Below are 72,089 nucleotides of genomic sequence, written 5' to 3' on the forward strand. Positions count from 1 at the left end.
TCTAGCATGTCCTTAAGACGTTGTGCCGTGAGCTTCAATATGGCAGCAGCAAAATTATAACGGGCCTCTACCATAAACTCGTCCTCTATCAGCTCATTAATCTCATTCATTGCTCTGTTATATCTTGTGTACCTACCATAACTTCTACCATTCTGGATTGGGAATGGTAGTAGAAACTACAATGGTGAGATTTTGAGAAATCTTAGTAAGTAAACACACAACGTAGAAAAGATAAAATAGGTATATAAAGGCAAACCATGAAATGAATGCATGAACATGTACTTGACGTAAAACTTTCCACATGCAACTTTGACCTTCAAAATAAAACATCTCTTCCATCTTTTCATTTTGATCAATAAACATGTAACATATCTTTAAGCGCATTGCCTTTTTCACTTCTTATAACATATAGTTAGACACCTCATAGCTCCCATATGCACCATTGGTTCCCCTACCGCATCATCCAACAACCCACTTGACCGTGGTGACTACGTCATAATCCTTAAATTATGTGGCAGTTTGCATAATTAGCCTTCACTGCATATAACCCATGTGAGGAACCCACTAGCTTTAGGTGTTATCCCACTCTGGTATCATTTCCACAAGGATCCATTCGAGGTCTGCTGACGATACTTTCTCGACCTGAGGGCTACCACTCCATTTTAGTGACTTCAGAGTGGAAAGAAAAGTTCCGCCAGGATATTCTCCCGTCCTAGCATTTGGGGTTGTAATAAACAGGTATAGACTATTTTCTTTGAATAATTTGCAACCCAAATGCATGTGACATGGGACTTGTAACACATTTCTTTTCATGGACCATATGAACATGTGAATGTCGTGAGTCATGTAATCATGTAGTCAAATATTGAACATCTCAGGTTACAGTTTGAAAATATTAGAACATGTGAATATTTGGTTTACACATATGAACAATGGCATTTAACACTTGTCAAATGGTAAAACAGATTCACATCATTCACTATCATTGGCTGAAACACATAAGCACTTGCAAGCATGATTTTACAAAAGTATGGCATCATAAGAGATTTTATTCAATCAACAACCAACATGGCAAACATATATTTATGTAGAATCAAACATAGAGCATGGCGAAATAAGAGATTTCATCCATTCAACTAGATCTGAAATAACACACGAATGCAAATTCACACAGCATATACAAATATTATCCAGAGTAGGTTGAGAGTCCACTTACAAAAATCCAAGGCAAAGCAATATAATCAAGCAAATTGTAAAAAGTTTTCGCTTAGAAACAAGGAAACTTAACCTAAATCCATGTGTGTGGTCGTGCTAGGACTTCTTTTGTTAATGGTGATTACTCCAAGCATTCGGCCTAGAGGCCCTTGGTTAAAGATGGTCATGTTTTTCCCTTGACCGCAAGGTTTTAAGCATGTGCATGTGTGCATGGTGCTTGTCATACATGGTGGCTGAGATTCCTTAGAAACAAGGTGGGAATCTCCTCATTTAGTTTCGGCCTCCCCTTATTGGAAAAACCCTAGTTTTCCCTATTAAGGAACTCTCTTAAAAGAAAGGTTGAACATTCGGGTAGGATGGTGGTGGTCTTTCTTGGATCCGAAATCCTAGTGACCCCCTTCACCCTTGTGTGTGTGTGAGTCACTTGTGAGTAGTACGAGTTAGAATGATACCGTGTGACGTTTCCCTTGAGAATGTGGTTGTCACCTTCTTCCTTGCTTGTGACTAAAAAGAGTGAGTGAGATGAAGTGCTTATTTGGAGATAAAGTGGAGAGAATATGCTAGAAAGCGCGTGGAGATAAAGATCGATATGGCACCCAAAGGAAAGGACCCTTGGACGTTGGCTTCTTCCCCTTTTTATAGCTCTTCAAGTTCCATCTCCCTATGTCATAAAGAAGCTCAAAGGGTGGTCTGTTGCAATTTTCATGTGTCACCCCTTCTAGCTTTGGCCGAAAAGTCTCTCCCTCTTCCCCATCATTTACTACACATTGGGAACTTCAAAGGTTTCTTTCAAATAGGACAAGTGTCATGGCTCTCACAAAAATTCCCTAGAAGCCCTTGGGCATGTCTCACGTATGGACTAGGTTCAATGAACCTCTTGGGTGTGTATGTCCTTTCCTCAACCCTATATCTTCCTGGGACAGTGGTGTGTGAAGGGTTCTAACCCTAGTCGTCCATTCATTTCCCTTTTCCCCATTAAGATCCTTCTAGAGCCTTGGTGATTGTGTGCGCACACAATCACCAAGAGGCATCTCTTCCTTTTCCCAATGTGTCTCTTCTTGAAAATCTAAGTGTGTGACAAGTGGCGAGAGAGAGGGAGTGTAGTGGCTGAGATGCTTTGGAACTAAGGTTTTTGCTTCAATCTAGGCACCCTTTCCTCTTCCAATCATTGCTTCCTTCTAGAAGAACCCTATCCCAAGTGCATGCATGACACTTGGCAAAAAGGTTGAGTGGCCTTTCTTGGATGGGCATGAAGCACCCTTTGGCTGAACTCTAGGATACTCTTAGAAACATGTGCGTAAGCCATTTGGCATCCCCCATACGCCACTTCCCTATGACATATTCTTGAAATCCTTTCATCCCTCTACATGTGTAACAAGTGTCAAATGGTGGGTGAGCTTGTCATAGGTGGAGTGTAACCCTCATGGCCGAAACCCTAATGGTCTTCTTGGGGCTCTATGCCTCTAGTTGGTAGTGTCTCTATGTGTCTCCTCTCATTCTAAACAATTGCTCAAAGTCTTGGGAATTGCCAAATTTCATGGGAGGTGTGTGGGGCTTTTGGGTTACCAAAACCCTAGAGTCTCTCACCCCCTTTCCTCCAAACTACATCTAGGGTCATGGAGCTTCTTGGCTGAAATGTGCATGCATGGCAAATGGCTAGAGGTTGGTGGATTAGGCATGCACCCCAAGTTCTGCTAGAGCTCCAACCCTAAATCGAAGTGATGGCCAAATTCTGAGGGAAGGCCAGGGCTTGGGCCTCTCTTATGGGCTTAGATGCCAAATACATTAAGGCAAATTATTAACAAATAAAAGCCCAAGGTTCTTTAAGGACCCTTATACATTTCCCAACATAGGGACATAAGACAGGCAAAGACTTGGCTAAGTAAGGGTTATCACACTCACCAACTATATCTGGACAGGCCACCCCTTTCTGCATGTAGATCGGACCACATCCTATATCGTGGATGATGGATGACAGACTCCTTCTTTCCCAAACAAAATCACGAAAGTCATCTGATATGATCTCTCGCTCAACTAATATGGGGTCTTCTTGTATTACTAGCCTCATTGCTAGGTTGCCCCTCCCATGCAAGCTTTCTTCCAACATATTCCATGAATTCACTGTTTAAAAAAAAAAAACTCAATTATAAATAGGTCCAATAATTGAACAATGTAATTATGTTATACTGAGCTGCGTACGAACAGAAACAAACATTTTCCAAACATAAATTTAACAGATTCAAATGTAAAGGGATAATGTTCAAACAGATAGATATATAGTTCGAAGAGCATCATCCTATGGGCAGTTTCCATGGGAAGGAGATACGTTCGAACTATAATTTTATGTGTTCGAACTGAGTAAAACCATTCGAACGATGCTTAATATGTGTTTCGACATTAACTTAACATTAGAATATGTTACATTTATGTTTGAATAGTCCTCTAATGATGGGTTATTTCTTGCAGTATGAACAAGTGTTTTACGTTCGAACTGAAAGATTTGTTGTTTGGCAAAAACCATTTAATTATATTGAAATCCGTTCTAACAAAAAATACTTGGACAGTTTGGCCCGGTGTTCATACATTCAAACTAATACAAAAAAATTTTAACAATTCGAATAGCTTTAAATTTGTTTGAACTAACAAATGTCAAATCATTCAAACAAGTCGTGTCATGTTCAAACTAAAAGAAGTGTCATTTGGCATAAACCATTCGAACATATTCATATCCATTCCAATGCATAGACCTCAGAGCATTCGAACGAGTGGTAACATGTTCGAACGCAAAGAATAACATTTTGGACATTTGAACTAATTTGAATCCGTTAGACCATATAAACAAACCTCAAACAGTTCGAATATGAGATGTCTCGTTCAAACTAACTGATATGTGCTGTTTGGAAAAAAGCATTTGAATAGCTTGAAGGTTGTTCAAAGTAAAATACCGCATCCATGTACATCCATGCATGGCTGAGCGGACTCAAAAGCGATAATAACCAACGACTCATTAGTTTTGATCATAAAAACTTCAATAGAGTGAAGCCCACACCTCACATCATCGTTTACACAACCAAACACCATGTGTAGCAGCCGAAAAACAAGAGAAAGTGAACAGATGGAATTGAGAAATTTTGAACCTAATTTTCAACACACAACTAACATTTTTCAAGCCTATTTACTACGTAGAGTGAAGGGATAAGGATTATAACCTGTTAAATGGCAGCCTTAGGTACTTAGTTTGCGGCGGAGAGTGGTGGCAAACAATGAATGGTGGTTTCGAACGGGAAGAAATGGTGATTGAACGATTTGATGCATCTTGGTTATATATTTGTACCAAATTGATCTGTTCAAATAGTATTTGTACGTTCAAACAATTTAAAGAGGATTTATATATTTTTGTTTGAACAACAAATAACTGTTCGAACGGTTGATTCATGAAGCTTTTCGAAAAAGTCATGAAGATTTATATATTTCTGATCGAACAAAAAATGCCTGTTCAGACAGTTGATTCATGATGCTTTCAGAAAAATTCATGAGGATTAAATATTTTTTTCAAGGACTTGGTATGTTTGAACATGCGTACAGTAAGTTCGAACTAGTTTTTTGATATATATATATATATATATATATATATCTCTCAAGGATAAACACATTTTTGACATAATAAATTATAATATATATATTCCTTTTGTAAAGATATTGTTACACATTTGATCATATATATTCATATAAAAAGTCTAGAACTTATATAAACTATAGTTAAATTCAAATATACCATACTAGTATGTGTTAATTATTATAAAATAATATACTTATACTATAGTATAAATAAACTAATAGTTTAGTATATGTAAACATCATATTATTACTAACATAAATAATCCGTAAAATCAGAAAAATTGGACCGGACCAAACCAAAACTGAAAAAACCTGAAGTTTTGATTTAGGTAGTGAATCGGTCTGGTATCGATTCGTAAAGTTTGAAAATCAGTATATAACGGTTGGGTTCTAAAACATTTACAAAATTGGGCCAAACCAGACCTGTTATACCCCCAATTATATTATATTTATATTACAGTTATACTAATACAGTTATACTAGTATAATTACAATTGTATTGTTAATTACACTTGTATCATTATAATTATATTAATAATAGTATAGTTATATTATATTTATATTACAGTTATACTAGTATAGTTATAATTGTATTAGTAATCTGACTAAATATTCTATACTAGTTATATTATAGTTAATCTCATATCTATATTAGATTATAAATAGTATAGTTATATTGTATTTATATTACAGGTATATTATAAATATTATAGTTATATTATAGTACTCTAGTATAAGTATAGTATAGTTATACTAGTACTATAGTATATCTAGTATATTTTTATTATAGTTATATCGTTATAGTATAAATATAGTTATATTATACTCTAGTATAAGTATATTTATAATACAAATATAATTATAATATAACTGTACTAGTTATACTGTACTACTATAACTAGTATAATTATACTCTAATCTATTGTGCATATAAAATAAAATGATAAAAAAGAAACAATAATATCGAAAGTTTATGGAGCTATTCGAACTATGTATGGATCTATTTGAACGGATATTTGACTGCAATATACGAGCATTCAAACTAAAGGGTTAGCCGTAAGGATTGGCATGACAAATTGCTGCCATTAATTGCACTGTTTAATGGAAAAGTTGGTCATTCGAATGGGATATTGAACCATTTGAACGGAATCGCCAAGGTGCATCAGGCGAGGTCATATACGTGAGAACATTTTCCTCCTTTTAACACAGATTTGAGGGAATACGTTTAGAAATATTCAATTATTGTAGTTCGAACAAAATAATATTCATTCGAACGGTTTCTAGGCTAAAATAGTGCGTGGAAACTAGAGCAACATTCTAAAAATTTGCGTTCAAACGCGAAAAATAACTTAAAGCGCCCTAGACTTCCCATTTAGGGCAAAACCAATTGAGAAGTTTTTTTCTTATTATTTGGAGGGCGAGACCGAGAATGAGGGGTAGAGTGAGAGAGTATTTCAAACTTGATATTTTGTGTTGATAGTGTGCAAATCTACTGAGGTTTGTATTTTTTTTTTCTTCCAATGATGTATTTTGAATTATAGTGTTTTATGGATATGTTTTTTTGTGACATCTTTGATCTAACTCTATTGCCTTTTCATATATAGGTTTTGGGAATTTGATATATTTTTTAGATTGCAGGCCCTTGAATAATGATTTGGTTACCTTTTGTTAATTTGATTGTATATTTTGAGTTTGTGATTAAATTTATAGAATTTCTAATTTATAGAAATTTGTTGGAATGTAGTGTGATCTATTGTTATGGAGTTATATTATTGGAGTTTGTGAATTTTTTTGGATTTATAGATATTTATAAGAATTTGTTGGATTGAAGTTATGAATGAAGTTGTGAGGAATTTTGTGTTTGTGAAATTTAATTTAGGTATGTTGTATAGTATTTGTTAGAAAACAATTTGAGATTGAATTATGCTAGCGGGTTTAGCATAATATTTGTGGGAGAAGTTGATGAATTTAATAGGTTTTGTGAATGGTATATTGGTCATGTTTGTGAAATGCATATATTTATTGTGTGAATTTTATGTGTGAAAATTATCATATTTGTGAAGTTGGATATTTGTGAAGTTGGGTTATTTGTGAATTTGGTTTTTTGTGAAATTGGATATTTGTGAAATTGGGTTATATTAGAAATGGCTTATATCCAAGTGCAAGAAATTGCCCGATACTCTAATTAAGGATACTATACTTATAAACACAAAAAAATAGAAATTAATTAGAACACTTTGCAAAAATCACTAGAGTAGATACTCTTAAACTATTTAGCATAGTATATTATAATTTATTTAGTGTGTTTGCATGATTGAGTTCCTATCCAATTTAACCTTAGACCTGTTCAAAAGTTGTGCCCTATTGTTCATAAAGAATGTTCGGGTGCAACACTTGAATTGTCTAAAGGGGACAGTTTTGGGATTCTATTATCTATATAATAGATATATTCATTCTGAACTCTCGTGTTAGTTTAGGGATTTTGGTTATGTGTTTCCTTTCATTCTTTGGGTGTGTGGCCCATAAGTTTCTCACCCGTTGATAGATGCAAGCACTTTTCGTGACTAGCATACTTGGAAAATTATAGAGAAACATTGTCAAGATTCCGACTAACATGAGAGATTTTGACTAAGTATATATGCGATATAGATAATAGTCTCTTGAATGGAATAGGATCAACTACCTTATACTATCTATATAAGCAGTGAATATGGACAGACTCGTGATGATGTCTAGCCCTGAAATTGACTTTTACGGTTTGTTTCGGTAGTGTACTAAGGCAAATACAATAGATAAGAGTTGAATGCTTCTGGGAGATAGACTTAGCAAAGACTCCAAGGAATAAGTGCAAGGAGTGAAGTTATTTATAGAATTTGCACAGTGGAATGCTGACACTCGGGTTTTTATATGAGTTCGCCGCTTGGTTTGAATAGATGGTATTACTATACAGTGTCTTACTCTCTAACTCTCTAGGAATTTAAGTGTATAATGATAATTCAAAAGAAATCTCAAGTGAACTGTATGCTTTGGCACGTGGTCCACCCAAGCGGGCTATTCAACAATTTGCATGTTTGGTGTGTGGATATAGATTTCACACAGCTAATAGAAAATGATATAGAAAAATTTAAAATTGTGAGGTATTTGTTAAAGGAAGCAACAGGGAGGAGAATATTGACTTTAACAAAGTCATCCAAGATATCATTGGGTTAAAGTACTTAGGGGAACATATAGTTTGGTTGTTTAAGTATAATTTGTGGGATATCTCAAATCTTAGGTTGGGAATGCGTAATGATAACTATTTTGTGAGTGTCAATACATCTCGCACATAGTATGAGGACGATCCTTTCGTTCTCACTTGCCAAGCAAATCAAGTTTTTTATTTAGATAATCTGGAGTACAGAAACCCATAGCAAATGATACAGAAGTTGCACCAAGAATGTATATGCTTACTGTGGCGCCCCCGACCCCCATGTAAGATAACATAGGAATCGAGACGCCGGGATGATGACAACACGGTCACGCACCCCAATGATAGTGCCATGTGTGTGTATATGCAACAATGTACAATAAAAACAACGCAGCGGATAAGTCAACTAAGTACCAGAATTTAAATACAATCTAAACATCAGTAAAAGGGTTTAAAAAGTTATACAGTCATCCCAAAATAAAGTTTAACACATGTCCCAAAATTCAAATGAGTGATCTCAAATCACTCCTCGGGTGGAGCCGACTCCTAAGGCTCACCCTCATCTTCATCTGCATCAAAATCTGCGTTACCATAAAATGGTACCGAAGGTAAGTATAAACCAAACAATCCTCAGGAATAAAATGCATTTAATGCAACCAACATGCATGCCTATGATAAAATATGCATTTTCCTCAAAACATCATTTTCCCCGAAAATGATTATTTTCCAACACACGCCAAAATCCCAGTTGGCCCAAAATATCCGTAAACACATTTTCCAGAAAATGTTATACACAAAATCCAACACACGCTATTTTTCCAGAAAATAGTCCATTTTTAATGTATGCACAATGATCTCCCCTATGAGTCATCCGCACACTCTGGCTTCGTAGCGATGCCCACTTCCGCGCCCAACACCTTCGTGGTAAAACATCAACTACACAACGAGCGATGCCCACTTCCGCGCCCAGCGCGTACGTAGACAAGCATCCTCTAGTCCCCGCCAGCAGAAGGACTACGGAGTCGGCACGAGACCCTCTCGTCCGATCCCATTGTCGCCCGGCGACAATTCAGGAGACGTCACTCAGTATATTATACTCCCGAGTGACCAGAGGAGCTCCACCGAGATAATACCCCATCTCGGCTTGGGGTTCGTGATACACACGCACCCAACAAATCATTTCACATGAAAACCCAATTTTTAATAAATACATGAACATGAATGCAATACACGAAAACCCAGTTTCTTTTACAAACATGATAATGCATGAAATCATGAAATGTACATGTACCGACACTAATCAACAACCATCAATAACCAACCCAATCAAATCCAACCAAACAACTTCATTCATCAATCCATCCGACCCCCGTACTCCTCGAACTTAGTCCGGCAAAACCAATCAACAATTTAAATACAGTGAATGTGTTAGTGTAAAAATACATTAAATTCACAAGAATTTTTTGGAAAATACTTACAGTGATATATAATAATTTCTGGAGGATCACGGAGGTGCAAGAAGTGGAAAAACAGCTGCAGAATAGTGTAAAATACATTGTGGCCGTGGGTCACAGATACCCACTTTTCAACGGAGACAAACGAAGACTCAAAATTGATAGGGTAAGGCCTAGTGGTGGTGAAGGTTGGCAGTGGGCGGTGGTAGAAGACCAAAATGCCTAAATCAGAAATGTTGATGAATGTGCTTGACCGGTGACGGATCGGAGGTGGAGTTGGGTCCAATGGGTTGCCAAGAGGTCGAGAATGAAGTGGTGAGAAAATGGTGGCCAATGGTGGTGCGACAGCGGCGCAGCGGCAGAAAGAGTGCCGCGGCTTGGAGAGGTTCGTGGTGGCTAACGGCGGCGCGAATGGAGCTGAGATTGGTGGGGTAAGGTCGCCGGCAACTGGGGAAGCTAATGGGCTGGGCGGTGTCGATCACCGCCGACTCACGGCAGCGCTGGGTGGAGAAGAAGGAACGGATGGAGAGAGGGAGGGGGAGCTGGGTCGCGCGCGGGAGATAGGCCGAAAGGAGAAATAAGGAAAAAAGAAAAGAAAGAGAAAAGAAAAGGAGAGGAAAGAAAAATGGAGGGAAAAGAAATGAGGTCCAATCCTCATAACTTGGGTCACAAAAATGATCCAACGGAAACGATTTCAAAACCACAAGTTAAATAAAATAATTTAAACGTAATGGTAAAGTGAAATTGAAATAATTAAATCTCGCAGTAATTAATTAAATATGAAAAGCAATTTAAATGCATAACAATAAATAAATATTAAGAAAGCATATAAAAATAATTTTCACCAAATTAAAATCATAAAAATAAACTCACTAAAAATCCAACCAATTTTAAAATAAGAGAATAAATTTTTGAATAAATAAAAAATAATCCTTCAGTAAAAATACACTAAAATACAGGGTGTTACATCCTCCCCCCCTTAAATAAAATTTCGTCCTCGAAATTAACAGTGTCAAACATTAAACTAAGACAGGATCAAGATTCAACCGAGAGCAGACTTAGAACATACCATCAAAATCAATCAAACAAGTATGGATATTGCTCTCTCATGTCAGCTTCTCTCTCCCAAGAGAAATCTTGAGCCAACGGATCACCCCATGACACTTTCACCAAAGGTATTGTCTTGGACCTCAACCTTTGTTCTTTCCAATCCACAATATGAGTCGGGGCAACTTCATAAATAAGGTTAGGCTGAAGTTGAATGCGTTCAGGGTAAACAAAACGTGGCTCTTGCTGTCCAAAACTCTTCTTCAACGAAGACACATGAAACACATCATGAACATCCCCAAAATAGTCCGGCAAGGCAATTCTATAAGCAACAAGCCCAACTTTCTCTACGATTTGAAAAGGGCCAACATATCTTGGACTAAGCTTTCCTTTCTTACCAAAGCGCTTAATGCCTTTCATAGAAGAGACTTTAAGATAAATCCAATCACCTACTTCAAAGGATAAGTCTCTTCTTCTTGTATCTGTGTAACTCTTCTGGCGACTTTGCGCTTCCGCCATTTTAGTCCTTATAAACTGAACTTGATCCTTCATTTCTTGAATTATCTCAGGCCCAAACAATTTGCTCTCACCGACTTCATCCCAACACAAGGGCGATCTACACTTCCTTCCATACAAAGCTTCATACGGGGCCATCTGAATGGAGGATTGAAAATTGTTATTATAAGAGAACTCAATAAGCGGTAGATGATTCTCCCAACTTCCTTCAAATTCCATGACACAAGACTGCAACATATCCTCCAGAGTCTGAATAGTACACTCTGATTGACCGTCTATTTGAGGGTGATATGCAGTACTAAACTTCAACTTAGTGCCTAAGGCTGCCTGCAAGCTCTTCCAAAAACGGGACGTGAACCGCGGATCCCGATCCGACACGATACTCTTGGGTACTCCATGCAAACGCACTATCTCCTTGACATATAACCGAGTCAACTTACCCAAAGAGCCAGTATTATTAATATGCAAGAAATGAGCACTCTTGGTCAACCGATCAACAATCACCCAAATTGAGTTCTTTCCACTAGGAGTCCTCGGCAAACCCACAACAAAATCCATAGAAATATCATCCCACTTCCACTCAGGAATAGGGAGAGGTTGAAGTCTACCAACAGGTCTTTGATGCTCAGCCTTCACTTGACGGCATGTGTCACATTTCTCGATAAATAAAGCGATGTCCAACTTCATTCCTTCCCACCAGAAATTTCCCTTTAAATCTCGAAACATCTTTGTGCTTCCTGGATGAACTGAATAAGGAGCCGCATGAGCTTCTGCCAAAATTCGCTCTTTAAATTCAGAATCTTGGGGAATCACTCTACGATCCCGAAATCGATGAATACCATCCTTATCCAAGCTGTAATGCAAGGGTCCTCTAGACTTCCTGACTCTTTTCCTGATAGCTAACAACTTAGGATCCCTTCTTTGAAGAGTCTTCAATTCTTCAAAATCCACTACTCGGACATCCAAGACTGAAGATAACAATTCCTCTTGCTGTGAACTCTCGATAAGAAGTCTTCTTATTCCACAAAGGAGAGAGTCCAAATCTGATGACTCTGCTTCGTCCACTTGTTGAGACTTTCTACTCAAAGCATCAGCGACTAGATTCGCCTTTCCTGGATGATACTTGATCTCACATTGATAGTCGCTAATCAGCTCTAACCACCGTCTCTGCCTCATATTGAGATTCTTCTGAGTAAACAGATGTTTCAAGCTCTTGTGGTCAATATAAACTTCACAGGCTTCGCCATATAGATAATGCCGCCAAATCTTAAGCGCAAAAACTATTGCCGCCAACTCCAAATCATGTGTGGGATAATTCCTTTCATGAATTTTCAGCTGACGAGATGCATAAGCAACAACCCGTCCCTCTTGCATAAGAACGCATCCCAACCCGAATTTGGATGCATCGCTAAAAATCACAAATGGCTTGTGTGGCTCCGGAAGTGCCAAAACAGGTGTCGTTGTCAACCTTCTCTTCAACTCTTGAAAACTTCTCTCACATTTTTCAGACCATACAAACTCAGTATTCTTCCTAGTCAAGGCAGTGAGAGGTCCTGATAGTCGAGAAAAACCTTCCACAAATCTTCGATAATAGCCGGCAAGTCCCAAGAAACTTCGTATCTCACGAACAGTTGAAGGGCGAGGCCATGACAAAACAGCTTCTACTTTACTAGGATCTACAGCCACCCCTTCTTGAGAAATCACATGTCCAAGAAACTTAACTTCTTCTAACCAGAATTTACACTTGCTTAACTTAGCGTACAATTGATGTTCTCTTAACTTCCCAAGTGCCAGACGAAGGTGACAAGCATGCTCTTCCAAATCTCGAGAATAAATCAGAATGTTGTCAAGAAACACCACTACAAAAGAATCCAAAAATGGTCGAAACACTCGATTCATTAAATCCATAAAAGCGGCAGGAGCATTCGCTAACCCAAAAGACATCACTTTAAATTCATAATGCCCATACCTAGTCCTGAAAGCAGTCTTGGGCACGTCCTTATCCCTTATCCTCAGCTGATAGTACCCTGATCTCAAGTCAATCTTCGAAAAGACAGATGCTCCCTGAAGCTGGTCAAACAGATCAATTCTAGGAAGGGGGTACTTGTTCTTGATAGTCACCTTGTTAAGCTCCCGATAGTCTATACACATTCTAAGAGTACCATCTTTCTTCTTGACAAACAAAACAGGCGCTCCCCACGGCGAAGTACTAGGCTAAATAAATCCTTTGTCGACCAATTCTTGCAATTGAGTCTTCAACTCTTTTAACTCAGCCGGTGCCATGCAGTAAGGAGCCTTATGCACAGGAGCCACCCCAGGTTCCAGATCAATAACAAATTCCATATCATGAACGGGAGGCAATCCAGGTAACTCATCCATGAACACATCAGGAAATTCTTCCACCACTGGAATATCCGCTAAAGATTTCTTCTCAGATGGTGTAGACACGACTTGAACCAAAAAAGCATCTGCTCCACAAGCTATATCTCTCTTAGCTTGAATTGCTGATATAACTGTTGGTTTTGCCTTCAACTTGCTTCCCACGAATTCTAAATAATCCCCATCCGAGAGTTGAAAGCCAATTACCCGACTTCTACAATCAATATTTGCAGAATAACGATACAACCAATCCATACCCAAAATTATATCAAATCCAAGCAACTTGAATACAATCAAATCTGCATCCAGTGTCCTCCCACCAAAATCCAAAGGACAGCCTAAAGCAACTTTGGAGCACCACACCATCTCACCATTTGGAAGAGTCACTACTAGGGATTGTGATAAAGGCTCTGTGACTAGATTACACATCAGAGCAAAAGTGGCGGACACAAAAGATTGGGACGCCCCAGAATCAAACAAAGTACAAGCATAAAAATCATATAGACGAACTCTACCTGAAGCAAACACATCCACCAGACAAATTCAAAAAACCCAACCACACCAAACATTAAATCGAAATAAAAAAAACAACTAAATGCATACCAGTAATCACCCCAGCGTCGTGGGTCTCTGAAGCCTCATAATCCACATCACCAGGAGTCTCTGCATAGACCCGGGCTTGTACCAACTATCTCTGGCTGCCCCTTCCACCTCGTCGACCTCCTCGTCCTCCTTGACCTCCTTGAACTCGACTGGGACACTCCCGAGCAAAGTGACCCGGCTGGCCACATCTAAAACACTGAATTCGACTTTGACTGCAGTCGCCCTCATGGGCTCTATTGCATCTAGGGCACACTGGAGTCCGGCCTCCTGCACGAACACCAGAGGTTGTCTGTGAACAGGCCCCGGTCCTCTGAACAAACTTCTGTGGCGATCCAGAACTACTTCCTTCACCAACATAACTCCGCCTTTTCTGACCCGAAGGGGAGCCCACTGCAAAGCTATTCTCTCGCTCTGCGATACTGGCCAAGTCCACCAACTTCTGAAATTCCATAATCTGAAGACAAGCCACTTGTCTACGTACCTCGTGGCGCAGGCCCTCTTGGAAACGCTCAACCCGCAATTCCTCAGTAGCAATAAGGTGAGGAGCGAACTATCCAAGCTCCATAAATTTCCTTGCATATTGCTCGACAGTCATGTCTCCTTGAACCAAATTATTGAACTCTCGAGCCTTTTGCCGTCTCACCGAAACAGGAAAGTATCGGTCATCAAATTCTTTCTTAAACCGCTGCCAAGACACAGCAGCCAAGGATCCCAACTCCATTTCTAGGAGTGGCCGCTTGGTCTCCCACCAGTTTGCCGCTTCACCTTGCAGCATATAGCTCCCATATAATACCATTTGGGCCTCAGTGCACCCATAGACTTCAAATGTTCTTTCCAGATCTTGAATCCACCTCCTAGCTCGCATCGGATCCTCCTCCCCAGAAAAGGCAGGAGTCCTATGCACTAGGAAGCGCTCATAGGTGCACCCCACTTGATCCGCTCTATTTGGATCTCCTTGCGGCGGTCGGAAATTTTGCTGGAGGAACTCTGTCATCCTATTCAATGCCCTCGCCATGGCATAATTTCCATCACCCCTTGGTAGTTCATCCTCGGGCTCATCGGCTGGCCTCCTTGGTCTTACCATTTTCCTGTCATAGAGCAATCTCCAACCCCGCTTAAATCCAGACAAAACCAAACTCAACCAAAAGCAACACCAAAAATACAATAAGATAAAATAGAATTAAATAACATCAATTAATATAAAATAAAATAACAATAAACTCATAATATCTCATATTTATTTTTAAAATAATCATTTAACTTACAACACTTTAAAAATTATTTTAAAACAATAAAATAATTTCTGGTACTATCCTAAGGGACATATGGTTTTACCCAGAGCCCAACTGCTCTGATACCAATTGTGGCGTCCCCGACCCCCATGTAAGGAAACACAGGAATCGAGACACTGGGATGATGACAACACGGTCACGCACCCCAACGATAGTGCCATGTGTGTGTACATGCAACAGTGTACAATAAAAACAACGCAGCGGATAAGTCAACTAAGTACCAGAATTTAAATACAATCTAAACATCAGAAAAAGGATTTAAAAAGTTATACAATCATCCCAAAATAAAGTTTAACACATGTCACAAAATACAAATGAGTGATCTCAAATCACTCCTCTGGCGGAGCCGACTCCTCAGGCTCACCCTCATCTTCATCTGCATCAAAATCTGCGTTACCATAAAACGGTACCGCAGGTAAGTATAAACCAGACAATCCTCAGGAATAAAATGCATTTAATGCGACCAACATGCATGCCGATGATAAAATATGCATTTTCCTCAAAACATCATTTTTCCCGAAAATGATTATTTTCCAACACACGCCAAAATCCCAGTTGCCCAAAATATCCGTAAACACATTTTCCAGAAAATGTTATACACAAAATCCAACACGCTATTTTCCCATAAAATAATCCATTTTTAATGTATGCACCATGATCTCCCCTATGGGTCATCCGCACACTCTGGTTTCGTAGCGATGCCCACTTCCGCGCCCAACACGTTCGTGGTAAAACATCAACTACACAACGAGCAATGCCCAGTTCCGCGCCCAGCGCGTACGTAGCCAAGCATCCTCTAGTTCCCGCTAGCAGAAGGACCACGGAGTCAGCACGAGACCCTCTCGTTCGATCCCATTGTCGCCCGGCGACAATCTAGGAGACGTCACTCAGTATATTATGCTCCCAAGTGACCAGAGGAGCTCCACCGAGATAATACCGCATCTCGGATTGGGGTTCGTGATACACACGCACCCAACAAATCATTTCACATGAAAACTCAGTTTTCAATAAACACATGAATATGAATGCAATACACGAAAACCCAGTTTCCTTTACAAACATGATAATGCATGAAATCATGAAATGTACATGTACCGACACTAATCAACAACCATCAATAACCAACCCAATCAAATCCAACCAAACAACTTCATTCATCAATCCATCTGACCCCCGTACTCCTCGGACTCAGTCCGGCAAAACCAATCAACAGTTTAAATACAGTGAAATGTGTTAGTGCAAAAATACATTAAATTCACAAGAATTCTTTGTAAAATACTTACAGTGCTATATAATAATTTATGGAGGATCACGGAGGTGCAAGAAGTGGAAAAACAGCTGCAGAACAGTGTAAAATACACTGTGGCCGTGGGTCACAGATACCCACTTTTCAACGGAGACAAAAGAAGACCCAAAATTGATAGGGTAGGGCCTAGGGAGGTCGGTGAAGCTAGTGGTGGTGAAGGTTGGCAGTGGGCGGCGGTAGAAGACCAAAATACCCAAATCTAAAATGTTGATGAATGTGCTTCATCGGTGACGGATCGGAGGTGGGGTTCGGTCCAATGGATTGCCAAGAGGTTGAGGATGAAGTGGTGAGAAGATAGTAGCCAATGGTGGTGTGACGGCGACGCAGCGGGGGAAAGAGTGCCGCGGCTTGGAGAGGTTCGTGGTGGCTAACGACGGTGCGAATGGAGCTGAGGTTGGTGGGGTAAGGTCGCCGGCAACTAGGGAAGCTAATGGGCTAGGCGGTGTCGATCACCGCCGGCTCACGGCGGCGCTGGGTGGAGAAGAACAGATGGAGAGAGGGAGAGGGAGCTGGGTCGCGCACGGGAGATAGGCCGAAAGGAGAAATAAGGAAAAAAGAAAAGAAAGAGAAAAGAAAAGGAGGGGAAAGAAAAATAGAGGGAAAAGAAATGAGGTCCAATCCTCATAACTTGGGTCACAAAAATGATCCAATGGAAACGATTTCAAAACCACAAGTTAAATAAAATAATTTAAACGTAATGGTAAAGTGAAATTGAAATAATTAAATCTCGCAGTAATTAATTAAATACGAAAAGTAATTTAAATGCATAACAATAAATAAATATTAAGAAAGCACATAAAAATAATTTTCACCAAATTAAAATCATAAAAATAAACTCACTAAAAATCCAACCAATTTTAAAATAAGAGAATAAATTTTTGAATAAATAAAAAATAATCCTTCAGTAAAAATACACTAAAATACGGGGTGTTACACTTACATTCTAGAGGCAGAGGCAGAGGGATAACATAAAGAATTTGACGATCCAACAAATGAAGAAGCATATCAAGGAAACGAATCAAGCATCAATTTATTTGTTGATATCAGCCAATATGATATGGTTCCATTGCGTAGAAAAGATATTAAACCAGAAGTAAGTGAGGGAGGCTTGTTAGAAAAATATAAGTCAACTGAAGTGTCTAGTGAGAATGAGGGCGACTAGTCGAGTGAAACTAATAATGAATGATACTTGTTTATATATAAGTATCGTTATTGTAATAAGAATATTTTTGTGAATAATAATTTATTACAGTTTTAAACAACCATGTCTCCCAAACGCAAAGCAACTTATTTGCCATCTCCATCCATTACTGACTCCCCAATTGGTTTGCCTGCTATGGATGGTGGGCCAACATCATTAGACCCATAACATGGTATGTTAGAAAGAAACTTAAGTTTATGTGATGATTTAAGTAATAGTGTTTTAAAAATAAATTTTATTTTTGATATTATAGTATTTAATTATTGTATAGTTGTTGTAAGTCATCGTCAAGATCGAGGTGTTACTAGAGGTGTCTACGTAGAAAAAATGTGGAAAGCAAGAAAAATTAAAGTTGATATTCTTGATGATCACACCGGTTGTTCTAGGGATCCAATAGCTTGACTTGCTTCCTATGATGATACCTTTACTCGGATATATGCAGCCATGTCTACATCTTCATGGGCTAAGCTTCTCCAAGATATGAAAAACAACATCAAAACTCATTGTCTGGTAATAAGTTACTTAGAAAATAATTTTATTTAATTAATACTTAATTTATAAGTAGTTTACATTTGTTCTTATCGTTCTTAATTATTCCAATCATGAATTTAAACTTAATTTTGGACCGCGAGAATATCGAGTAATGGTTGATGAGCTGATAATAATGCATTCTGGAGGCACAAAAGTGATGCCATTAACACTATCAAAAGTTTAATAGTGCAACAGAGGCACGTCAGAGCCATTCCAAAACATGAGTCCAGACGAATGCAAGAAACTTTGTGATATGTTTGAAGATCTAGCATATCAAGTAATTTTGCTGCTACATTTTTTCTATGTTATATGTTAGATGCATGAAACAAATATAGTAATTATGTTATTTCTTTTCTTGCAACATTGAAGTATTGTCAACAAAGTAAATAAAGCAAATTTAATGATAGACCATCATGTGGGTTCTAGATCTTTTCATCGACTATCAAAGAAATTGGTAACATTATACTAGTCCTGGATAAATATTAACATATTAACAATTGTGATTGAAGTTGTAACATATATTTTCCTTTTGTTGTAACAAGATAGTCCTACTAACTATAGTATGACTCAATTGTACGTTAAATCACATACAAATCGCGATGGTATTTGGATCAATCTCGAAACATAAGCAAATTATATAAGTTAATTTTATATTTATGTAATTTATATTATCTCTAATGATTTTTCTTTTCTATTTATTTTTTCGTAGGAGAATAAGTTTTCACTTCAAAAAATGTTACGTCTGATGAATCTTGCATTAACGGTGTTGAAATCTTTTCTCAGGTTCTTGAATCCCGTTCTGAATATTTGAAGGGTTTAGGACGTTGTGTGAAGTCTTCCTCCTCAACCTCATCCTCTTCTCAAAGCATATTGAATAAAATCTTTCGAGACTTTGAGGAAGCAAGGCAAGGCTCGAGATCAAACAGTTGAAGTCCAAGCAACGAGAGTTGGAGGATTAATTACATCAGGCAGCGGATATGGAGGTGCGATTACAACAAGACGTGCAGAGGGAGATGGGAATTCAACCCCAAAAAATATTCGAACAGATGCAGTTAATAATGTCCTAAAACTTTAGGCCACCACTTACTTAGAACTTATTTTCTTACTTTATGTCTTTTAACTTATTTTGACTTAATGCAACTTTTAAACAATTTTAATATTTTAATTATAATTTTTAAATGTAGTTTGCTTATTTAAAATTTGTCATTTATTGTATCAGTAATTATCGTTTGAATGGAAAATCTTCAGTTTGAACGGTAATTATTCATTATTATCGTTCAAACACATTTTCTGCCGCCATTCGAACGAGCAACCCAAAACCATTCAAATGAAAATGAAATCGTCACTCGAGTTCAAATAGATTACTAAACATTTGAACACTCCGCATGTTTGATCATTTGAACATATACTATTATGTTCAAAAAAATTTATATTTATTCGAATGGACAATAAACTGTTCAAACAGAGTTTTTAATTCAAACTCTTTTCAAAGACATTCGACTGGATTTTTTTATATGCGGACACAAATCATCATGTTCAAACAATCATAAAGTGTTCAAACACTCACTTCATTCAAAGAGGATAAAAAAAAATTGTGTCGTTTGAATTAAATTAACAACCCATCCAAATAGTTACGTTATAGTTCGAACCTAATTTATTAATTAAGTTTGAACATTCAAAAAAAGATTTCGTTCGAATGGGTCAATCACATTTCGTCTCCAAAAACTTTTTGAGATGGTCTTTTTTAGAAGAAATAGGAAAGAAAATTTTTCATCTCAAAAAATATTTTGGGATGAAAATGACATTTTTTGAGATGAAGATTTTGTTCCCAAAAAATGCCATCTCTTGTAGTGATGAATGATACTTTTAAAAACCTATATCTTTGGTTTATGATAAAAATTTAAATTTTAGTTCCAAATATTAAAAATTAAATGAGTTTTTGTTAAGAAAAACTAGAACTTTATGATCCCTAAGGAACATATTTTTCTTTTAGAAAAAATCATATATATATGTATGTGTGTAACATTTTTTTCTACTAATTTATCATGGAATGAATCCAATAAATTAATAATACAAGTTCGTTTGAATTGAAAGTGGGATTATATTTTATACTCCTTCCTTAGGTACGTACTAATAAGGGTGGGCAAAATTTTCGAGATTTCAACTTCGGCCGAATTCCAGCAAGGCTCCGACTCTGACGGAGTCGGAATTGGCAGAATTCAGAGTTGAGAGTCAGAGTTGGAACCCATGTGGGCTCTGAACTTGGACTCTGAACTCTAATTTCTTAAAAATAAAATACATGATCAAAACGACATCATTCCACTTCAAGAGAAACGACATCGTTTTGCTCAAAAGGGGACGTTTTGGTCAAGTAACTAAATGACGTCGTTCCGCTTGAAGCGGAACGGCGTCGTTTCGTGAAGAAAGGGGTCCAAAACACAAAACCCCCTTCTTCCCCCCTGACTTTCGCACAACAACTCCTTCGTCTCCACACGAGTTCACCTCTCCCGCCGTCTACTGTCACTTGAGACTGCCACGAGCCACCTTCCGGAGTTCATCACAAATTGTAAGAATGATTTGTTGTTCCTCCTCCAATAGATTTGTTATTCCTCTTCAAATTGTAAAAATGTGATTTGTGATTTGTTGTTCCTCCTCCTCCCTTTGTGAAATATGTATGATTTTTTGTTCATTTCAATGTTTTCTATTTTTAGGCTATTAAATTTAAGATTAAGGGATTTAGGTTTTGGAAAAATCGGGTGTTTTTGTTCCAGGTGACGTTCGCACGAGTGTCGCTCCAGCGAATGTCACACAGATTGTTCGATCGAGCCTTCGCTCGAGTGTGGCTCAAGTGAACATCACACAGATTGTTCAATTGAGCCTTTGCTCGAGTGTGGCTCAAGCGGACGTTCATTTTTTTGTGTTTTATTTATTTTTAAAATGACAATCACAACTAGATACATATGTTTTTCCTTTTCAACATATTTTTAATTTGTAGATAATTTTCATAACATGTTAAATGGCGATTGTTTGTTAATTATTTCAAATTATTTGCTTAAATTATGGATGCTACACCATCTCACTCCGATTTGTTACCGACAAGTACTTCAGGTTGTAGACCCCCATCGAGAGCAGCTACCTCATGTGTAAGTAGTCGATTCTCAATAGATCTAAAAGACATTTGATATGCTTGATGAGGAGGAGGAGTTGATGAATGTTGAGGCCGATCCATCAGCACGACCTAGTATAAAAAGGTCGTGGACATGAGAACATTTCACCAAAGTTTTGGGTGATCGTGAGAACCCGCAGGCTCGATGCCACTATGTAGTTTACATTCAAAGAAGTAAGGCACATCAATATTAATAGCATATCTTATAGGCTGCTAGCGGTATGAGATAGACACAAGGGTTGGTAGTAATTGATCAGACGAAGCTAAGTTACGAGACTTCTATGGCCACTGATGGCACACAGATTAAGAAGCTATCAATCCTTCAATACAGTGAGAAGATGTTGAGGGATGTTCTTGTGGAGATGTTCATCACTGATGAGATGCCTTTTATCATGGTTAACAATACAGACTTCCGCAAATTTGTGCACACTTTAGAGCCACAATTTCTCATGCTTTCTCGATATACTATGATGCGCAATTGTTTGAAGAAACATGTCAAGGAGAAGGCAGTGATGAATGAAATGTTTGTCATCCCTGGCCAGAGAGTGTCATTTACGACTGATACATGGACCTCCATACAAAATGTGAGCTACATGTGTATCACAACCCACTTTATTGACAGTGAGTGGACGTTGCAGAAGCGGATTATCAACTTCAAAAAAATTATTGATTACAAGGATTCATCGATTGGCAAGGAGATGAATGGCTGTATAAAGGATTGGGGGATCAAAAAAGTGCTTTGTATCATGATTGACAATGCAAGTGCGAATGACACTGCCATTGATTGGTTCAAGTGGAATACGACAATAAGGAAGATATCATTCGTAAGAACCAGTTTATTCATGTTCGATGTTGTGCCCATATCATCAACCTCATAGTTTCTGAGAGGTTCAAGGAGGTTGATGATTCCATTATTAAAGTTCAGAACTTGTAAGATATGTGAGGGCTTTCCCCTCAAGGCTTCACTAGTTTAAGGCAATAACTGAATAACTTGAAATATCATCTTACAGTATGTTGCAACTGGACATTCCGACTCGATGGAACTCTACATACATGATGTTGGATGTAGCGCAGAAGTACCAAACAGCATTCAAGTGGATGGAGGTCTATGATTGGGCATGAGGTATGCTTTGCTGGAGTCAGTTGGGGGAGAAGGGGGCTTGGTGCAGCAAACACAGTTGATTGGACCAATGTCAGGTATTTTGTTCAATTTTTAAAATTATTTTATGACATAACTATGTGGATATCTGGGACAAAATATCTTACAATGAACATGTACTTCGACGAGCTCTTGGGGCTTTGTAACCACTTACAAGAGAGTTGTGCTGACAGTATGAGTTTGTTGAATGCAATGGCTATGAGGATGAAATACAAATATAATAAATATTTGGAGGATGTGGAGAAGATAAATAGATTATTATTTGTGGCTACGATCTTTGACCCCTTATTGTAGAAGATTGGATTAGGGATGTCATCGATGATAAGGACGCTGATCAGTTTATTAGATCACTTAAATGTGATATTGATGATTTATATAGCCATTACAATAGCAGTGGTCAGTTTTTAACCGAAGGTGATAGGTCCTCAAGCCCGACCGGCTCAACATCTTTCTAGAATGACACACATACACAAAGTTTAAATTTATTGCAGCTACGACGGTATTATCAAAACCGTGCATCGAGAAATATTATGCAGTGTAGGTCTGAGGTTGAGCGTTACTTTATGGAAGATGTCGATGCACCTAGTAATACATTCCATATATTAACTTGGTGGAAGGTAAATTCTGACAAGTTTCCAGTCCTTTTCTGAATAGTCAGGGATGTACTAACCATTCCTACCACTATGGTTTCCTTTGAGTCGGCGTTTAGCACCGGAGGCCGTGTCTTAGATGCTTATTGGAGTTCATTGTCTCTGACCACTACTTAGGCCTTCGTTTGCACATAGAATCGGTTAAGTTCAACGCCCATTAGAGTAGATATCATTGATGCCGAGAGCTATAGGCTTAAATTATGTAATTTTATGATTTTAAATTATTTTTTTACATAATTTTAACTTTTTCATTATTTAATTTATAATTTATATGATTTTGTAGACTTAGCTGTGAATCTCATGCAAAACATGTTAAAGTTAGATGTGGATGTGAGTTCATAATTTATCTTATTTTATGTCATATATCACTTAGTTGGTGGTTTAGATGTCTATAGTTAAATGATTAAAGAAAAGATAGTATATCTGATCAATAAAACCATTTGCAGGAAAATTAGAAATCACTATCAAGTCATCGACTCAAATGCATGGACTGTCAAAACTGATACGGGGGATTGTGACTATATCATATTTGAATTTCTTTTGGTGTTGTAAATTTAAATTTATTGCGATTTGTAGTTTTAAATTTGAGTTTATCGTTTGCGATTTGTAGTTTGATTTAGTCATTATATTTAAGTTTTAGCTTTTTAACTTATTTTTTACAGTATTTTATATTTTTTTTAATTATTTTTTTACACCAATTTATTTTTTTCTTATAAATATTTTTAAACAGGGGTGGGTCAATCTGAATTTCAGATTTGGCCTTGGATATTGGGCCACTGCCCAAGCCCAATCTGAATAGGGCAACTGGGGCCTAGTAGCTAAGAAGCCCACTTCACTCCGATCGGAGCTCGAAGTTCCAAGCTCCGAGTTTTGAACTCCGACTCCAATTGGAGTCAAAGTCGGAGTAGCTTTTGATCTCCAACTCTAGTCAAAGTCAGAGGTCGAAGGTGGGCACTCCGACTCTGTCAGAGTCAGAGCCCACCCCTACATATAATAATCCATTAGGTGATCATCCATCAGATCTAGACAAGAGATCGATCAGATCGATTGACATCTCACTTCTTTTTCCACATATATGTTAGGACAAGTCGGATTTTTGCATTTCATATCACAAGGTCATGATATCATGTTCCTATTGCACTAGCAATATAAGTTGCATTTACTGTTCATTAAAAGAGATCAGCGGGGAACTAACTAGGCTTGCTCGCAAGAATCTTAATTTATAACTAAGACATAAATTCTTAATGTAAGATACATTGTAATGTGCATGCATGTGTGTGGAAGCTTGAGTGTGTATATATTCACTATTGATGTAGGACCTAATTTTCTCACAATCTACATCTTTCAAATTATGATTGGCCTTTCACACAAACACGAGTCCTTAATAATTTTGGCTGATACATTTATCCAAATATCCCAAATCTTTTGAACTGAAAACTTTTCTAAAAATAATATTCTTCGTCCAGGATTTAATTAATATTACGCTTGTTGATATCACATCAAGAAGTATGATTGATATGATAAAATATAAAATAAAATATATATTTCTAAATATATATATATATATATATATTGCATCAAATTAGGCATAACGGTGAGATCATGGAATAATATTGTGAATGCAAGTCAATTTAGAGATCATTAGTTGAAGAAAACAGTATTGAATTGGAAGATCATATTAAAGTCATGTTGGAATCATTTCTTATTCATGGAATTTTGCCAAACTTCTGGATCAGACAGCTGGACTTCTTTTCTTTCTATTCCAAACATCTATCAGCTCATCACGTCTGCGTTACACTTGGGCTTGACTTATATGTATAATATTAATGTCATATGTTCTGCATATATTAATGCTAAATACACTGTATAATGCCACAGCATGATTAATCTTATAAATACATGATAACTAAATCCTAAATCATTCACGTATGCATCTTACTAAATTATTTTTATCTATATAATATCTCACATCTATATATATTTTTAATGGTCGAGATTCTTTTTAATTTCTTAATTGAATTAGATGATTTATTATATAGAGATCAATAGACGTATGCATCTTTAAATTTTCGTGCATGCAGAGTTCACTCTACTCGAATATATTATACAAGAAGAATTGGACCCGTTTAGATAGTGAGATGAGATGAGATGATTTAAGATAATTTGTGAATAATAGTGAGATTATTAATTGAAATTAGATGAAATGAAATGATGTAAGACTCACACGATATATCTATCGATCTCGTTTTAAATAAGAACAGTAGTTTAAACTCAGGCAAATAGTTGGACAAAATTCTTATTATTATGGTCATGTGCAGATAAAAATTAAGGTTATATATAAATGGTCCCAAATATAGTGACCTAACAATCATCAGAATCCATGGCGGGAATGAAGATGATGAGTTAATAATGAAGAGGTAGTCTATATCAAACTCCCAAACGTGGGGAAACATTAAAGAATTTACAGAGAAAAATTATACGTATACTAATAAAATGGAGGATGGACGTACAAATCCCCAACTACATGGCTCGCACGTTCATAGAAGGCTGAGTCCCCACAACCAAGAAAACAAAGCAAACAAACAAAGAATCATTTGTACGAACATTGAAAGAGAAAGAGCTCAAAAGTCAATACAACAATGGCCACGAGGATAACACTGCATGCAGAACTTCAACCTCCCCCCTATTTATACACAAAAAAATGTAGCCACTTTCACACCAACACCCCCTTCCCAACAACATGGGCAGAAAACGCGTTAGAGTGGCGAGTTTGTCTGTTGGTCGTGCCACCGCCTGTTTCAGGGTTGGCTCCACGCCATTTCAATCCAAACCCAGAAATTTAGACTCCATTGAAGCAGCTCAGAAAACAGAGTTTTTAAGCAATAGCAGGGAGGATCACAATGAGTTTAGCGCCGGCGGCGGCCCTGAGGATCCTGACAGGCAGGTGAAAGATCATGGGGTGCCGGCGGAGGTTGGAAACAAGATAATGGTGGTTGTGGATTCGAGCCTTGAAGCACAGGGAGCTCTTGAATGGGCACTCTCTCACACAGTTCAGAGTCACGATAGTATTATTCTCCTTCATGTATCCAAGCTCTCCAAACAAGGTGAGATATTGATGCATCATCTTGTAAGTTTTCATTCATAATCTGTGAAGATATATATATACATACATACATATATATATATATATATATATATTGAATGGTTAAGAGCTAAGGTACGTTGGCTTGCTGATGCTGCATGCAGGGTCTAAGGGGAAAGGAAGCTTAATGGCTCATGAACTTCTGTACTCCATGAAAAATATGTGTCAGATGAAAAGGCCTGGGGTAAGTCCTTCTGAATTGGGACATTCCAGCTTCAATTATAGTGCCTCTAGGATTGTGTTCTAAATACGGTATAAAGTGAAGAATGTGGCCAAGAACACTGAATTTGATGGTCAACAACTAATAATATTGCAAGTTGTGAGGGAAGCTTTCTGTCAAAAGTTTGGCTCAACTCAAGAAATTACCGGACGTCTCTGTTATAACATTAGGTGAAATAAATGAACACTGAATGTATGTCAACTCTGCCATGAATACTCTTTTGGCTGCATGCTTTTAATTACATGTACATGATCTTTATTAATTTGAGGCTATGATGTCTACACACACATCAATATGTATTTATATAGATGTATTTATAGATAGGATTTTACTATACATCAACTACTATTTACTCCCACACCCCACACCTGATATTTTTTTTTTCTTTTTTTTCATAGGATATGGGATGTTTCTCATGGAGTATGTAATAGTAAATAGTGACTGATGAGAAAAATTATTCACAAGATATATAGTCAACGGGGTTTAAGGTGCCTATATAGCTCTATAATTGCAATGGCTAATCATGGATCATTAATTAAAAAAGAGAATATTTTGCATAAGAGAATGACGAATTTCTTCTCATAACACGATTGATCGATCGATGAATGTTGTATTGTGAATGATATATATAATTTCTAATAGGTGCAAGTTGAGATAGCTTTGGTTGAAGGAAGGGAGAAGGGCCCAATAATAGTGGAGGAAGCAAGACAACAAAGAGTGTCCTTATTGGTAATAGGACAAGGAAAGCAATCGTCAATGTTATGGTCCCTAATGAAGAGATGGGCAGGGAAGAGGAACCGTGGAGGAGTTGCAGAGTACTGTATCCAAAATGCTTACTGCATGACCATTGCAGTAAGGAGGAAGAGCAGGAAGCTTGGAGGTTATTTGATTACAACTAAGCGCCATAAAAATTTTTGGCTTTTGGCTTGATGTGATTGCCAATAATTCCATGAGAAATGGTTTTGGAAGATCTGAAACACTCAATTTTGCATCAGTCACTATTCACGCTTACATCCCACACCTATAACTTTTTCATAAGATGTAGGAATGTTTTTCATAGGATATAGATATGTTTTTCATAAGTCGTGGGATATGGAGTTGTGAATAGTAATTAATGAGAAGAATTTTTCTTTATGCATATAGACTGTACTTTTGAGGTCTCACTTTAAAATTAGTAAATAATTATGAATTATGTTTTTTATTTGTCATACATACTACAAGAAAGAAAGAAATCTATCTGCAAATCTGTTTATTGACACAAAATACATCACTGATGTGAAAGCATTACTTTGGATTTTGACTTTCTTTTTGTTATAACTACAATGAGTCCGTCAATAAGAAATGTGTTTACACATCGACTTGTCGGCAAAACTAGACAAAAAAATAAAGGAAAACAAGGCACCAGAAGGAACATCAGGCAGTGAACCACTTCAAATATATCTGATCATATTATTTTCTTTTCTTCTTACCATCAATGTACATTTTCAATGGACCCTTCTTCAGTAAACAATCGATAAAGCATGTTAATATACAAATCATAAGGCCAGGACTCGCTTAAGAACTCTTTGTTGCGGCTCAAAATTAAAACCATTGTCAATTATAACCATGTCTGGATGCAATTCGATGAAGGTGATCGTATCCTGCAAGTACACCGGCCCCTGCCATCCCCACAAGCATATTTGCGGTAACTCCACGGAACAGCGCTATGAAACCCTCAAGGCGAATGATCTCAAGGAAAGCATGCATGGCATTGCAATACTTTACAGGTTGTCCAGAGGTCATCATCATTCTCCGTCGCAGAGTGTCGAAGGGATATGCACAGATGCCAGAGACTGTTGTGACGCTCCAACCCAGCAAGAAACTGGCAAAGAAGTTACCCTGCCGAAAAAGGAAAAAAAGTGAATGGTGTCATATGGAGCTTGGGGACATGTCTGAAGAAAAATTGCAGAAGGCATGATTTCCACACAACTTTAGAAACATCAAATAATTTTGGAGATGAAAACAATTATGAAGGAATTTTCATGAACCGTCTTCCACTGTCCTTAAATCAGCTGTTCATATGCATCTGATCAATTGACTATCTCCTGTGTGGGGGACCAGCGCTATTGTTATCACAGCAATAACAACCCATTTGAGTGTGATTCTACTACACTCAAGCATGATGCTTCCATCAGAGCTGAAGATGCAAATTCACCCCCTCTTAAATAGACAGATGTCTGATTTACATAATTTCCCAACAAGAAATATAGATACTAACCTCGAAAGGTCCAACCAAAACAATCGGCTTCATTGTGTCATAGATCCCAAAATACATGCCTCTATACAGAGTAATGCCAATGATTGAAGGCCCAAAACCCCGGTACAGGCCTACAATTCCATCACTTGACAAGGTTTTTCTGTATACATCTAGTAGCCCTTTAAACTGGCGTTGATCATCCCTTGTATCAGTGCCAAGTCGAGTACGTGCAAAATCCAAATGATATAGAAACAATGAGGTAGTAGCACCAGCAGCACTTCCTGAAGCCACATTACCGGCAAACCACTTTATGTATCCGTCCTTCTCTTTTGAGCGTCCCAAAACACTTTTGAAGTAACCTTTGAATGCAAAGTTGAAAGCCTATGGACAATTCAACATCTGTTTGGTGAAAACATTTGGCAAGATTGCAACGTCCATATCTGAATAATTATAAGTTATTAAAATGTACAGTTAAATGCATTGGGCATGAAAACAGAACAGTTGGTCTGAAGTCTAACTTAATTGATCTAATAGAGAAAAATAAAATTCAAGATAAATGCAAATTCTTGAAGAGATTCGCAACAAATATACAAAAACGAGTGAGCAAATATGGAAAATTGTATTCATCTCCTGCACTGAAATTTATCGTATACAAAATTGTCCATAGAAACCCCAAATTAAAGTTCCACGAAATGGGAAACAAATAATGAAATCTCTTCAGGAAAAAAATTCACATATTTAGAAATGTTACAGTCAGTTATCAACATCCTTTTCCTAAAATTATATTAAGAAATTCCAATTTGAGAACTTCTCATCTTTGTGAACAAAATCAAAAGTAAAGAAAACAATGTCAGGATTCACTCTATAATGAGTGAAATTAATACAAGCAAGGGCATGCACAATAAAAATGACCAATGGACCCCTCATGTAACCATGCTATCAAGCAATAATAAACGTGTCAACCAAAAAAAACAATAGAAGTGAAACATTGTAAATTATACAAATAAAGCCATAACTGTCAGAACTAACATCCAGATTCCAGCCCAAATCCTTAATGACAAACAAGGTTTGCAGAGTAAAAGGAAATACCTGAGTAGGGAAATATCGTATGACATTTGCCTGGTTACCTCTCCAGAAAGACAACAGGCCTTCCTCTCTCAAGACCCTTCCAAAGCATTCGCCAACACCCGTATATGGTCTCTTGAGCTGACCTCTCTTTATCATCTCTCCTTGATTTTGCAACAAAAGTTTCACTCTCTCGATTGGTGCAGCTGCGCTCTTTGCTATTATTGCTGCTACCCCTCCCATTAGAAAATCTAGAGAGAATCGCTCAGATTGTGTCGCCATTCCTGTTATCTCATAAGTTGCCTCTTTAGCTCTGTAGAAGTAAACCCAAGGAACAAGGAGGGAAAAACAAAAAACAAAGAAAAAAAGAGAGAAGCAAAAAGCCAATACATGATAGTGGAAAAGATAATCACTGAATGATAAAGGTTTTGAGAAATTAACACAAAATTGTAACTAATGGAAGAATACAAACAATTGCTCTAGATCAAATTGTGGACTCTAATGGAACCAAACCAAGCTAAATATTGTGCTTATTTGGCATGATGACTAGCCAGAAGGCCTTCCCCCATGATTCATCATCCCAAGACCAGATGGGATGAATGGGTTATTCCTACAAGTAACCCTCTCTACTTATTGTCAGATCCTTCTCTTCCTTGAGGGAAAGAGACCATACAAACCATCTTATTTAAACCATACTCCTCTTACACTGGGTGACAACTCTTCTGGAAATCAAAAACCCCCATAAGCTCTCCATATAACATGTCATTGAATTCTTCCATTCTCAATGGTCCCTTTTATCCGTTCCTCAGCTCAACCATAAACTCCTTTTTTCCAAAAAAAGAACAGGCACTTGCTCTCTTTTCCATACCAAAACATCAAACGAAATGTATTGGGACTAGCTGCCCCATTATCACTCTATAGCATTACAGACTTAGAAGTTTCTCTCTCAAAAGCTTATTTGTCATTCGGTTTAGAAGAACCCAACATCATCAATGTCTCCAGGTATCGCACTCTAGTAAGCTTCCGCCTTTGGTAGTCCCTTCCGCTTCCCAAGGTATATCATTTGTGGATTTGTCTTGCTTTGGCCCTCTGCTTAGCGGGCCAAGATCTCCTCAATACACTGTTAAGATTGCACCTGGATGCTGGGAGGTGCAAGTCTCAGCTTGCTAAAAGACTGAATCGTTTATCAACCAAATTTTCATTGAAAGGTTTAAAAAAGCTTAAAAGAAATGTTGGGTGAGGCCTTAATCATTGGGGTAGGCCACTCTTCCCACATGCCTCATAACTTTTCAAAGAGGTTATCATACTTCATGACCAACATTTTATGAGTTGTCCCCCTTTAAAAAGTTCTTCCAAAATGGAGGAGTAAGTTCGGGCGTAACTTCATCCCCGATGTTGTGTCCTAAAGCTCTACTCCCACTTTATTCTCACAAGCTACGGAATAGCATTTGGTGAATCCTTGAATATTTCCTGTTGTTTATGGATAACTTAAGCTTGATTTCATGTCCCATATAAACCAGGTTCTTGCTACAAGCACCAGAAGTTTCATTGTTCATCCCATGTTTGGGTTCACCTTATTGTCAAACTGTCAACTATTTGACAATCTCTCGATGCTTTACCAAGAGTGACAATTCTAAAAGTTTCATAACTGGTTCGGCATCAATAGATGTACAACAATAAAAGTATTTACATCCAACTCTTCATTCTACAACTGGTTATGAGATACAATTAATGCTTCATCACATTCAACAATTATCTGCCCCTCATCAAGAAGCATGCAATGACCAAAGGAAGGCTCATGCCATATATAGGCCCATACTCCAAAAGCACTAGCCAATATTACACTTGGAGCCCAGATGAGTCATTATAACACAATAACTTCTACCTCCTAAACAATGTGGAATCACATATACTACCTTCATATTCTCGATGCAGCTATTACAATCAAATTCATTGGCGAGACAATTTGTTCATGTCACATATTTTTTATGCGAACAGACCCCACCAAATAGTTAACATGGCAGAGAATTAGAGTAATTTTATTATCTTAGTACCATCTCAGAATTGAGGTGAAGCTAATCAAATGCAAATCCATTAATCACTGAAGAATTACCCACTTGGATCTTCCAAAAATGACATGGAATTACCCAATGCACTGTAGACAAAGAATACATAAACAATCAAATATCTCATGCCAAGATGCTAAAAATGCAGCAAGTACATTGCATATACAACATGCCCTATGGATCCTAAACATTTAACTTATATCCATCATCCTAAAATGATTTCTAAAACTGCCCATTATAAAAAGGTACAGTCCTGAGAAAGTGTAACAGATCAGCATGCCTCATACTAGGTAAATGGGCCTTATGTAAGCTGGCACATAGCAAAACCCAACTAATCCACAGGTATTCAAAAGGAAAAAACATAATATATATATATATATATATATATGAATGCATAATTCTCTGTATCAATGCCAAGAATATCATTTTAGCATGTATGGTCCCAAAACAGTTGCAAAATTAAGACTTAGGGGGATGCTTGGGGAAAATGAGATGAGAATTTTGTTAATACTAGTGAAATGGTTTGAGTTAAGATGTTTTATTAGGTTTCGGGAAAAGGGAGAAAAAGTTGAATAAAAATATTATAAAGTTAAAAATTGTTTGAATATTATTTTTGTTTTGAAATTTGAAAAAGTAGTATTATTTTTTGTGTTTTGTTTGGAAGTTTGGAAAAGCTTTATAATGATTAGGTAATGATTAGATGAAAAAGTTGAAGATTTGAAATTAAAAATGTTTGTTTGAGTGATGTTTGGGAAGAAAATTATGTGAAATTTTGAGATGAGATGAAATGTGTTTCCCAAACAAGCCCTTATACAACTAGACATTCCTCTTCAATTCCGAGATGTTCTAGGAAACCAAATTGTCATCAATGCAATAAAGATGAAATACGAACAAATAATTGAATTTGATGTAACATAATTAAATGTGCAAAGAAAGTTTTAAAAAAAAACGAAGAAAGAGAAATACGAACCTGATGACATATAGTGAGGCGAAAACGCCTGGACTGAGCTTGGATGAAGGAATGTGAAGGAAAGCTTTAGGTTTGAGTTGGGAGTTCTCTTGGATGGAAGAGAAGAAAGAAAAGAAAGAAAAAAATGGGTAATCATCTTCCACCCTAGGAGAGGACGAAAGGAAGTTCAACCAAGGGGGGCCGATAGGGGGCTTCTCTCTCTTGCTGCGTCCATAGGCATCAATGGATTGTACGATAATTTAACTTGAAGAAAGAAAGTTAGATATATAGAGAGTGAAGAAAAAAAGAGGAAGAGAAACACAGAGTTGGAAAACAATGGTTTTGAGAGATGGTAAGAAGCTTGGAAGGGAAAGCGGAACGGGAATAATTCTAAATGCAGTACCCACACAGTGGAGACCCTACACAATCCTGATGTAGAGACAGCCGCATAGGGTATGAAACAAGTCATTTCATTTAAGTGGAAAAGGCACCGCGGGAGACACCATATGTATAGAAACAGTGCGTATTGAGCTGAAACTTGAGCTGATGAAAAGAGCTGTCGTACCCTTCCTGAGCCCTAATCGAGTAAGTTGATGGTTTTTACACTGCACCCCCTTCGTCTTGCCCTAATTACCTCCTTCAAGGCTTGTGGTGTGCGATGTCCCTAAAAGTGTTCCGGCCACTGAGCAGAGACATAGCGTGCAATCTCAAGGGTCTTACAGGAGAAGTTGGTATACCGAATTTCTTTCATTGGTTTCTTCCAAATTTCTTTTTCTTTTGAAAGAATTTTCTTCCAAATTTCTAATATTGTCTTTAACATACCAATAAGCTAGAATTTGCTATGTATTAATTCATACAGACAAACCGAGATTTAACAGTACATTTTCATCTTAAGAAACGATATAGGGGAAGAAATTTTGTTTTGCAAAGGAGTATATTATGTTTGTCAAATTGGAAATAAGCTTGTGGAGGAGGCAAGTGTCTTGGGAAATTTCCTTACAATTATTCAAGCAATGAATGAAATGTGTTTGATGAAAGTCCCATGTAAGAAGTTTGATGAAATGTTTTTGATCTTGTTCTTAGTCAAGTTTTCTTGAGAAGTTTGTTGTTTTGGCTCTATAATGGACACTGCAGGGCGAATGGCATGCCATGACATATCTATGTTTATAGGTTTTGGCAGTGGATTTCTATTTGTTATAGGATAAAAATGATTTTGAGCAGATAAGATGCTTTGAAGGGGCAGATAGACATCTGTGTTTCTATTCCTCCTGCCATTGCTGCTAAGCAGGGAGGGAACCATTTATTAAAAAAAATCATCTCTGATATGTTGAAAATAGGAAATAGGTAGGGCCGAATTGGGTCTTTTCGGGTTAAGCTTAATTATACTTGAAAAGAGGAATAGCATGTGGCATGTGAAAATGGTGCATAGACAAATATCGACGAATACCACTTTGTTGGAAGTGCTTGCATGAAGAGACAGAGAGTGGGGTTGAGCCAAGAATGAATTGCCGACATTTTGCTGTGAAAGCAATATGCTTTTGGCTCGGCCTTCGGTCAAGTACTTCTTGGCTCTCTACTTCTCTCCTGCCAGGCCTAAATCAGATTGTACATGCATGTCTCTCAAACATACGCCCATAAATGTGATGAATGGCAAAGAAGGGAGAAAATCAACAGGGCCCGGATAGGGAAATGATTCGAAAATAGAGGGTGAGAGTAACGGTTCCTTACCTGGTCGGTGGCGGCGTCTTCGGTTTACAATGGTCTCGTGGTGGTCGGTGCGGCAGCAGAGCTGTGATGAAAGCTGTGGGGAAGACGAGTGATGTGCTGACCGCACCCAAAAAGAGAACGCATCCCTGAAAGCTTACTGGCCGACGGTGGTGGAGGAGAAGAGATCCAGTCGACGCCGGCGGACGGAGCTGCAGAGGGAACTCGAAAGCAGAGGGAAATTTGGTACAGCGGGCTGGGCAGAACTCGAATAGAGGGAAACTTTTTGGTCATTGAAGAGAAGATGTGGACAAAGGAGACGTAGGAAGAGTACCCGGGGACTGCATTTCAGGGACTGACGGACTCATAGTCACCGATCACGGATTATAAATATTCTTAATATCGTCCATACATCAAGGTTTTTCAAGTTCAATGTGTGAATATGAAACTACAAAATTCCGATGAACAGAATTAGCAGAACACGTTGATCCAATTAGCAGCAGAATAACACCATATATACAGATTGTTCTGAACTCAAAACTGGTAAAAAAAAAAGAAGAAGAAGAAGAAATGGCACAAATACAACACAGACCGTGGGTTTCTTTCGTCTGTAGAGGAAGCATCGGTTTCGTACGTCAGATTCGGAGGCTCCAGTCGAGAGAACACGGCGGGTCACGGTGTCTGTTTCACAGAGAGAGAGAGATAAGGGCAGGCCTTGAGAACGAGATACTTAAGTATGTCATCAAAACGGCGCCGTAGGTATCAGAACAAAACGGCGAATCTGAGGTCAGCGGACTGCCACATCAGATTAAAAAATTATAAAAAAAAAAAGATTGTAGAATTCGTGGAAGGAGGAGCGCACTAGCATCCGATTCCATATACGTGGTTATAGAAAAAAATATATGGAAAGAGAAGATAAATGTGCTGCATCCGGTTCCTTATATTAGTGGCTAGTTTAAAGTGGTGGAATATTTTTTGAAAATATTTTATTATTATTTATTATTTTATTTTTATTTTTATCTATTATTTATTATTATTCAACAATATTTAATATTTTATTATTATCTTTTTATTATTTTTTTACTATTATTTATAGAATATCTGATAACACCTCACTATTTAAACGCAATTTAAAACTTTTTTGATTTTAAGATTTGTGCGGAGCTATTTACAAATCTTAAATTATTCTTTTGATTTTTTTTATTCCAAATTTAATAATACATTTATATATATTTATTATCCCTACTCTTTTTGCAAAATTAGAAACAATATTATAAAAATCAAAATTTTTTATTTTTGTTAATGTGAGGCTTATTATATTTTTATATCTTTTAATAATATTAAATAAAATCATTTTTACTAAAACTTTAACTAATTTCTATTAACAAACACACATTTCCACAATGCTACGTACGATTTCAATTCCCTACTAATTTCTAAAATTTAACCATTATCATTGGAAAAAGTTAATTTTGCAAAAAAAATATTATTCTTAAAAACATAATAATTTTGAAAATATTATCGTACCCACAAAAAAAAATAATTTAAATTTTTGTTTAACATATTTGCTAAAGAATAATAGTTGAAAAGGATGGAAAAAAAAATAAAAGAGTAAGTAGTTAATATTGTAAAAGTGTGAAACAAATAATAAGAAAATATTATTTTAATAGAATAGAAAAATAATAGGAAGTGAGATGTAAGAGGTTTTCGAAATCAGAACCGCTTCACACCAATCGAGCTGGTTTTTTCACAAAAAAACCCTTCATTCATCTCAAACCACGTAGGAAAAAATACTCTAAGAGAAATACATCCCACTACAGACAATCAATTTGTATGTGCTAGCCTTCTCTTCCTCATTTGCACCGTTCTTTGCCTTCTCTTCCTCGCTGCTCTTTCTGCCCTCAGTTCGATGCCGACGCCGACGCAGACGCAAGCATCTCAATCTGACGCTGACAAAAACGTAGCTCCAAAACACCCCCTCAAATCGCACCCTTCTCTTCCTCGCTGCCTCTCTCCTCCTTCTCATTTGCACTGCCCCTCTCTTCCTTGATGCCTCTGTTTGCACTCCCCTATCTCAGTCCCTCTCAGCCCCTCTCTTCTTCTTAGAACTTTTATCAAACACGTAAAATGCAAAAAAAAAAAAAAAAAGTATTTATGTGGCTTCCATCATGTGATTTCTTTCTTATTCACCAATTTACATTCCAAGCAAATATATTTACATTTCAACCAGTTTACATTCCTAGTAAAAACATAAAGGTCTCTAACGAAACATACCAACAAAAAGGTCTCCTTTTACATTGTAATCTGATACTCATATTCGAATTTAGGGTTTTCTATAACAATGGTGGAAGGGCATACAAGAGAGGGAATTCAAAGCATTTCACAAAAGGGTTGTATTCAAGGGGGTGTGAGGGGGCTAAGAGGCGACGTAGGTTGGGCTGAGAGGCGATGCGAGGGGATTGAGACGCAACGAAAAGGGCTTGGGTGCAATGCCGACGTTTCAAGAAATCGCAGGGCTTAAATCAGCTTGGAGAAATCACAAAGAAGAGATTTGCAGGTGTTTCGAGGGGTTCTAATTTCTGCAGCTTGGAGAAATCGCGAAGAGAGGTGCACAATTCTGGTGTAGTACTGGTCCAAGATAAGTGTGGTGGAAGTCTTAGGTGTTGGTATGTGATTGGCGGGCTGTTATTTGACTAAAATTAGCCCGACCGGTCCTAAGGAATTCACTTTTGAAATATGAGTAAAATTTAGGAAATAATTTAGAAAATAATTACTTTTAGCTCAAATGTAGGAGAGATTTTGCTCATCCAAATGTAGCTGCTCTTACAAATTTCAATTTCAACTAAAGTTGACCAAAGACAATTTGGCATTAAAATTCTCAAGCAATTCTCTCTCTCTCTCTCTCTCTCTCTCTCTCTCTCTCTCGCGCTCTCGCTCCCTTAACGGTTGGTGTCTTTCTCTCATGGTATGGAGAAAGTTGGTTCTTTCATAAGCTTGTGGAAGGTATAATTTGTGACAGGCAAGTTTTATCAGATTGATGTTGTTATTCATCTCTTCTTTGTTATTCTCTCTGTGGTTTATGGCAGATGACTTTGCTTATCTCTGGGATAAATTGAGTTTCATAGAATCTTAAAAGCATGAAATTTTAGTTGTGGGAGTTGATATTCGGCAAGTCTTGAGCACGGGAAGTGCTTATTGATTGGCAAAAATATGGCTAAGAAGCGTATCAACCGTGAAACCTTCAAAACTACTATACTCAAAGTTTGGAAAACTGATACTATCATTAATTTTGTTGAAATGGAGGAAAACACTTTCATTTTTTAATTTGCTTCTCACTGTGATTTAGATCGTATTTGGGATGGCCAACCGTAGTTATTTGACCAGAATCTTCTTTATTTGAAATGGCTTGATGGCATCACTCCACCCACTGATATCTCTTTTTCTCATACTTTCCTTTGGGTTCAATTGCATAATCTACCTTTTGGATGTATGAATTCTGAAATTGTTTCAAACTTGGAGCTTCAATTGGTAGCGTGTTACGTGTGGAGGTTGATAGTCATGGTAATGGGTAAGGAAAGCTTATGCGTCTTCTTGTTGAGATTAATTTAAAGTAACCGTTAGTTAGGGGGAATGTGTTGTTCTTGAATGGGGGGCGTAAATTATCTTTCAAGTATGATAGATTTCTAGGTTTTATTTCACTTGTGGTTTCAAAAAAGGGTACTTCAATTTCTTTAGGATCATCAACTTTTCAACAGTATGGTTCCTAGCTTGGGGCTTCTGACCCTCTTCAACGTGCTGGTATTGGTAGGTTTATGGTTGTTCATTCGACAAGGTCCTCTTAGGTTATCTCCGACAAGCAGTTACTAACTCATGACAGGGATAGTGACAATTACAACAATTACAACAAGGAGATTGGTTATAATGTGGTTGACCAACAATTATTCACTGACAAAAACTGGATCCTATGTGGTCTTCTGTTGACCAGTACATGGGAATCAGATTGGTAAGTCTTCTAAATTTGAACCTGAATCTTTGATAACTATCAAAATTGTCCCTTGTGCCAATCCAATCTCTGTCTATAAAGATGATGCTCGTGTGGTCCTGCCTGCATCTAACTTGAATAACACTCCTCATATTCCTCTTCCTATGATGAATTCTGGGGTTTCGAATATAATGTGTCTATGTTAGATACTTCCCCCACAGGTTCTTTAATATAATAGAAGAGAAGGCTAAGAGACCACATCCACTAAATTTGTTGAAATAAGGAAAAGAAAACCTTCTGTTGGTACTCCTCTGAAATGTGAGGTTACACCAAGAGCATCAATAAGGACTCGTTCTTTGGGTCCAACTCTAGACTTATCAATGGTGGCTAATTCTCAGTCCCGCCAAGAAAAATGAAGATTTTAAGTTGGAACTGTCGGGAGCTTGACAACCCTTTGACAAGCCTAGTATTCTATTTTTTATGGAGATTAGTTACATAAAAATATATTGGAAAGATTGAAAATGAACTTGGGTTTTGATTTCCTTTTCACTGTAGATGGTATTCGTTAAGGTGGGGACTTGGCTTTGTTGTGAAAAGAGGAAGTACATATTGCTATTCATTGTTATTCTTAACAACATATTAACTCTTGGATCACTGATGATGTTGGTACCCTCACTAGGATGCTCACCTGTTTTTATGGCCATCCTAATGTGGCAAAAAGGCACGAAGGCTATAATATTTTGAGTCATTTATCTAAGTTGAAGCCTGATATGAACCCGCGGGAATGTAATCTCTTGAACCCACAATCAATTTGAAAATTCACCAAAAAAATCCAAAATCAAGTTAATGGAAAATTTAGACTCGTTGAAGAACTCGTTTCAAGAATCTAGATTATAGGAAAATCGACTAGGTACATCTTGGTGCCCGTCAAAGCCTTTGTTGTGGCTTTGTCTAGGTGATTTTAACGAACTATTCTTTCTAAAAGAAAGAGTAGGTGGGACTCCAAGATGTGATATGCAAATGGATTCTTTTAGGAAAATGTTACAAAACAGTTAACAAAGTGATTTGGGTTTCTCCAAAGGTAAATTTACATGGTCAAATAATAGAGGAAATGACACTTTCACTAAGGAGAGGTTAGATAGAATTGTTGCTACAAAAACCTAGTGTGAAACACTTGGTGATGGTGATGTTTAGGTTTTGGCATCTTCTTCTTCTGACCATTATCCAATATTACTTACCATTCATCCTATTAACCAGTAGATAAGGTATTATAATAGAATATTTTGATTTGAAGCTAATTGGTCCACTTACGATGATTGTGAAGATGTGATTCAAGAAGCATGGTCTCAATCTCCTCATTCTTTTGGAGAATTTACTTGTCTAACTAAAAAGTTGAATAGTTATATGTTGAAATTGAAGAAATGGAGTACATGCCAAGATCATGTCACTGATGCCTCCCTACAGACCAAGATTAAAAGACTTGAAATTCTACAACAAAGTGGGACAGTTGAATCAGTTGAGGATGTTCAAGATCTTCAAAAAGAAATTAATTATTTTCTTGAGATAATGCATATAAAATGGAAACAAAGAGCAAAAGTAAATTGGCTTCAACAAGGGGATAGAAACTACAAAAAAATTAAAAGGACCAAGTTATTGCGGGTCTTGGATGAATAAGGAGAAATTTTTACGGATTCAAAAGGCATATGTAGTACTCTTATCCATCTAACATAGAGACATGTCTTTCTACTCTAACAGAGAAAGTTACCCCTGCGATGAATAATGATATGTTAAAACCTTTCACAAGGGATATGGTGGTTCCTTTTAAAATGCATGGTCCCAATGGATATGGTGCATGTTTCTATCAAACTCATTGGTCCATTGTTGGAGATGAAGTGTGTCATGATGGTGCTGATATTGTTGATATTAACTACACATACATTGTGTTGATTCCTAAAGGTAGAAATCCACAGACAGTAACTTAGTATTGACCCATAAGCTTTTATAATGTGATTTACAAACTTATCACAAACGTACTTGCAAACTGATTGAAATTGATTTTGCCTTCAATTATTTATCCCAACTAGTATATTTGTTCTTAGTCGTTTAATCATAGATAATATCATTGTTGCATATGAAACCCTTCACACTATGCATACTCAACTTCATGGGAGACAATGTTACATGGCTTTAAAATTGGATATAAGCAACGCATATGATCGTGTTGAATAAACTTTATTGCAACTGTGATGTCCAAATTGGATTTTGCTACAAGACGGATTGATATCATTTTACACCGCATCACTTCCTCCTCATTCTCAATTCTGGTTAATGGTGTTCCTTTTGACAAGTTCAATTTGCACAGGGTTTAAAGACAGGGTTGCCCCTTATCACCCTACTTATTTCCCCTTATCACCCTACTTATTTATCATTTGTGAAGAGGAATTAAGTTCTAAATTATATATTGCTCAACAACAAGGTCTTTTGTTTGGTGTTCCTATAGCCAGATGTGTGGTGAGAATGAGCCATCTCTTTTTGTTGATGATTGTCTATAATTTGTCAAGCAAATATACATGCATGGGTAAGGCTTAATCACATTTTAGGAGTGTAATAATCTACCTCAGGACCACTTCTCTATTCTTCAGCAAGAAATAGGGGTGAAAAAAAAAAGATGAACCGGTAAACTGGACCGGACCAAACCGGTATCGGGTTTGGTTTGATCCAGTACCGTTTTCATTTTTCTCAAAACGGGTCGAAATCAGTTTGATTCCGATTTTCTTTTTTCTAACACCGAACCAGACCGGTTCATATCTATATATATTAATTTTTTTATATTGTATAAAATAATTTTTATATGATTTTTTATATAATATATATAATTATATATAAAATAATTTTGTATTATATGATAAATTACTAATTAATATAATATTAAATTTTAAAATCCTATATCACTATAGTCTATTGTATTAATAGTTATACTAATCGGACCGAAATCAATAAAACCAGAAGTATCAATTTAGGGGTGCAATCGGTGCAGTATCAGTTTTTCAAATCTCAAAATTGGTATATATCGGTTCTGTTCTAAAATATGTCCAAAATTAGACTGAACCAAACCAGTTATACTCCTAGCAAGAATACCAAATATTCTACTAAAAAATTCTTAATAGAAATAGCTGGATTAAGGGCCTTTTTAAATATTGACAAGTATTTGGGTCTCCCTTCTCTGATTGTAGATCCAAAGTGGCTGCTTTCTATGGTATTGTGGATAGAGTGAGGAGTAAATTGTAAAATTGGAAAACAAAATTTCTTTTCATACATGGGAAGGAAATTCTTATCAAAGTAGTTTTGCAAGTTATCCCTACCTACAGTATGAGTATATTGTTATTGCCTAAATCTCTGTATAAGAAGCTTAAGTCTTTGATCTCTAGTTTCTAGTGGGGTCACCAAGATAATTGCTCTAGGATTCATTGGAAGAATTGGAGAACTTTGTGTGTTGGTAAGCAACACAAAGAACTTGCATTTAGGGATTTAGAGTGATTAACTTAGCTCTCTTGGCTGAGCAAGCTTGGAGAATGTTGAATTTTCCTCATTTCCCTCGAGCATAATTTTCAAATTCAAATATTTTACTCATTCAACTATCACCTCAGCTGTATTGGCAACCTTCCTTTTTTTGAAGAAGTATTTGGCAAGCAACCAAACTATTCAATGAAGGACTTATATGGAGGGTTGGTGATGACAAACAAGTTCATATCTGGAAGGATAAATGGTTACCACGAGCAAGCTCCCATAGAGTTCAATCTCCTGTGAACACTTTATCTGAAAATACCTTGGTTGCAGAGCTAATTGATACACAGGAAGGTTGGTGAAATATGGATCTTATTCAAGCCTTATTTACTCAGGAAGACATTTTACAAATTTTAAACATTTTAGTGACTTCAACGGCTGTTTCAGACAAGCTTGTATGGAGTGGAACTTCCAATGGACACTTTTTTTTATGAAAAGTGCATACCAATTATGCATGCAACTCTTTTCTTGTAGTAAGGGGAATCTTCTAAACAATGTGAATTCCAACTACAATGGAAGAAGATTTGGTCTTTGCCCACAACTAATGCAATTCAAGTTTTTCTTTGGCGTGCTTGTGTTGATGCTCTTCCTACAAAATTGAATCCCTGTAAAAGAAATGTTCTTGCTGAATCTGTATATCTCATTTGTCTACAAGATGATGAAACTCCTGGACATGTTCTTTGGCCATGTTCATCAGTAAAAGATGTGTGGTTACTTGGATCGAAGGCTTTCCAGAAAGCCTTTATTACTGCCACTGCTTTTGATACCATTTTTACTCAAATGATGGAGAGGTTATCACCATAGGAATTGGTACTCTTTGTTGTAATTGCTAGATCCATCTGGTTTAGAAGAAACACATTGATTTATGAAGGGACTTTCCTACATTCTGCTACTCTCTAATCTCTATAGCCATGCTCTTCAAGAATGTGATGAGTATAAAGTTGCTATGCAGTATCTAAGGCAGCCTATCTGCCCCACAAGGCCTCAAGCTCTTTATTGGAAAGCTCCTCCAATAAATTGGGTTAAAGCCAATTGGGATGTAGTCATATATACTGAAAACAGAAAAATTGGTATTGGTGTTGTTATTAGAGATGGTGATGGTCATGTTCTTGTAAGGTTGATGAAATCTCTAAAATTTTGTTTAGAACCATCTATAGCTGAAGTACGGGGTCTACTAGCACCAACTTATTTTTGCAAGGATCTTGGCCTACTGAATGTTTTCTTTGAAGGAGACTCATCCCAAATTGTTGATGCTATTTTAGCTAAGGATGATCTTGCTAATTTTTTTAGTTGTCCTACTTCAGAAATAAGAATTTTATTTGTTGAATTTGGTTGGAGAATAAGACATGTCAAGAGGGTTGCAAATGGGGTAGCTCATCGACTTGCTAAAGAGGTTGTGTCTCTAACATTTGAATTGATCGATATAGAATCTACTGCTAATTGCATTTCTACTCTTATACTAGCTGAATGCCAACATTTGTGATTAATCAAATATTTGTTATTCTGGTTTCAAATAAAACTCTCTCTCATCTCTCAACCAAAAGGAGGAAAAATCCTCACAAAAGGGGGAGAGCATCTTAGCACTCCCAATGGTTTTTGTATTGGTTATTTAAAATTCATTATCAAAATCCACTTTTTCTATTTTACTTAATAATTTTTATAATATATCATATATAAGCTTCTCTATTATATATATATCATTTATATAATCTTTATCCATTTTAAATATTTTCTTTGAGTATTAATGAATTTAATATATCCTCATATCTTTTTATATTTATAATATTTCTCTATATACATTATCATATAATTATGTCCTATACACACAAAATAAAAATTTATAAGCCAAATAAGCCCCTTTTACAATACATATTACATAAATTAGGCTTATTTGAGTAGATATTAGGCTCATTTTTTTTTTTCTTTAAGGATAAACAGAGGCTTGTTATTAAACTATGCTTGAAAGTTTTGTATTCTTTTATTTTCTGAAGTTTTCACGGTAACTAGTCAGATGATTTAGGCCCCGTTTGGTTTCAAAAATAGTCTCAACCCATTTCAATATCTAAATACCATTCAAACATAAACACTTTTAAATTTTAAATTTTTAACTTCTCAACTTTTTCATCTAATCATTACAATTTTTTCAAACTTCCAAACAAAACACAAGAAATAATTCAACATTTTCAAATTCTAAAACAAAAATAAAATTAAAAGATTATATTATAACAATACTTGAACTTTATAATATTTTTATTTGAATTTTTCTCTCATTTCTCAAAATCTCATTAAACATCTTAACTCAAACTATTTCATTACTAACTCAAACTATTTCATTACTATTTATAGATTTCTCATCTCATTTTGTCTTATTTGTGTAATCAAATGAGGCCTTAGACAATGACTAAATTTACATAATGAATAGAGTAATAGGACTTAATTATGATCTGTTTCCTTGAATTTGTCCTTATCCAAGAACTGAAAAGTCAAAAACACCAACTCCCTACTTAAGGAAGACATAGTGCCTATTAGTCCTAAATGCTCCAGTGCATAGATAAAATAAACCACAACGTCTATATCCTCCGCGATCAATATAGGCCATCTCAAAATCATCTTTCAACTATTAAAGGGCGATAATTTGATGAAAAGGAAAATACTCAGAAACTATTTCTTCTTCAACTTTCTTTTAGTACTAACACTCTTCAACTTTCTTTTCGTACTAAATCTTGCTTCAAATTATTGACCTCACTCAAAGTCCCAACTTACACTAACACTCCTTCAATTACTTCATCTTCGAAATAATACAAAGTGATGCCTTCATCTAAACAACACAAAATCCAAATATTAAAACAATATGATAAACTACAAATACCCAATAGTGACAACAAAATCAAGAAAAACTCTTTTTTCTAGCAAATCCTACGTCAATGAACCCAAAATAAACTCGACTTTTAGCTCCTAAAATAGAGATCCAACAGTATAAAAAGGCTTTATTTAAAGGAAAATGCTAAGGATCCCTCTACAGCTTAGTCCTCTATCAATAGATGGTATATTCTTCGTCAATCTCCACATCAAGAAAAAGATGAAAACACATAGCCTTACTAGTCTTTAGAGAGACGAACCATTTCTAGGATTTTAGGGTTTTCCGGCCACTCTCCTCCACTTCTTTTGCTTCTCTCTCTCAATGTGCTTTGCAGCTTATGAAGTCAATGGCAGACAAACAATCGTACATCCTTCAACAGTAGAGCATCCAAGATATATATATATATATTTTTTTTAGATTATTCTGCTTTGATTTGGTCTATACTCATACGCAGAAGCTACCTAGTTGGTTTTTGAGTAAGAAATCCTCAGGACATTAGTAATGGATCAGTTATGTAGTACCAAGCCCTAGCATACCAAGATGCTTGAAAATCCCATATTTGAGAGAGAAGAGAAAATAGAGTTGGAGAATAAAGACATAGAAGATCACACAAATACCATAGTTCTACTTGGAACCGCAACAATGAAGGAAAAATATTCATAATCTTTACCTCAATTGTAAGGACAACGGAACGCTTGAATAGGAGAGTAAGAGCTTGAAGCACAAGAATGCTTGCTTTCGATGATGGAATCGAAGAGTAACAATTTTACTTTAAGGAAGAAGATGGTGCCAAACAAAGGAGAGGGGAGAGGGCCTGAAATGAAAATAAGGCCAAATAAAGGCAGCGAGAAAACAAGGTTTGGACAATGCCACTATGCCCCTAGAGTGTCCCTACTCAAAGCATTAGCATTGATTTCATCAAAGTCATCTTTAAAATTTGATGAAAAGTATATATTTTTCATAAATTTAAAACCTTCGTATCCATAATCCTTCATTGGATTAGCCATTGGATTTATCAAAATATAATATAATATAATTTTTTTAATAATAATATTTTTAATTTTTTTTCATATTTTACAATTATACTAACCATATGTATATTAATAATTTAATTTGATACTTAAATTATTATTTTCCAACTGATTTTTTTTCTCAACCTAATTACCCAACAAACACATTTCACAAACTAGTTTTCAAATCCAAACTAGTAGTCTGTTGTTTTTTGTAATAAAATAATGAGATAGACTCATGAATAGTGAATCTTCAAATATGAAGATGAAACTAAATTTTCTGTAGCTCAAAGCTTGAGATTTCAGCTTTACCGAATCCAATGCCAGCGGTTCCACTCCCAGTCCATTCAAATTTTAGACTTTTCTTTATTTTGCCGAAACCACTGCGAGTACTCTTAGCCCCTATTGCAAAAAACACTTTAAAAAAACACAATTTCAAAATTGAGGGGTATTTTGGGAGGCAAACTAACATTTTCCAAAATAAAACACACTTTTGCACTTGGGACACTTTAAGGAGGCAAACTAGCATTTTTCAAAAAGTTTTAGAGGAGAGAGCAATGAATTAATAGTAGTTTAGATATGTGAAAGTTTGATCCAGATATAGCGAGATTAGTGTAGCTACTTGAAAAATAAAGATGATTTACAACCTCCATTAGATTTATGTTAATATCAACATTTTTCATATGCCTGTTGGTCTCAGTTGAGATGAAATAACCAAGAATTAGAAGCTGCACAATAATAAAAATGAATGCAATAAGTCATTATAAAAGAAGATTTCTATTCAGAAACTCTACATCACACACCTGTTGAATAGAAAAAAAAATAAAAGAGTTGCTTTACTCAGCAGGTGTGTGGTGTAGGGCTATGGACTTTGCTACGTATCATCCTACACTACATACCACACACTATGCATGTTTTAATTTTTTTTAATTTTTTTTCTCTTTTATTTCTACTAAACTAGTTGAGTTTTATCATATCTACACCATATATTTGTTAAGGAAAAAAATAAAATGGTAAAAAATCATGTATGATGTGCAATATAGAGATGATGAGTAAAATTATTCTAATAAATATAGGTGAAGTTGAGATGCAAAAGGCCAGCCATGAGACACTAAGATCCAAAACCATAGTAGTGGCATAAAAGCAAGGAGACTGTTTTTGCATTATTCTAACATTAAAAAAAGCAGAAGCTATAATTGTATTGAAGCATCAAAGATCACAAGTTATATAACTTCAAACATCTAAATGACAAACCCATATAGTGAAGAAAGTAAGTGAACCAAGAAAAGCCGATTTTATCCAAGGTTACAACATCCATTGGCTTGATAGTGAAAGAAAACTCCTCTCATCAAGGTGAAAGAAAGTCAAGCATATTGAAAAAAGTTACAGAATCTAGATGTGGGTTTTAACTCGTGCAGTTGAAAAGTCAAAACTCTGATGAACAACGACGATGAACGACGCAATGAGTCTGGATGATTTAGCGATTTGGAAGCTAGGGCTCATACATCCAACTAATTGCTGAGTCGAGAGGAGTAGTTATGCATATGACCCGTTGCATTGCAAACCCATTGATTTAACACCCAACGTTTCAAACTCGTTACCAGTCGGGATGGAGATCCGACCTAATGCCAACCTAGAATAACTTTTCATTTGCTAAATCAGGTGGGTTGGGTCTATAGGTCAGATGCACAACCTTGGTAATGATATAACTAAAGTCTCATTGGAGCCATTACAAAAAGAAAGAACTTCTCTCTCTTACATAATATAAGATCGCTCATATATCATCTAGTCTCATCACCGAGTATGGGGTATTCTCTTAAATACCGAATATTTGCTTTGGGCCATTCTATAATGGCTTAAATCTAACATTTTTTTTGTTAGAATAGGCTATGATATCAATTGTAACACCTCATAAGAAACCCAAGCCTAATATTCTCTTTGTGAAAGGTTGAGAGAGTAGATGTTGCACGCTCCCAGTCTAACGCCAAGCGAGATCATTGAATGCATTCGGCGTCTAGTGTTGATGATCAGTAGGCACTGCTTTTTTTTTTTTAAGGGAAAACTCTAATCACATTCCATTATAATAAAGATGAATACGAGGATATTCCTCCATCGTTTCAATTACATTTAAAATGGAAAGAACATTTTTTGCCAACAAGAGAGCCATTTTGTTACCATTTCTCCTAACATGAGATACATCCCACTTGGCAAAGTTTTTTAGTAGAAATTTATTACCCCAACCAATACCTCTCTTATCTGTCTGAACTTTTATCACCCTTCCCACATTGCCTCCAATCTGATTTCCAACATCTAGTGTCGTACTAGCAAGTGGCATGTTATGGACTTGAAGCCAAAACTCCTCCCTATTGAAATGGACTTCATTGATAGGCATATGGCCTTCAAAAGCTTGTAAGCACAGAAGCCAGCTATCAAAAGACCATGGCCTACCTTTTATCACACGTTGTCTGTCTTCATCTTTATTGAACTGAATGAGAAACCTCTTGGTTCCTACTTCTGACTTCATCTTTATTGAACTCAATGAGAAACCTATTTGTTCCTACTTCTGAGTATTGAATCCAACCTTCACTCCTCCACACCTTCGTCATTGTGCTCTTAAAGGCTTCCTTATTGATAGGTTTATTAGTTATGATCATAGCCAACATACAGAACTTCCCATGTTTCACAGCTTTCTCCATTGTATTTTGTGAAAGGATCATCTCCTTTCTTTCCTGCTCAGTAAGAGATAACCCTTCCCATTGCCTTTCCAAATCTTCCTCCATAACACTCTCTTCAAGCCAGCCAACAACTAGTCTAAGAGAGACTATCCTCTCTGTAAGAGAGAAGAAACCTCACCCACCAAGGAGAGGACCCACCGCCAAACCCTATTTCCCTTGGAAGACTCGTCTGATATGTGGCTTCTCTCTTTTCTCACTTAAAGTTGCTATTGGGTGTGAGATATGTTGAATGTGGCAACCTCTCTCAGTTGGCATTGCTGATGGTCGTAGTAATGTCTCAAGAGATAAATCACGTTGAGACCATACTTTAAAAGTACTAACTAATGAAGCAGGCCCATGCAGAATGAAGCCCCAAGCAAAAGAAAGGGCAGATGCTTACGTAAAACCAATCTTCAAGTAAAAGACGCTATTTTAACAAATCCATAGAAACTAATTTATTAATACTCATAAAAATCAAAATGCTATTAGAAAAATGTTTTTTTTTGTGTAAATTGCTAATGCCTTTATGTCACCCTTCACCTTAAGGGCAGCTTCCCCTTCCCCATAAATCATCCCCTAAACCCATAAAAAAACACAAGCTAATGAGTGGGCCAGATACACATTCATTATTGTCCAGAATAAGTGAAGGCAATTGCATCCTATTTTGTGCACCTTATAACAATTACATGTGATATGCAGTCAGAGAATGGGGAACCCATTAAATGGCATTGTCTGTACCTATAATAAACATATGGGCGGCAACCCAATTTAATATTTTACCAGAGTTATTTTAGCATGTGTTTCGCTTTGGCATGCAAGTTAGGTTAAACTAGGTATCGAGTAATATTAGATATAAGTTTTAAATAAAAAGATTGTTATAATCACAAAGAGATTACATAAAATCAATCATACAAACTGACGTGATTTCATGTGATCCGTTAGATCTACTTTATAATAAAAGTAACTTTACAATCTGACGAACCACGTGAAGTCACATAAGTTTGTAGGATACTTTTGTGTAATTTATTTATGACTAAAATATTTCTTTTCAAAAGAAACAAGTTTCATACAAGCCTTTTGTAAAAAAATACATCTTACTAATAAAACATAATTTTTTTTATATATTCAAGATTTAGAGTAGTTTTTGCAAACTATGCATATATATATATATATATATATAATATTTGTTTACAAGTCTTGTGCACACTTTTATAATCCTATTTCGATTACAAACAGTAACTCGTATAAAAAAAACAAAATACAAGAATCTTTGGAGGAAAATCATAAATAAATGAAAAATTAAAATTTCAAAATGGTGTGTAAAGTATATTTACTAAATTGCTTAAATGATGTAATTTAATTTTGAAAATAAATTTTAAAATTTATATATTATAAATTAAATTTTACAATTTAAATGATATAAACCATATACTTGACAGACCAAATTGAGAATAGAGTAGTTCTAAATATATATATATATATATATATATATATATTATATATTTGCTTAGCATAAGATTGCCCAATAATTATTCTAATTAAAAAAGAAAGGTTTCACACGAAGAGTCTCTTCTTCGGAGGAAAATCCTATAAGCCCTTAAACATGAGGCGGACATCACATGGTTTCATGTGCCGTCTTTTACCTTTGTTATTTTCTTTTCTTTTCCTTTCCTTTCCCTCGCCAAGCACCTCACTCATTGCTTGGAGCTTCAATTTCACGTTCAAAAGCCCTTTTGGGAAATTCTTTGCTCTCTTCCCAAGTTTTCCCATATACACGCGCACTCACAGATCACTATCATCAGTCCTGGTGTTTTCGTTTTCGTTATTCAATTCCCAAATAACCTAAAGATTCTGTTGTTGTCACTCTCTTCAGTTCTTGATTGTTTCACGTTAGAGTGTATTTGTATATGCCATACAGCTAGTTCGTCGTTCATGTACTAAAATTTGGAGTCGATCCAAGTGAGCCAAAACTAGGGTGGTATGCTGAGAGTTCTTGTTTTAGTATGTTGTTGATTGAATCCGGATATGGGTCAATTTGAATTATTGATGTGGTGTCTGACCCGAGTGAGCCAAAACTTGATGGCTTTTTGATTGAATCTGAAATATTTGTCGGTGCGGATACTTAATTTGGTTGTGAATTGTGGAAGGAGTCCGCGGAAGATGCGGCGGCGGCCGGCCGAGTACCGGCGCCCAGTTCGAAGGAGGTTTTCGTTTTGGATCTGGGCGCTTCTTGGGTTGTTCGCTATTGCAGGCCTCGTTTTGTTTGTAGTTCATCATAATCAGCGCGAAGATCTGGTAGAAAAGCCGGCTTTGGTAAGGATACAGATGACCCTGAGGTTGCTATATTGTTCATTTTTCCTTGTTCCATGCGTTACTTGGATTTAGAGGCTCTACGTTGGTGATTTTAGTTCTCTTTTATGATACCCATTTGATTCTGGAGCTTTTGGATTTGATATACTTGCAAAAATATGTGGTTTGAATTGATATCTGAGTTTTGATACTGCCCTTAAGATAAATATTGCAATAGAAAATCGGGCTTTTCTTGTCTTTTTCGAATTTTCGATAATTTAGGCCTTGGAGTACGCCGAATTGAATGCTCAAACCATTTTATGGGCATTTAAATTGACGTTCATAGCATGCTTAAAAAAAAAACTTAACGTTCATAACAGGTATTTTAGTTGTCACGTATGTAGTCAATGTAGTATATGAATCCCATTCTGAGTTCTTTACGCTGGTTTACTTTTCAAAAATAAACTTCTTCACGTCGGTTGACAAGCTTAATTTTTTAATATAAATGTTACTTGCAATTCATTGTACAGTCCTCAACCTACGGTGTTTCAATCTCTTAAGGCCTGGTCGTTTGTGTCCGTGGTGTGTTGTACAATGAGGAGAAAGCATCAATTAGTGCTGGGATGTCACATTAATTTTGTGTGTACTTATAGAAATGGTGCCACTTGTTTGTTTTCGCCCAAGATCATATTGAAGTGCATTGTACAAGGTCAGATGTGATCCTAACTCACAATTACAAATGCAAAAAGTTCTGCTTATATGGGACTGAAAACTGATGGAAGTAGTCCCATTGACATATCAGCTATCCAAGTTGTTGGTGCTAAGCTATCAATTTAGAAGTTAGGAGACTATAGTTGATTGTGACATAGAGTACAAGTTTTCAGTTCTTGTAAACTTCCATTCTAACTGATAAATATGTAACATGGTCTTGTTAAAGAAACCGTGATTTGTCTTTCTGTTTAGGGCATCATTTTACAATTATATTTAACTGGTCCTATGCTTCAATAATGTTTTGTTTTTTTTAATAAGTAAATAGATAGCTTTATTGAATAGAATGAAACTAGGCAATGCCCAAGTACACAGGAAGTATACAAAGTGAGACACCTAATTACATTCTAGTGAGCTGAAAAGAAGATAGAAACTCATGGACACTCCCACCCTTCAGTATAATAGCAGAAAACCACTGTAAAAGAGAGAATACAAAAAAATTCCAGATTTCCCCCACTGCATGCTCCTTGTTGTTAAAGCACCTATCATTCCTTTCTGACCATAAACACCACATTAGGCACAAAAAACATATGTAAACAGAGCAATGCTTCAATAATGTGCCAGCACAAATATAAAATCAACAGGCAACCAGGAGCTTTACATTTCTTGGATGAAGGCTTTTGTGGACAGACTGTTTGCATTTCTTTGATGAAGGCTTTTCTAAACATCAGTTTTTATTTGTCAAAATCTGTAGTTCAGCTACAAGTGAGAATTTGACACATTTCAGGGATCAAAATTGTATTGTGACCAAAAACTTGTTTTGGAAGATGGCATCGATTTGAGTTGAGGAGACAAACTGAATCACATAGTAACTAAAGTGATTACATTGACTGCCATTCTTGGTGTTTCTGTTTGTAGTAGTTGGCTGGATATATTTATTTAGAAAAGAAAGCAATCTGGTGGTCTGGATGGCTTTTTTCTCTTTCATTGATACATTAATCTAGCTAATATATCAAGATAGTGGAAAAGGTCTTCGGTTTCTAAATTTAAGCAGGAAGAGAATCCCTTATCTTTGACTTGCCTATGTGATTACGTTGCATAAATATGGGCTTATTTTGATCTATATAAGAGTAACATTGATCCTGTTCACCTCTCGTGGCTTTTCTCAGTAAGTTATTGTCTTTACCTCCAAATTATCACAACTACAGTCTTCATGTGGTTTTTGTAGGATTTCTTGAAATGTCATTGCAAACTTTCCTATTTCCTACTTTGGTTGAATTTCTAAAAAAATTGACTCACTTTAAAATTCCTATAAATTTTCCTTCTGATTATGTGGAATCTCTTTTGAAAACCATTTTGGCGATTTCCCTTAAATTTGTGTTTTGGAGGGAAGAAATCTAATGACTAAGCTTCAATGATTTAATACATTGTTGACAATAGCAATTGAACAGCTATAATTGTCCTAAAACAGTTATATGTCGTAGGAGATCCCATTGACAAGGTTGTATGATGATACATGACCCAAAATAATTATGCAAAATTGCAATACTCATATACTTAGACTAATAGAGCTAAGATTTTTTTTCCCAACAATTTGACCAAGTCTCTGGTGCTATATGTTTTGCATTATATTCTCAAATGTTAATCTAGTTCGTTGGGTGACAAACCAAGTTACTCAATTCCCTTTCCTCTTTTTCACTGTACCCGACAAGAGTCTAATACTTGGAAATATCGCTCTAAACACATGGATAAAAAGGTCCTAATTATTTAATTTTCATATATCTTGCTTGCGTATTTTACTCTTTAATGCTTCAATACTTTGAATACATGATTTTTGCTGCCCTTAATGCGAGTTTCATCACCTTCACTAAGGTTCATTAATACATTCACATTATACTTCTGAATTATATATTAGCACCATCGGGATTCGGGGTTAACGTGATATTGGAGAAGCGTCCCTTCTAAACCTTGGTTCTAATCAAAGGTCATAGGTTGTGGATTTTAGTGTTCAATGTATGTTTTATTTTTAATGCAAGTTCATGTTACTTTTTTATGTTAATTTGTTAACATGAATCGATTTTTGAAAAATGGATTTGTGATGCCATGCTGTTGTTGTCTAATTTTACAATAAAGGGTTGATATTTTCTTGTTCTGCTGAACGTGAGATTCTGCATGAAACTCATGCTCTGCCAACTGTGCAAGAATATTGATGGTAGGATGTCATTAATTACTAGTTATGTGAAAAGATCGATGATAGCTTCACTCTAGAATATTGGTAGAGGAAGGGTGGAAAATATATAAAGACATCTGTTGAGGATTTTAATATTAATTGCTTGTTTTTTAGTCAATTTCAAAGGTGCTCGAGGGAGAGTTGATTCCGACTTTGCTCATGCGATCTCTGTACCATAAGTCTCGGTAGTAATAACTTGCATTAATGTTGCACAAATGATAAATCTAAGGCCCATTTGATTAGAATTCTCCATATACTATTACCTGCCAGAACTATTCTTTGAAGAAAAACCATTGCTTCCTGATCCTAGGAACCATGCTCCAGGTTACATGTCCCATTCATGGGCATTTATTATCCCAAATGAAACTGTCGATTTTAAAATTGTTCATAGTACCAACTTCAATATTTTAATTACAGAAAATAAGTTTGTGAATATATATATATATACATATATATATATATATGGAACTCCTAGAAATATCATTTCTGAATATAAGTTTGTAGTTTCTCTTAAGCATAAGACTAAGAAACTATTATCAATGCAAACAAACTGTTTATACTGTGGTGCATGTTATATTCTGTTCTTTTAGGCCTTGTTTACTGTTATATATTTTGCATGATATGTTACGTAGACTTTCTGACCTAGCTTCTCCAATAAATTATCATTTTCACAAAACCTCTTTAAGTTACTAGTGAGAGTACGAGCTAAGGTATGTGTGCCTGCTGAGTGTCAGCAGTTATCTATTTTTCTGCCTAGAAGGATGCCAAATAAAGCTAAAGATATCTTTAATAGTTTCTTATGTGAATTGTTTTACTGTAGTAGTATCTGATTCACCCCTTTTGGTATCAGTACTGATAGTTTTGGTTTATTGAGAAGTAGTGGAATCAACATGGAGCTTTGAATCATGTGTTTGTGGTGCCACAAAGCATTGAAATTACAATTGATTTTGAAAGGTTTAATTCATATTTTCAGTCCTATTGGAAAAGTTGAATATAGTGATTGCGGAGGGAAAATGAGAGGAAAGTAGGAAACAGAATTGCCTCCACACCACCCACAATCTTTTGGCAGCTATTGACTAGTGTTGCCATTTTGTCATTGCCATTACCGTCGCTACCATCATCTACCTAACTTTCCCAGCATTGTCAATGAACTACCACCACCGCTGCCACTGCTGCTGGCTAGTGGCAACAAGTGATGGTCTGTTCCCAATATAAACATTACTATGGTCAATAACCTTCGCCTCTATGGTTTGCTCATATATCAAGAATATACATGTAAACATCTGTCAACTTTGAGATGGAAATTTGTGAGCCTATTCCGATTTCTAATTTTACAGAATTTTCTTTATTGATTAGTGGCTTCCATTCAAGCCAAACAACTATACTAACCAAGATATTTATAATCAAGTTATAACTAGACTTGGTAATTTTTTGCGTCAGACATTACAACAAAATATAATCTACCTCAGTTCTCATTGGTATGAAGAGAAGAGATCTCCACCAGAAAATGAAACATAAAAAAAGATGGAAGGGCTGTCACAATTGATCTTGGTTTGCCTACAATCATCACATGCAGATAAAAACTTCAAATCTATATTTTATTCTGTTAATTTTTACTTTTATTGGAATTTTCATAAGATTGCTTTTAGTGGGATGATGATTTCTATTGCTCCATGGTATATATTTTCTTAGTTTGATTCGCTTGTGGGCAGGCAGAGCTTTTTGCGTCCATTCCCTTTTAGCGTATTCGTATTTTTAATATATTGTTTTGTATGATGAATTGACTGCATTGCTGCAAATATTATATGGCCGATTGCTTTTTGTATTGGTTGTTTGACTTGGCATGTGACCTCCCTTTGCCAGGAGAGTAATGCAAGAATTGAACAAGCTGCCCATAAGGATTGGAACTTTACCGAACAAGTATTAAGTGCTACCTCGTTTTCCCGGCAATTAGCTGAGCAAATGACACTTGCCAAGGCTTATGTCATTATTGCCAAAGAGCACAATAACCTTCACCTTGCTTGGGAGCTGAGCTCAAAAATCAGAAGTTGCCAGCTTTTGCTTTCCAAAGCTGCCATGAGGGGGGAGCCCATCACATTAGAGGAAGCAGAGCCAATAATTAAAAGCCTATCGTCTCTCATTTACAAGGCACAGGATGCCCATTATGACATTGCAACAACAATAGTGACAATGAAATCTCATATTCAAGCCCTTGAAGAGCGTGCAAATGCAGCAACCGTTCAAAGCACGGTGTTTGGGCAACTGGCATCTGAAGCAATATCCAAGAGTCTTCATTGTGTAAATGTCAAACTCATAGCTGACTGGCTTAAAAAGCAATCTCTGCAAGAACTCGCAGATGACAAGAGAAACTCTCCTCGACTTACAGACAACAATCTATACCATTTCTGTATCTTTTCAGATAATGTAGTGGCTACCTCTGTAGTTGTGAATTCCACTATCTCCAATGCTGATCATCCCAAGCAATTGGTCTTCCATATTGTCACCAATGGAGTCAACTATGGAGCAATGCAGGCTTGGTTCCTTAGCAACGACTTCAAGGGGTCTACCATAGACGTGCAGAACATTGAGGATTTTTCTTGGTTAAATGCGTCATATGCCCCCATTGTGAAACAACTCCTTGATGCAAATTCATGGGCCTACTATTTTGGAGGAGGTGAACATTTAAACATTGAGCCGAAGCTGCGGAACCCAAAGTACCTATCTTTGCTGAATCACCTTCGGTTTTACATTCCAGAGATCTATCCACAACTAGAGAAGGTAGTTTTTCTCGATGATGATGTCGTGGTCCAGAAGGATCTGACGCCACTTTTTTCGTTGGATTTGCATGGAAATGTAAATGGAGCAGTGGAAACTTGTCTTGAAGCCTTTCATCGTTACTACAAGTATCTCAACTTCTCAAACTCAATTATCAGCTCAAATTTTGACCCGCAAACATGTGGATGGGCATTTGGTATGAATGTCTTTGATTTGATTGCATGGAGGAAAGCAAACGTGACTGCCCGGTATCATCATTGGCAGGAGCAGAACACTGACGGGACACTCTGGAAGCTAGGCACCCTTCCCGCCGGCCTTCTAACGTTTTATGGTCTCACCGAGCCACTTGATCGGAGATGGCATGTGTTAGGGCTGGGATATGATTTGAACATCGACAACCGTTTGATTGAGAGTGCAGCAGTAATTCACTTCAACGGCAACATGAAGCCATGGCTAAAGTTTGCCATTGGCAGGTATAAGCCTCTATGGGAACGGTACATAAATCAAAGCCACCCACATCTCCAAGATTGTCTCTTAAGTTAAAATTTGCTACTGATTATATATATATATGCGATCTTCCCCCATGATGAATTCTCGATCTGTGGTCGCATCATTGTAGAGTCAGAAGCAGAAAATTTTGACTTTAATAGGATGTTTTTCTTTTCTTAATTTTTTTCCCCATCATAGTGTCTTGAAAGAGAATCATTTTTTACACATTAGAAAGTTTATATGTATTAGGTGAACAGGTTTGGTGGATTCTTTTTTGGTTGATTCTACAAGCTGTAGAATTATTTGTTCTTATAGTGATTCTTGTAATAATCTTTCATCTCCTTAGATTATGTCTTAACTGAACCAAAATAATAAAATAATTTATTTCGTTTTCCTTCTTTTTCTTTGCCATCAACCATAAAATCTGGTCAGTACTTCTGTCAATCTTCATTATTTTTATAATACCTCACTATTATTCATTATTTTATTAATACTTTTCATCTATTTTTTACTATTATTAATTATTTTTAAATATTTAATTATTATTTTTTCATTATTGTTCACAAAATACTTGAAAATATCTCACTACGTCACAAAATTCTTGGGAGCCTTTGTTATTACAAATTACCTTCCCACAATATTGACTTTGTACAACATGTTCAAGGGGTTACTTGTACAGTGTTTTAGGGCAGGTTTGGTAACCAAAACAAAACATAAAATTTTCATCTCATCTCATCATTACACCTTTTTCAAATCTCCATACAAAATATAATAAACAATTCAACGTTTTTAAATCCCAATACACCTTTTTCAAATTCCAAAACAATAATAATATTAAAACATAATATTTTAAACTTCAAAACAAAACACAAAATTCTCATCTCACCCCCCAAACCTGCCTTTAGTTTCTTTTGCCATCAATTCTTCAGATTGATGAGCTGCAGAACTAATCCTAAAACAGTAAAACTTGAAGCCTCTGACTTGGGAAGTAGTTTTGATTAATCTTTGGGGTGAATAGATCTTTGGTAAGGAGTTTTCTGAGACTGCATTTCAAGTAATTCAAAGAAAATTTCTCTCCGTCTGATGGGTTCCAAGAGTGTAGATGTGGAGTTTTGAATTTAGACATTTGGTTTATACGGCTCGCCCCCAAGGCCACCATGCTGCTCGTGTTGGTCAATTAAAAAATATAGTCTATGTTGTTTAGTAACTTTAGCTAGAGGGTTAACAAACAAGAAAGATGGTAGCAATTGAGATTGATTAGTATTAATGGAGAAATTATAATTAAGAATAATGTTAGATATATGCTCTAAATAGACAAATTTCATGCAAACACTTTGTAAAAACGATGATCCTACTAATAAAGAAAATGTTTCTTTTTATACTTTTTTCAAGATGAGGTCTACTTTTTTAAGGATTTATATGAAGCTTATCTATTAGGACCAATAAATTGGTTCCCACTCATTCCCCACAAAGGGGCATCTTAATTCTTAAATGACAGTTTGTTACAGTTTATTATTATGAATTGTGTTGCCATGTTGGAGATAATGGTTAGTCTATTGTTTTAAGAGCATTCTCATTGACTTTTTTTTTTTTTTGATTAAAACCTTAAACCATTCCATTAAATCAAATCAGCAATACAAGATGGAGTATCCTCCATAGTTACAATCTGATCAGAAATACTAAGAGCATTTTGTGCAAGTAAATGGGCAATGTGATTGCCATTCCTTCTAACATGAGTGACTTCCCATTTTTCAAACAGCTTTAGTAAATGTCTAGCTTCATTACAAAACATGCTTGAGCTGCTCAATGCTTCTCTGTCTTCAGCCAATGCTTTGGTGACTTGCAATGAATCACCTTCGAGTATGACCTGATGCAGACCAATCTCCCTGGCCAGTTTTACAGCTTGAAGAGCCCCGTATGATTCAGCTAGTAGGGGGTCAGGGTAGAGCTTTTCCTTCTGTCTCAATGTTGCAATAACCTGCCCCGACCTGTCTCTTATCACCACTCCTATTCCAATCAGCCCCTTAACTTTGTCCACTGCCCCATCCCAATTAACTTTGTACCAGTCCACTGGAGGAGCTTTCCAATGAATCACCGTGGAAGAGGTTTGGGTATTGCACTGGTCTGTTTTCTTTTCCACCATCATGTTTAGAGTAGTTCTTGCCTCTTTAACAATCTGGTTTGGATGTGTAAATCCTTTCTTGAAAATGAAAGAATTCCTTCTCCACCAGATCCTCCTTGCTGTAATCACAAACTCCTGTAGTTCCTCTTGATTCAGTGCATCAGTCAATGTATCAAAAAGTGTTAACATTGAGGAGCTAGAAATGGAGCATTTCTGTAGCTTTTTGGAGCACTGACTCCACACATCCTTTGTTGCTTCACAGCTCCACAGTACATGTAATACACTTTCCTCTTCCCTGTTGCAGATTGGGCATAATGGATCACTCACCACTTTCTTTTTAAACAGGTTGGACTGAGTGGGAAGAGCATCCTGGCAGGCTCTCCAAAGAAAGGTTTTGTCTCCTGGTGTGACGTCCATCTTCCAAATTTTTCTCCAAACCTCCTTGAGACCATTGCTGGTTGAAGCTTGCCCATGATTTGCCATCTCCCTGTCCTTAACCAAGTGGTATGCACTCTTCACCGAGAAAGAGCCATCCTTTGTACCATGCCAAATGATTCTATCCCTGGTAGTCATAGTGCTGATGGGGGTCTCCAGTATCAATTGAGCATCCCTCTCCTCAAAGGTAGCTTGAATCAGGTCTTGGTTCCACCTCTTTAACTCAGGGTCCATTAGAGCTGCAACTTTAGCATTCCCCTCTAGGTTCTTCACTGGGCTGGTAACCCTCCTTGGGTTAGCATGGTCCAGCCATTTATCTCCCCATATGTTGATTTCTAACCCAGTGCCTACCCTCCAGAAAGAACCAGCCTCGATTACATGCCTTGCAGCCAACAAGCTCCTCCATACAAATGAGGGTTTAAAGCCAAGCTCTGCTGTCTGAAAAGTCAGTAAGGGGTAGTATTTGGCTTTGAGAACTTTGGCAACTAGGGTGTTGGGGTCTTGGATAATTCTCCAGCACTGTTTAGCAAGCATTGCCATGTTGAAGCACTCTAAATCCCTGAATCCCAAGCCCCCTTCTGATTTAGCTTGCCCCATTCTCTTCCATGAGATCCAGTGAATCTTGTTTTCCTTTTCTTGTTGGCCCCACCAGAAGTTTTGTATTACTCTGTTTATGGCTTGAAGTAAAGTTTTTGGTAACTTAAACACACTCATAGTGTATGTAGGGAGGGATTGTATGACTGCTTTCACAAATATTTCTTTCCCAGCCTGTGATAATGCTCGAACCTTGAAGTTGCTAAGTCTCGATCTGATGTTGTCCAGAATGCCATTGAAGGATCTTAATCTATGTTTACCCACAACAGAAGGCAAGCCCAAATACTTTTCATATGGCTTTGCTGACCTCATTCCAGCTATTGACAAGATGTACTCTTGAGTGGCCCTAGCTGTGTTCCTGCTAAACATGATTGTAGTTTTCTCTAGGTTCAGTCTTTGTCCAGAAGCCATTTCATAAGTTCTCAGCAAATTGATTAGCCTTCCCCATTCCACAGCATTAGCCTTGCAAAACAATAGACTATCGTCTGCAAAGAAGAGGTGAGATATTCTCAGCTGTTTTCTAGCAACAGGAACTCCATGAATCCATCTGTTCTCTTCAGCTTTGTAAATTGAGTTGCTCAGAGCCTCTGCACATAGTATAAATAGATAAGGTGATAGTGGATCACCTTGTCTTAAACCTCGGGTGGGGTAGAATTCAGGTTGAGGGACACCATTCACCAAAAGAGCATATGAAACAGTTTCAATACACTTCATAACCACTTCCACCCAATTGCTGTCAAATCCCATCTTTAAAAGAACTGCCCTTAAGAAGCCCCATTCCACCCTATCATAGGCCTTACTCATGTCCAATTTCAATGCCATGTAGCCTTCTTTCCCTGACATTTTACATTTCATTGTGTGTAAAGCTTCAAATGCTACAATAACATTATCAGCAATAAGTCTTTTAGGGACAAATGCAGATTGTGATGGAGAAATAATGCTATGCAGCACCTTTTTTAGTCTATTTGCTATGACTTTAGAGATGAGTTTGTAGAGAACATTACATAGAGATATTGGTCTAAAATCTGTGACATACATTGGGGTTTTCTTTTTTGGAATAAGTGCTATGAAAGTGTTGTTGATACTGTCCAAACTGCCATTCGAATTAAGAACATTTAGAACTGCTTCACATACTTGAGTTCCAACCACTTGCCAGTGTTGTTGATAGAATAATGCAGGGAAACCATCAGGCCCCGGGGAGCTTAATCCATTCATGTGAGATAAAGCATCTTCTACCTCCTGGACTGAATAAGGCCTGGTCAGATGCTCATTCTGTGCCACACTCACTTTTGGTTCCAAGGATTCAATGCAAGTTAAAGGGCTGCAGGGGTTGGAAGTTGAGAAAATACTTGTGAAGTAATCCTGGAAAAGAGTGTTGATGCCCTCCTTTGAAGTGACTTCTTCTTGGTTACTATCCAGGAGCTTTTTGATCTCATTTGTTTTCCTCCTTTGTGATGCACACTGATGGAAAAATCTTGTATTCCTATCACCTTCCTTCAGCCATTTCTGTTTAGCTCTTTGTTTCCATTTGAGATTTTCAGCTTCCAATAGTGTGTCTACCCTTTGTTGTGCTTGTTTGATCTCTCCATTTAATAAGCCCGTGTTTATGTCTTGAAGGATTGAAAGGGTATCCATTTGTTGTTTGATTTCTCTCTTAAAGCTGCCATGGTGCTGTTTACTCCACTGAGATAGTTTCTGTTTGCAAGACTTAAGCCCCTCAACAATGGATTGCATTTTGTTTGTTGCTACTCTAGGTAATCTCCATGCTTCCTCCACTACTTTAATGCAATTCTCCCTCAGGTTCCAACAAGCCTCATATCTGAAAGGCCTCTGTTGTCTGACAGAGTACATGTGCACCAGGTCTAACACAGTCCACAAGGGCCTATGATCTGAGTTGAGGGCTGGAAGAGTATAAACTCTCGAGCCAGCATACATCCCTATCCAAACATTATTACAAAAGGCTCTATCCAGCCTTTCTTTAGTGAATGCATTGCCATGCCTCCCGTTTGACCATGTGAATTTACTACCATAATAGCCCATATCATAGAGCCCACATCTTCCCACTGCCTCCCTAAAGGCCTCCATTTGGTTGTAGGGTCTCAATTGCCCTCCCCACTTTTCATCATACCTTAAAATTTCGTTAAAATCACCAACACAGAGCCAACCTGTATTGCTTGGAGGTGTGAGGGCCTGCAATAATTGCCAACTTTCATGTCTCTTTGAAGTAATCGGGCTGCCATAGAAACCTGTGAGAACCCAATGACCATCAGCTCTCCCTTCCTTCACCATCAGGGAAATATGATTATTTGAATAAGACATAACTTCAGCTTCTGATTCTTCTTTCCACAAGAAGGCCAATCCTCCACTTGATCCTTTTGAGTTCACCACAAAACTATTTTCAAACTTCAGTGTTCTTCTGACTGTTTCAATCTTAATTCTATTACACTTTGTTTCCATTAAAAAAACAAAGTTTGGGGACTTATTTTGCACCATAGTGTGCAGATTATTCACTGTCCGAGGGTTCCCAAGCCCTCGACAGTTCCAACTTAGGCAGCTCATGGCACTTGGTGGGGCTGATTCACAGCCTCCACCATTTCACTTCCACCAGAGTAATTCATAGGAAAGGCCCCATGCTTTGTTTTCTTCAGTTCATGCACTGCCCCTTCTGTCATCGATCTGGTGATAATTCTTTTGTTACCTATTAAGCTTTCAGATTTGTTCTTCTCCAGCCCAATTGCAAGCCTTTCAAAGCTCTTGTTCCTTGCCTTCCTCTTCCAACTAGCTCTAGTTTTAATCCTTTCCAGTTCCTGGACCTGGCCCGAGACAAAATGGGCCAAGGAGGATGCTTGGGCTTTTAGATCCAGACAACCCTCATGGCCCAGGCCTGCCTGTTGGGTTTTGTCTAACCCTGAGTTTCTTATTGCACTCTTGGTGCACACCTCGATACCTTGCATGGAACATACTTCCTCAAATTGAGGAGTCAACTCAGAGCTTTCCAAGTTAAGTACATAGGGGCTTACCTTGATAGCCTGCTGGACTGGTTCTGTAGCAAAACTAGGAGATATCAGCTTTTCAGTAGCCTTTTTGCTACCTGTGTTGTCACCATCATACTTGCACGATTCCGGGATTTCAGCTGCTGCTTTGGTCTTGATTTTCTGATCATCGTCCCTGACCTCCCTCTCCTTCCTCCATGACTGACTTTCTGAATATTCCTGTGTTTCTGCATTGCCATAAGTTTTGTGGGAGAAATCATTGTCCTTAGATGCTGGGGCTCGCAGCCATGCACCATATTGCAGCTTGCTGTCTCCAAGTGAGCTTACCAAGCAGCCTGATTTGGCATGCTTAATCACCCCACATTTAAAACAGAAAGTGGGAAGCCTCTCGTACTTAAGGGGAATCCAAGTCTTTTTGCCTGCATATGATAAGAACACCCCCCTTTGCAGCGCTTCTGATATGTTGATTTCCACCCTTATTCTTAAGAATTTCCCCCAGCCAATCCCTCTTTCATCAACCTGGACAGTTAAAACTCGACCAATACATCCTCCAATCTGAGTTCCAACTTCATAGGTCATACTTGATAGTGGTATGTTGTATGCATGCACCCAGAATTCCTCTTTATTGAAAAGGACTTCATTTATGGACCTATTCCCTTCAAACACCTGCAAGCATAGTAGCCATCTGTCGAAAGACCAGGGTCTGCCCTTAATAACTTTCTGTAGATCTTCCTCTTTATTGAACTCGACCAGGAACTTGTTCATTCCTACTTCTGAGAACTTGAACCAGCTCTCACATTTCCATATCTTGGCCATTGTGGCTTTGAATGCTTCTCTGTTTACTAGTTTCTCAGCTATGATCATAACCAGTAGGCAAAACTTGCCATACTGGTCGACCACTTCAGACGAGTCTTTTTCCAAGATCACTTCCTCTTTTTCCTTCTCAGTAAGACTTAGTCCCTCCCACTGTTTAGCTAAGTCGTCCTCCATTATCCCCTCTTCCGATCTGAAAGGCATTCTCATTGACTTGACTAAATGAGAAGGTAGTCAAAATTTAGATAATTTATGCCAAAAAGACCCCACATTGAGTTGGACATAATTAAAATAATTTAGATTTCAGCTACTGTACTTAACCAAAGATAGAAGACTACTGTTGATTCATCAAATATTAAAATACTAGTTTCTCACTCCAAGTAAATATTAAAATACTAATTTCTCACTCCAAGCAAAAATACTGTTTGGTTTGTAATTAAAAAATTTAGATAGAAATTTAGATAAGTTTAATCCAATATTTTTTGTTAATAGCATTAAACGACTTTTAAAAATATGATTTTTTAATATTAATTTAATTAGAATATAATTATTATTAATATTTAATTAGTAAAATTACAAAATGTGATAAAAAATTATTAAATTAATAATATTTTATTATTAGATAGAGAGTGAATTGATAATCTAATGTGATGATTAAATTTAAATAAAATAGATAAATACAAAGAAAATGATATTAGTTAAAGAGAATAACTTCACACCGGTGACACCTACAAACTGAGTTTAACGGAAACCAATAGCACACTGACACGTATTGGAGCTCATGAACAAATAGCGCACCGTAAACAGCAGATTACTCTTCCCCACGTGCCACAGTACGTTTCGATTCTGAGGAAGCCCTCTCTCTGCTCTCTCACTCTGTCGAAGGAAGCCCTCTCTCTGCTCTCTCACTCTGTCGAAGGAGAAACAAGTCTCTGCACTCCGAATCGAGATCTCCACAATAACAACCGAAGAATCTGCTTCCTCTCTCTCTGCGATCTCTCTCTGTGTTTTATTACTTCATCTCCAAAAGTGCTCCCTCTCGATTTTGCTCTCTCTCTCTCTCTCTCCATCTCCAAAAGTGCCATCCGAAAGGCATGGTCCTCAAAATCTGCCTAGTCTCTCACTTCCCTCCATATCAAATCTCCGAAAGAAAGCCACCAAGCCCTCACTGAAGAACGTAGAAGCCACCCAGATTCTCGAGATACAGAAACCCAAACTTTGGGTCACGGTGAGTCTCTCGATCCGAAAACAAAACTCAGATTTTTTGGTAATTATATTTTAGATTTTGTTGTTCATGTTTTCTCATGATTTTATTTTTCTGAAATTCCTAATTTTTGAAATTTTAATTTTGTAGGATTTTACATTGCTTGCTTGAAAAAACTTCAAAACCCTAACCCTCCCTCGACTGCACTGAATAATGAAGGTACATAGCTGGATAGAAATTTAGTTGGATAGATTTTGATATTAGATTTGGATAGAAATTTAGTTGGATAGATTTTGATGGTAGATTTGGATAGAAATCTGAGTTAGATAGAACCCCTACTATTCAGTGAGAATGAAGGTACTGTTGTAAAATATTTTGAAGCAAATTGCGATAGAAACTGAGTTTGCATATTTCTATATATTTAAGAGTATATATGTTGGTGAATAAAGGTTTAAAGCACCCGTATACTTTCTATCGCAAACATATGATTTTGAAGAAAATTGCGATAGAAATATTGTTTGCATATTTCTATATATTTAAGAGTATTTATAAATATTTAAGAGTTCTTAACATACTAGAAGATTTAAGTTTAATATCTCACAAACCCCAGAAAATTTGAGAGCATGTCCTGACTAGCAATTTGAATGGATGCTTCGTCCAATTATTCAATTCAAATATGATTTTATCAATGGCATCCCGAGTTTTAATCCAAAGTTTCCAGCTGCCAGTGGAGAGATAAATTTGCCAAAATGCCTATATACCAAGCTTCTTATAGCACAGCAACTCATACCCCATCTTTGTGACTGAAATCATCATCTCATATTCAACACAAAAAAGTCTGTCAACGATGCCCTTCCTGCCCAATTTATATTCTGCTACAAACCGATCTTTCACTGCCAACCAGCAATCAAATGAGGAATGTAATAAACCCTCTAAAGAGACCATTATGTTGTGGTAAAACATGCTTTATGTTAGAGCCTTCTTCTATTGTGCAAGACAAAAACTTTATTAATGACAAAGTGGGGTGAAATCCCAGTAAAAGGAAGCTAGCATACAACAGATCCACCTAACTTCCGAGAGGAAAAGTGCTAGAAATTCACGGGAAGACTTTACACTATTGTTGCTTCCCACCCAACAATGAGAAGATCAGTTAGGTGGATCTCTCAATACGCTCAAGTTTTTTCCTTTTATATTTTTTTAGGTATTAGAGTTTCAGTTTATGGGATGCAATACGTGCTTGAGATTTTGTATGTAATATAAGGATACAAAATATTGCATCCTAGAAAATTAGTACAATGATGATACTCTGTAATATAATCAAGACTGTCTTACTAACTGTTTTTTGAGCTCGTTGTTCTTGCGTTTCAAGTTTAACAGCAGTTCTAGTTCAAGTTCTTCGACTTTAAGAAGAATGGATGAAGGTTGGTTGGAGAGACCACTTTGTCACTGTGGTCTCCCATCAAAGTTAAGGATTTCTGCGAAAGATACTACTTTTGGTAGACGGTTTTTCAATTGTCCAAAATATAAGATGGACAAACAATGCGGATTTTTTCAATGGCTTGATTTTGAAATGGAACAAAACAGTTGTTGCAAAATGACATTGGAGTTAGCTCAGAGAAGGAACGACAGAATCAATCAAGAACATAGGATCGCTGAAGAAAAAAAATTCAATGTTATGGAAAAGAAGTACAATGAAACATTAAAAATTTTATTATTGTCATGGCTTTGTATTGTTTTGCTTTGTGTTGTAATTGCTTTAACTTTTGAACGGTAATCATGTACTAAGGATTAATATTAACTTGTGTTGTAATTGTTGTAAAGTTTTATTAATTTGTAACTTGTAACTTTCAATGCAACGACCAGTTTGGACAGACTAAGATACCACTTATAATACCAGTGATGCGAACTAGTGTCTCCCGTCCAGACACTAGCATTAATTTGTAACTTTCAATAACTTTCAATGCATTCAGTGTTAAAAAGGGCCCAAAGAAGAAAGATCAGTAATACCAGTGAGCCAAGACCGAAAATAATACATATATATATTGTTCAACTAAAACAATATATATATATATATATACATGTTCACATAACTTTGAGAATATTTAAAAATAACTTTGATACCTGCTATTGATCAAAGACCGAAAATAATACATTTAAAAAGAAATAAACATATTTTTAGGCACAATAAGCTATATCGGTTCTTTCCAAAACAAACTGGTGAAGTGTCCTTGGATAATTAACAGTGACACAAGTTTGCCAAATCAACTGCATTTCTAAATCGTTCTTTCTAAACCATGAACCTCATAGATCATTAATTAGGCAATTAGTATATGAAAATTTGTGAAAAACTAATTCAATACATGCAATTGAAACCCAACACACTTCAAACTACAGGAGTATTATGCAATATTTGGGAGTCTCCTATGAAAAAATTCAGACAAAATAACACATCATTAACGGATTGATATGTAAGTCCAACAGCAGCAACACTGGCCAATAAGCCACCACCAGTGGTTGAATTTCCAGAGGAATGGGGTTGGTGAATCGATGAATTTCCATAGCCTGTGACATAATAAAAAATAAAATAAAAAATCAGTTTTGCACGTAATTAGAGTACCATGTACCATACAAAGAAGTTGCACGCCCAAGTTTAACACCTACCTCATGTTTCTTGTTCAAGATCCACCCTTTGTGACATGTTGTCATTTATATTTCCAGCATCCCTACATGAAAGATAAAAAATTTGATAAAAATGAAGTTATTAAATTAAAACACAAGGAAAAAAGGATTTGTTGTACTATACCCCAACGAAGGACAGTTGTTCTTGGTATGACCCTCAATCTTACAAATGCTACAACGCCTTTTCTTAACTAATGCTGTCTCTCTCGGATTCTTTGCTCTCAAAGATTTTGGTCTTCCTTTCGTTGGCACCCGTTGAGGATCTTATAAAGTTTGTGAGAAATTTGATATTACTTGTGATCTTAATGCAGGGGATTCATTACGTGACATGTCTCCGGCTTCTAGATTTTGTTCTCCCATGGTATCCATCAAAAGCAACTCCTTGTGTACCTTGTCCAAGGCAAGAGAAAGATGTTCCATTTGAAACCTTGATTGTGAGCCAAGTTCTGCAATGTCGTAAAACTGCATCATCAAATGACTTTTTCGCATTATCTGATCTTCTCCATTTGAAACATGGCCCTCATAATTTGGTATTTCACGGATAGCTCGACTCTTAGCGTTTATGGTCCATTTTTCAAGAACATAGTTAGGTGGCAAACAATCTAAATTTGATTTCTTCATGAAGACACATAGGATATGCCTACAAAGAATACCCAGAAACTCAAACATATGACATGTACATATTGCTGTTGATGATCTACAGTCCACACTCACATAATAAATACGTTTGTCATTACCCTTAGGTGCCACCTCATACATCTTACTTTCACCCTCAGTCTGAACTTTTGTTGCTTTGTACCGTTGGCAATTGAATAGCTCAGCTTGAAAGATACTGAAGGACTTCCTTGTATACACTTTGACTGCTTCTTCTTCAATTCCCCAACATGTTTTCAAAACCGGCCTACTCGATTTCGTTCTTACATCCTTTTCTTTCTCCTTAAAATAGCATGCATCTAATGCTTTTTCGTACTGATGCACAAAGTCACTCACCATCGTGCTTGATCGCACGTAATCCTTGAAAAATTTATTTATGCTCTCGCTCCTTTGTGTGGTTGACATACCGGCACAAAATGTGGTTCGCAAATAAGCTGGAACCCACTTCTCTCGTCGGTTGTAAAGATTTTGCAGCCAATCATTACCTACTAGACCATACTTCACTAGTATGGTAACCCATTCCTCCTCAAACTCATCAGCTGTTATTGTATCATGGATACAATGATGGAACTCTTTTTGAAAGTCTGGAAACTTGTTATAGACATGTGCCAAATGTTCTGGAAATTTTTGTAAAATATGCCACAAGCATAACCGGTGAGTTATATTTGGGAGTACCTCTGCAATGGCCTTAGCCATAGCTTTGTCATCATCAATAATAATAGTTGAAAGGGCACGCCCAAGCATTGCTTCTTGCCATGTTCTTAGCAACCAAACATATGATTCAGCTGTCTCATTGACTAATAACGCACAACCAAACATTATGGTTTGGTGATGATGATTAACACCTGAGAACGGCACAAATGGCATCTTATAAATATTTGTCAAGTACGTCGCATCAAACGTGACAACATCTCCAAAATATTGATATGCAGACCTTGATCTTACATCTGCCCAAAAACAGCTTCTCATACACCCATTCTCATCAACCTGCATAGAGTACACAAACCCAGGTTCTTTACACTGTCGATCAAGAAAGTATGCATACAACATCTGTGCATCTCCCTCTTCAAACAACTTTCTTCTTTTATTTTCCAAAAAATTTTTTACATCCTTTCCAATACAACCAATTTTAAAATCACAACATGCTTCTTTGCTTAATACTGACATTATCTTCCTTGTCGGTACACCAGACTCATTCAAAGTGAGAATGAGATTTTTTTGCACACGTGTCACTCCTCTATGTCCACGAAGCATACTCGTACTTCTTGGTGTGAGTAGCTCATGATTGTGTTCAGGCACGAATTTGCATACTTTCCACCGATCACCATCCTTTTTTATACACATAGTAGCTTTACACCCAATCTTTGTTTCAGCAGTTTCGGGAATTTGTCTTTCTTTTTGTTTGAGACTTTCACGCCTAAATCCCTCCCTTGTACAAACATAGTGCACTCCAATTAATTTCTTTTCCCCCCTCGATAATTGCGTATGGTTGGTCCTCATTGCAAAATCTTTTCGTCTTGCATACGCCTTGTAAAATGCTTGGGTGTCCTCAACTTCATCAAATTCTTTCCCAATGAACAGTTCTAAAACTCCACTACTAGAAGTGGAAATGAAATTGACTCCATCTCCATCTCCATTTTCCACATTCACTCTATTATCATCAAAGTCTCCCAAATTCACACAATCTCCCACATTCACATTACATTGATCTTCTACAGTTTCATCTTCAATAGTTTCATATACACCTTGTGGACAATTTGTACTCGTAAGTATCTGAACATCATCACTATCTGAACTCCACCCAAAATCCTTCATACCAACATAAAACAATATCATCAATATATGATTCAATCACTAAAAAATTTCCAATATTATCAAATTACTATTCAACTATACAAATTCACATAATTGCCTTAGAAAAAAAATGCACAACCAAAACAAGCATTACCAGCACACTAAGTCTGCACAAATCAACTTACTTATCTCAAGTTTTCTACTATAAGTTTGGAAAATGACATGCAATTGTAAAGAAACACTGACATGTGAAATGCAATTGCAAAAAAACACTGACCATGTGAAATGCTTGGTTTGTGCAGACAGTGAGAAATTAACACCGAAATGTCCTGAAAATCCTACAACAAAACAAAACACACACTATTAGAAATTAGGGATTACAAATAAAAAATTATGGATTAAAAAAAAAAAAGGGAAAAAACAGTACCTTTCGGAGTGCTACAGTGTGAGTGTTTTCTTGAGGGAGATCGATGGATCAGAGTGACTCGAAGGAGCGAGAGGGAAGGAGAGAGAGAACCGACCGAAGGAGAGAAGAAATTACCGTGCGAGATCGAAGGAGAGAGAGGGAAGAAGAGAGAGAGAGAGAGCCGCGCGATTTTGTTGTTGAGAGAGAGAGTTGATTTCGGGTTGAGTCGATCGAATGAGAGAGGGAGTGTCGATCGAAGGAGAGAGGGATAGTTGATCGAAGGAGAGAAGAAATTACCGAAGGAGAGAGAAAATCAGATTCAAAGGAGAGAGAGAGAGCGCGAGAGAAGTTCGGATTCGGGGGAGAGAGAGAGGGAGAAAATCGAATTCGGGAGAGAGAGAGAGAGAAAATTGGATTTGGGGCTGAATCCGTGCCTTCACACCCTGCATGCAGCTCCACAATAACAACTGAGGAAGGCCTACGTGTCAACTTCCTATTGGTTTCCGTTATTCCCCAAATATAGGTGACACCGTTCAGCAGCGCCTCTGTTAGTTAAATTATAAAGATGAATTTGATCAAACTAAACGCTCTAATGCACTGTAGTTTGTTGATCCGAGTCGTTTGAAAAAGATATCTATTTTCTCATACTCAAAATCTTTGATTAGGACATGTGATAAGATAGTTGGATACACAACATTGCCTTGTCCAAGTCGCCAATGGCCGGATTATCTCTCACCGAATTGTGATAGCGCATGCTAGTCGTGAGCCAGTAGTACAGGGTGGGTCAGATCTGTCATATCATAAAATGCCGATTTCATTGACACGATGCATGTAGCTGCAGATGTGGTGAGATGCATGCGGTGGCACATGGTGGCCATGTTCTAGAAACATTGTCGTGAGTTTTTTCCCTTATTATCGAGCCCACGAGAGACCATGGGATAAGCAAGTCAGAGAGCACAGTCAAGCCCAACAATCCTCTTTAAGAAGAGTCAGTGGACCTCTATAGAGTATTCGACGCACAACCAAAACCTATCTCCGAAGTAAGAGAAAGCGGACAATAGAAGGGAT

The 72,089-nt window shown here is 36.8% G+C and overlaps 3 protein-coding genes and 1 long non-coding RNA gene across 11 annotated transcripts; 3 read left to right on the top strand and 1 right to left on the bottom strand.

Annotated features, from left to right (window-relative positions):
• The first annotated feature begins 26,064 nt into the window (after nucleotides 1-26,064).
• Nucleotides 26,065-27,801, top strand: LOC109010079. Its single transcript, XM_035687659.1, has 3 exons — nucleotides 26,065-26,428; nucleotides 26,571-26,650; nucleotides 27,329-27,801. Exons 1-3 carry the CDS (start codon nucleotides 26,065-26,067, stop codon nucleotides 27,614-27,616), a joined length of 732 nt encoding a protein of 243 aa, XP_035543552.1. The 3' UTR covers nucleotides 27,617-27,801.
• Nucleotides 27,802-28,107: 306 nt separating this feature from the next.
• LOC109010077 (ADP,ATP carrier protein ER-ANT1) lies at nucleotides 28,108-35,417 on the bottom strand. Of its 8 annotated transcripts, none has more exons than XM_018990787.2 (5): nucleotides 35,299-35,394; nucleotides 33,024-35,154; nucleotides 30,012-30,271; nucleotides 28,944-29,303; nucleotides 28,108-28,564 (listed from the first exon to the last, which is right to left on the bottom strand). In XM_018990787.2, exons 2-5 carry the CDS (start codon nucleotides 33,157-33,159, stop codon nucleotides 28,280-28,282), a joined length of 1,041 nt encoding a protein of 346 aa, XP_018846332.1. In that variant the 5' UTR covers nucleotides 33,160-35,154; nucleotides 35,299-35,394; the 3' UTR covers nucleotides 28,108-28,279. The 8 variants fall into 8 exon arrangements, 7 of the variants coding, with proteins under 7 accessions (XP_018846332.1, XP_035542888.1, XP_018846333.1 ...); XM_035686995.1 differs by lacking the exon at nucleotides 35,299-35,394 and having other exon boundaries at nucleotides 33,024-34,595; nucleotides 34,731-35,282; XR_004799051.1 differs by lacking the exon at nucleotides 33,024-35,154 and having other exon boundaries at nucleotides 28,944-29,362; nucleotides 35,299-35,417.
• A 14,993-nt stretch (nucleotides 35,418-50,410) lies between these two features.
• Nucleotides 50,411-57,742, top strand: LOC109010078 (probable galacturonosyltransferase 11). Its single transcript, XM_018990794.2, has 2 exons — nucleotides 50,411-51,149; nucleotides 55,927-57,742. The coding sequence occupies exons 1-2, from the start codon at nucleotides 50,997-50,999 to the stop codon at nucleotides 57,379-57,381; spliced, it is 1,608 nt and encodes a 535-aa protein (XP_018846339.1). The 5' UTR covers nucleotides 50,411-50,996; the 3' UTR covers nucleotides 57,382-57,742.
• A 7,617-nt stretch (nucleotides 57,743-65,359) lies between these two features.
• On the top strand, nucleotides 65,360-66,952 carry LOC118347737. Its single transcript, XR_004800902.1, has 3 exons — nucleotides 65,360-65,512; nucleotides 65,639-65,707; nucleotides 66,858-66,952. It is a non-coding gene; the product is annotated as an uncharacterized LOC118347737 (long non-coding RNA).
• Nucleotides 66,953-72,089: the final 5,137 nt, after the last annotated feature.

This window comes from Juglans regia, chromosome 2 (assembly GCF_001411555.2).
Source record: "Juglans regia cultivar Chandler chromosome 2, Walnut 2.0, whole genome shotgun sequence".
Lineage (NCBI taxonomy): Eukaryota > Viridiplantae > Streptophyta > Magnoliopsida > Fagales > Juglandaceae > Juglans > Juglans regia.

Bases quoted from the DNA above. Each gene is read 5' to 3' on its own strand.
- LOC109010077 (XM_018990787.2), bottom strand. From the start codon at position 33,159: ATGATTACCCATTTTTTTCTTTCTTTTCTTTCTTCTCTTCCATCCAAG. The intron at 30,272-33,023 runs GTTCGTATTTCT...ATGAGATAACAG, and splicing joins GCCTCACTATATGTCATCAG to GAATGGCGACACAATCTGAG. The intron at 28,565-28,943 runs GTTAGTATCTAT...CTTTTTCGGCAG, and splicing joins TTTTGGTTGGACCTTTCGAG to GGTAACTTCTTTGCCAGTTT.
- LOC109010078 (XM_018990794.2), top strand. From the start codon at position 50,997: ATGCGGCGGCGGCCGGCCGAGTACCGGCGCCCAGTTCGAAGGAGGTTT. The intron at 51,150-55,926 runs GTAAGGATACAG...TCCCTTTGCCAG, and splicing joins TGGTAGAAAAGCCGGCTTTG to GAGAGTAATGCAAGAATTGA.
- LOC109010079 (XM_035687659.1), top strand. From the start codon at position 26,065: ATGGGCAGAAAACGCGTTAGAGTGGCGAGTTTGTCTGTTGGTCGTGCC. The intron at 26,429-26,570 runs GTGAGATATTGA...TGCTGCATGCAG, and splicing joins ATCCAAGCTCTCCAAACAAG to GGTCTAAGGGGAAAGGAAGC. The intron at 26,651-27,328 runs GTAAGTCCTTCT...AATTTCTAATAG, and splicing joins GTCAGATGAAAAGGCCTGGG to GTGCAAGTTGAGATAGCTTT.